The sequence below is a fragment of the Lactuca serriola genome, chromosome 9 (genome assembly GCF_051521515.1).
Source record: "Lactuca serriola cultivar US96UC23 chromosome 9, Lser_US96UC23_V15, whole genome shotgun sequence".
NCBI lineage: Eukaryota > Viridiplantae > Streptophyta > Magnoliopsida > Asterales > Asteraceae > Lactuca > Lactuca serriola.
Window position 1 is genome coordinate 146,326,849 of NC_136416.1, and position 72,089 is coordinate 146,398,937.

General features: G+C 38.2%; 1 protein-coding gene and 1 pseudogene across 2 annotated transcripts; one reads left to right on the forward strand and one right to left on the reverse strand.

Moving 5' to 3' along the window:
• Positions 1–24,325: 24,325 nt before the first annotated feature.
• LOC145074637 (uncharacterized) lies at positions 24,326–25,500 on the reverse strand. Its single transcript, XM_079020983.1, has 3 exons — positions 24,971–25,500; positions 24,769–24,879; positions 24,326–24,684 (listed from the first exon to the last, which is right to left on the reverse strand). Exons 1-3 carry the CDS (start codon positions 24,983–24,985, stop codon positions 24,439–24,441), a joined length of 372 nt encoding a protein of 123 aa, XP_078877109.1. The 5' UTR covers positions 24,986–25,500; the 3' UTR covers positions 24,326–24,438.
• Positions 25,501–45,869: 20,369 nt separating this feature from the next.
• LOC145076151 (putative thylakoidal processing peptidase 2, chloroplastic pseudogene) lies at positions 45,870–47,028 on the forward strand (annotated as a pseudogene). The gene is made up of 3 exons (XR_013692611.1): positions 45,870–46,664; positions 46,792–46,860; positions 46,948–47,028. The product of XR_013692611.1 is annotated as a putative thylakoidal processing peptidase 2, chloroplastic pseudogene (transcript).
• Positions 47,029–72,089: the final 25,061 nt, after the last annotated feature.

The window sequence follows — 72,089 nt, forward strand, 5'->3', positions numbered from 1 at the left end:
ACGAAGCCATTGGCTCAGAAATCTTCGACACAAACTCCATGAGTTTCTTCTTCACCTGAATTCACTTTTCAAGACAAAACAAAACTAAAAGAAAACTTAGCACACAATATTTTTGGGTTTTTCATAATTTCTGAACAGGAAATAAAACAGAAATAACACTATTTTGATTTTGAATTTTCTGATTTTTGTTTGTTTGTTTGTTTGTTTTTTCTCTCTTTTTTTATTTTTTTTTAATTCTTCCCCTTATATTTAAATTAGAAGAACACTATGAACAGACTTAACAAAAATAAAATGATATCTAACTTTAAGAGTGTTTTGGGATCAAAGTTGTTGGACAACCTTATTCCACTTGTCGGTACCCTTATCTTCACATCTTCGTCTGATCGATCGCCAATATTGTGGTCCACTTCAACACGAAAAATTTGTGACGATATTTTGGACAATTTACCAATGACATGATACATGCATATATATAATTGTAACTTTATTATCATGATTGGCCCTAATTCTTAAATAAACTTTTCTTAAGACCATTTAACTGACTACAACCAGGGATATTGTTGTCCACCTAAATCGAGCAGCGAGAGCTACAGACAATCTGTATGTGTTCAATTTTAAGTGTACTAGAACATGTTTACCGCTTCCTTATATGCCCCAGCCATCAAGAACTTCCAGAGTACTCCTTACACCGGGTGAGCAGACAACCATTCAGAGAGAGGATAGATTCAGAATTCTATTACTTATTGTTTCAGAGGGGTTGAGAAGTAGAAGGTTGCATATGTTGTGTACCAGGTCGGATTAGAAGTCACGCAAATGAGACAACATATGGCTAACAGATAAGAGGAATTTCATATATATAACATGCAGAGAAATAGAGTTGCATATTTTGTGTACCAGATCGGATTGGAAGTCACGCAAAGGAGACAACATATGACTAACAGACGGAAAGAAAGAAAATGATATTCTACAGACCTAATTTATCGAATTTACCAGTCGCCCCATCCAACCGGAATTAAGGACAAAATCCGCACATCGAGGAAAAGTGAATCCATAGTTCTAGCTACGGGTTATTTAATGTGACCGATAGATTCCCATGTATATCTCCCTGCTCAAGCTATATGAGTGTCGTGACATCAGGTTAAACGGATCTAACTAGGTCAAAATTTGGCAAGTCCTTAAATTCATTAGGTTCAACTCTCCCTAGTCAAGTCCACTTAAAATCTTTCGTGCCTACCAGCGCATCGAGCACAGATCATAGACGATTCAACTTAGGTACATTACGCCGATTCTGATTGCCCGTTATCACTTGCTAATTTCATTTCCCAAAACATCTCCTACAAGCACATTCCATTAACACCATATATATATATATATATATATATATATATATATATATATATATATATATATTTCTGATTTTCTAATGTTTTTGGATTTTTTTTAAATTTTATAATTTTTGATTTGTTTTTATTTCTCCCCCTAAATTTGTGTATATGAGAGAAACGAAAGTAAATGCGCAAATTTAAACTATGCAAAAACAAAAATTAGTCTTTAAAGCGAATTGGCTTAAGAAAAACTCCGTAGTATAGAGAAGAAACACAAACCGTAATTCACCGATTGAATCTGCATTCAGAAGGTCTGAGAACAGCAAGCATAATCTCAGAACAGATCCGAAAATTCTTCATATCATTAAGCACTAACCCCATTTGTGATCTCTTCCTTTCTTCCTTTCCTACAAAAGGACACATACTCTCAACAAAAGTCTGAATGTTGTACAGTTGATAGATGTCCCCTATCATGTGCCTGGAACAACCACTACCAACAAACCTAAGTCTGATGATATGCCTCCATAGCTGCTCCGACATAGAGCGGGATTAACTGGTCTTTGGAACCCAGTCCATTTTGAAACTGGGTCGACCTTTTTCATCCTTACAGGGTACTCTCTCCCATGACATATCATGTTTATCACAAACAGAAGACGATGAAATATTAGAGTCATTAGAAGATTTCTGAGTTTTCACCTTTGGTACCCATTTATATTCGGGTTTAACCCATTTCTTGTTCGATCTGATGGGTGCCTTGAAACTTGATTTGGAACTTGAAGCCGTCTGCCTAGATGACTTTGACCTAACCGGTCTTGGCTTCATAGGAGCATCTCTTGAACTAGACTTCTGGGCCAACATTCCCTTCTAGTTCTTGAGAGTTGGATGCTTGGCCTTGGGAGTTGAATTATTAGCCTTCATGGCATTCCATTCGGCATTGTCTGAACGTGGCCTTGATAAGTTTCTTTTGAAAAATCTCCCTCTTGGCACATTCTGCCAGCCGTGTGCATAGTAAGGAACGTATGCGCGATTTGGACAATTTCGGGCAATGTGACCAGGTGTTCCACAGTGAAAACAAGCCTTTTTCTTCATTGGGAAATTGTTTCTTCCTGCCCCTGGTGGCGTATCTTTGCCTTGTTTCTTATTGATCCCACAAGCACAATTGCAGGAGGCACTATGTTTCGCTGGAATTGGTGGCCTGTATTTCTCAACAGTAGGTTGATAAAAAACAACTGAGTTCGAAGCAACAAATTCAGAGTTCAAGGAGATGTTGGTTTGTTCAATGGTTTTCTCCTTGTTCTCATCTTCTGCTACTTTACCTGCACATGAAGCAGAAACATTAGTATTTTCAACATTAATAACTCCTCCTGACACAAATCCAGCTCGTTTTCCATATCGAAGATGTGGCTCCCTATCAGTTTCGTCCTGTGTCATAGGGATGGATGTGTATTTATGATTATAAGGAGGAGGTACACTATCATACCCTAGACCCTTGTTTTGATTTTCTTTGAATTTTAATTGGGTTTCATATAAGGACTCGACTGTCTGACTTGACGCAGTATAATTTTTGAAACTGACATCTGTTTTTCCACACTTAATTTTTAAAGCGTCAAGTTCTTCAGTTACAGCAGCGAGTTGTCTCTTAATTTAATCATAATTTTCACACTTGTTGCTATACTCTTCCTGAAGCTTCCTAAAGTCCTTGGTTTTTGCTTCTAATTCAGCCTTCAGGGGTTTCTGTCCTTTCCTGAGTTGATATCCTTCATATCTCAGGTCCTCAACTTCTCATTTAAATAAATCAATTTGTTCTCCATGAAATTTAATCGTAGCTTCACAAGCTGGAGTACATGTAACTTCAGTGACCGGAATGTTTCAGAACTCATTGTTTCTCTACACTTCAAAGCATCAAGTTCTTGAATTACATCGACAAGACTAAGATGATTGAGATCTTTTGTCTTCTTGATGATGGCCACGTTCATATCCCACGATTTTGGAAGTGAATTCAATAGCTTTTTGTTTATCTCAGATTTGGACAAGAAGATCCCAACTATATTCATCTCAGTAGTGAGTGTAGTAATCGCTGCAACTGAGTTTCGAGGGTTTCTCCAGAGATATAATCGAACATGTTGAAGTTTTGTCTTAACATCTCTTGACGACTCTCTTTCATGTTTTTAATTCCCTCGTAAACTTCAAAAACTATTAAAAGCACAACTAGAACTTAAAAGTCAAACTTAAATTTAAAAATGCCCTTTGATTATAAACCTCAAAAATCAACCTTAAAAGTCAAATTTAAAAAGTAAAACTCAAAAGTAAAACTTGAAAAGTCAAACTTAAAAATCAAACCGAAAAGCTAAATTTGAAAATTTAAAAGTTAAACGAAAAAGTCAAAGTTTAAAGTCAAAGGTCAAACTTGAAAGTCAAAGTCAAAATTTAAGGTCAAAAGTAAAAAAATAAAAGTCATAAATTAAAATATAATTTTATTTATTAATTTAATTTAATTAATTTATTTTAATTTTGGATGAAAAAGGAATTTAAAATTAAAAGAAATTGAGTTTTTGGGTTAAAAGTGTCAAAATTCGAAAGTTGGAAGCGAGAAGAAGTCTATTTGAATAAAAATCAGAAGAGTTGAATCATCAACTGGCCTAGCTGAGTTGGTAAGGCGCAAAGGTAATAAACCGGAGGTCCCGAGTTCGAACCCCAGCTCCTCCGAATCCGTCCGCCCCTTTCTTCTTTTTTAATAGACACTGCGAAGACTGCTTCCTGCGAGGCCGAGGTGCGAGCCCGTAAACCGAAGACCGCAAGCTCGGACCGGCCGTGAACTCCTCGGACCGCAAACACCGGCCGCAATCCTCCGGCGACTGTGAACAGTTTCCGGCCGTGAACTCCGAAACCCTAACCGCCGGCCGCAAACTCTGACCAAAAACACCGATTTTTCGACTTTCAAGCTCCAAAACTCGATCAAAAACCATTTTTTTATGAAAAACACGAAGAACAAACCCCCCTTATTTTTGCGAGATCTATCCAAAAACGCAAGAATATTTCGAAAATAAGATCAAATTATGCCCCAAATCTAACAAAATTGACTGATACAACTTGGCTCTGATACCAATTGTAAGTCCCTAAAATGCCTGTGTATCAATCAGATCCGTTTGATGGTGCGAAATCCCAATCAAACGGATGATGTCAGATCAAATATAAGAGAAGGAGAAGAAGAATAATATGAATCTCTGTATGAATTAATTAGAATTAAAGTTCCAGATACAAAAGATTCACACAAAATGCTCTCTGGCCGTAAACTCTCTTCGTGTTCATCAATCTCTACTCCTCACCCTAACACCTATATTTATACTTGGAGAACATGGGCCGGATAACATGGGCCGTAAATGGGTTTACGGTCGTAAGGTGTTTACGGCCGTAAGCTCAACCGTAAACATGACCGTAAACTAGACTGTAGGCTCATAAAATATTACACAAAAATATAATTGCCCAGAAAAGCAAAGTATGAACCATATTTTGACCAACAAGCTCACAGTATAAATAGACCCATAGGGTTGAGGAAATCGGCACCCTTGTGATTGGAGTAACCCTAGAGCCGATTTCCCTCTTTCTCATCTCTCTCAAATCATCTTCTTGCTAGTTGGTGTTTGTAAGCCATTAGAGGAGTGACATTGGTGACTGTAAGCTCCAAGAAGAAGAAGGTTTTCAAGCAAGTAACTCAAGGTATCATATTAGATCTGTTTTCATATGTTTTAATTGTTAGTTTACATTAGATCTAGCCTTGAAAGTCTTGGATATGTTGCATGTTCAATTAGTGAAACCTAGATCCAAGCTATAGGGTTGTATGTGCACATAGGTAAAGTTCTTATGTCCAAAACCCATCATTTTTACCATTAGAAACTGAATCAATAAATTTTTTTATAGTTGAACCTGAATTTGATATTTTTATCTCCTCACCGTATTAACATAAATTGGCATAATTGTTTGCAATTGTACCTTCAACTAGTGTGAAAGAATATTTCATGGATCTCCTAAACTGACTAATACTCACTTCAATGCCAAATGTGTTTTTCACCTCCTCTCTGAGAAGCCTAACCCTCATCTTCTGATTACTTACAAATTCTTGAGTGAAATGACTTCCTATCCATCTATGAAATTCCTAGCACAATTATGGTCACTTATAAGGGACTTGATCTGGAAAGACTGATCATCACTCATCCATGACCCCCAAAGCCTAAAAGTATAGTTTCCATCAAAACATTTAACTAACAACCTTCTACTATTATTTTTCATAAAACACAGTTGATAACCATTTGCAACTGCATAATTACATAACATATGTTTGATTTATTTAACATTCTCAAAACTTATACCTAACACATGTTACTGCTCCTTCAAGGGTTGTTCTTCTTTGAAAATATTTGGGAAATTAGTAGCAACATCATCCTTTTCAGCTTCACACTCTCCCATGTGAACATCAATAGGTTCATCTAAATCTACATTCTCACTCATCTTATAATCTAGGTCATTATCTTTTTTAAATAAATGAGGCTTGGCATTACCATCGCTATACCCTATCTCATTTGTTTCAAGATCAGCCTATATGGCATCAACTATTCTTCCTAGATATTATCAACTACTTATTCTCTTTCATTATCCAACCACTCAGGCATGTTAGTAGTACAAAAATCTTCTACATACATTAGGAGTTCAATACCATGTTTATATGTAATGGATATAAAGTTGGCCTAATCAAGTTCATTCCTAATTAACCTCAAACTATCACACCCCCAGCCGGTGGCGGAAACGCCGGGGTGAGTGACATCATCAATGGATCACAAAGAATATATTGAACATTGTACAAATAATATAATATTACAAATTTTAATACCATAAAATATGTCTTAGATCATTACACACATCGTAACATGTCTTCAAATATATAAAAAAAGTTGCCTAAACACATAGTCAATATCAAAAGTACAAAATAAAGATTCCATAAAATTTGTGAGTGAAACTTAATCTCTTTTAGGTTCCTGAGAATACATGTACTGAATGATACATCAACAAAAATTGTTGGTTATTTCCACAGGTTTTGACTCAAAGTACTTTCATAACCAAAAGTATAATTTGAGTATATAAGTATTTACTTATCTCATAAATAGGACACACACTTGTATTTCTACAAGTGAGTGAGTGTTTACTTATTAAGTATTGTAACATTTGAGACTTTGTGGTATGTTCCTTTAACCCCTTTATGTGAATTCTTTTCATTTTAGTCCCTAGCCAAGTACGTTGGGCATACTGGATCGATTGATGGTGGCGAAGGCGCCCACGTACGTTGGGTGTATGTGGGAGTACGTTGGGCGTACACTAAGCAAGGGTAAACCCTAATTTTTAGGGTTTGTGCCCTATTTAAACTAATTATGTTGCCTTGGTTGTATCCTTTGGTCAACCTCCACTCCTCTAAACCCTAAGAACGAAACCCTAATTGCCATTTTTGAGATTTGAGCTTGGAAGCGAGTTTTGGTGATTTGAATGAAGAAAAACACTTGGAGGTTGCTTTGGTGTGGCTTGATCTTGTAGATCTAGAATCATCATCAACTTTGAAATTTAGGGCTTCATTTGTGCAATTTTGGGTCATCTAAGCCATATCTGAGAGTATGGTCTACTCCAGACGCCATGAATGGTAGATCTTAGCACCTTTGAGGTCCCTTGTTCATAAAAATGCAATCTTTATGAGTTATATTGGACCATGCATGTGTTTGGGTCCTTAATATGGATCCCTTTGAGTTTTGGGTCCCATTAAGTCATGCTTGGGAGTAAAATTGCCAACTTTATGTGTTAAGACATCATTAGGGACCAAATCTGCGAGCTTGATGTGTTAGCTGAATCAATTAAGCACTTAACGGTGAAGTTTGGTCAACTGCATCGTACGTTGGGCGTACCCAGCTAGTACGCTGCACGTACTAGCCACCGAGGTAGAACGTGGGGCGTAAGCCTGAGTACGCTGAGCGTACTCAACAACCTTAAATTTCGGGTGACTTCCTCGGTTTGGGCCACTATTGGACTTTTAGCATTTTTTGGACTTGTTGGGCCATTAGACTTCTGACTTAGGGCCATTATTAAGCTTTGAACCTTCTTGGATTTAGTCCCATGATGGGTTCTGGGCCCATTTAAGAAGTTGGGCCGTATTAGGCCTTAGGCGTCTTTTAGGATTTTGGGCTTTTGGAGTAAATGGGTTGGGCCTTGGTTTTGGTCCAATTATGAAAAGGGTAAAATGGTCTTTTACCATGGATGTTGGCTAAGTAATCTAGATTCTTGATCTTGGGTTAAGATGCAATTATTAATTGGGTATTATTGATGTTGTTAGCGCGAGGATTTTTTCGGATCAGCAGTCTGAGCTTTATCTGAGATATTTAGCAGGTTGATGTGAGTTTCCTTACTGTGCTGGACGGGTCAAAGCTACCAATATCAACCCATGATTTGTTATGGATATGATGTTAGCTGTTTGTGTGACTCTTGCATGTGTTATATGTGATATGTATTACAGGCGGGACCCGATGCCAGGCGGGGCCTGATGACTATACTATATGTTATTTATCTTTGTGATTCTTGCATGTGTTTATATGTATAGCGGGTAGGGCCCGATGCCAGACGGGGCCTGATTAGTGTAACGAGGCGGGGCCCATCTCATGTTAGTGACAGATCTATTCCGAGTGGGGCTTGATGTCGGGCAAGGCCCATTATATGTTTGATGTGTATGGTATGTGGTGTTTTGGGGAACTCACTAAGCTTCGTGGTTACGGTTTTCAGTTTATGTTTCAGATATTTCCAGGTCTAAGGGGAAGAGCTCGAGGTGATCGCATCGCACACACCACATTGTTTTAGATTTTAGTTTACTCTGATGTATCTGGATGTTTTTGTTACACTTTGATTCTATTATGGTTTTATAAAACATGTTTGGGTTGATGGTTTTATTATAATTAAAATGAAATTTTTCGTCTTAATTTTTGGGACGTTACAAGTATATTACAAAAATATAATGATTAACATTTTTATTGTTCAATTCATTAATTCTTTTAACTTATATACATATACTTGTATCGTCGTACAAGTATTTATTAGTCCCAGTAAGATTAAATTTACTTAGCTTAGTACTTATAAATTGTACTTTGCGATTTTCTATGAGCCTATAATCAACACTAAAGGACCAAACAAGCCTTCGTCTAGAACTAAAAGGGGAGTGCTACGGGATTAACAACAACACTTCATGATCATCGAGAATAACAAAAATGACAGTTGTCGCCTGAGATGACCTTTCGGACAAATGGTTGTACTTAGCAACCACATGCGGGAGTGTAAACTCATATAGATCTATACACAATGTCTTCCCTCACATAAATATTAACAATTATAGTAACAAAACGATTCACTAAGAATTTACCCTTAGTCATTGAAGAAACAACTCATATATTCAATCGTGAGTTTACAAATCTAAAAGTTTGCATTTTACTCCTCAACTTTAGTTATAATGTTTATTGGACTACTATTCAGTTGTCGAGTCCAACTTAAAAAAAAAAAAAATTTGAAGTCTTAAACTTCATATTAATTAATTTACTAGATTTAATATTTATTTATTGACTAAAACTTTATTAAAATTTTTCTAACAAACATCGGACAACATAAATGTCTTAATTTTATTAAGACCAGGTTTTACCTATTTGTAAAAGAGCAATTCCAACAATATTAATAAATGTACAAATTTACAAAGCGTTAAAATGCCTTATTTACAATAAAACAACCTTATGATGACATATAAATATTTAGTAGGATCTACATTGTTTATATATATATATATATATATATATATATATATATATATATATATATATATATATATATATATATATATAAAGAGAGAGAAGTTCATATTAGAATATTCTAACAAATCCTAACAATTTATTTTGAAGATCAAAAAATAAAAAAATTTATAAAATACAAAATAATAGAAAAAATCCAATTTTTTTTATTAAATATTATTTTCGTTATTTAATTTATCCAAAAAAAATCATTGTTTTTTTTTTCGAAATATGAGTGAAATATTCTAATTGAATATTACAATGTAAATAATCAAATCGAATTTTTAGAATGTTAGAATATTCTAATATTCTACTAAAATTGGTGGATATATTAAAATATTCTAATATTCTACTTGAATTTGTAGATTTGTTACAATATTTTCATATTCTATTAAATTTTTTGAATATTTATTGTTTAATATTTATTAGAATATTCTAACATTCTAAAAATTTGATTTGAATATTTACACTATAATATTGTATTAGAATATTTCATGTATTCTTTGAAAAAAACAATAATATTTTTTTTGGATAAAAAATGTCGAAAATAATATTTATTTATTTTTTTAAAAATTTTAATTTATTTTGCATTTTAAAAGTATTTTTTTACCTCCAAAATGAATGGTTAGGATTGCGTCCCCATGTCTTACAAAATATGATGATCTTATAATACAAAACAGTTAAACATTAAATTAGATTGGTAAGATAACGCTCATGTCTTTAACGAATTATTTTTGATCCAACGCTCAACTTTTAGTTCTCGGGTTTTCGGGAAACTTTGAGTTTTCAAACGATCTCAACCCTATATATATATAGGAATGAGTTCTATGGAAAACAAATAACTAGGGCAACATCTACCGGAACCAATAATCAAATAACACGTGCCCATTTCTTTCTTCACAAGTAATGGATTGTGGAAGTTATTATGGAAGTGATGTGTTGTCATGTTTTCATTGGTTCAAATATGTGTTGCCCTAATCATTCATTTTCCATATAACTCTTCCCTATATATATATATATATATATATATATATATATATATATATATATATATATATATATATATATATATATATATATATATGTCTAAAAATTAACAAAATAACTCTAAATTTCGGATTTATTTAAAGAAGATAAGAATTTTCGATTTTTTAAAAAAATGGAGAATTTTAATTTTTCTCAAAAAACATAAATTTTTTAAAAAAATGAAAAAAAATTATTTTTTTTTAAAAACTGCATCTTTTTTTTTTCAAAAAAAACTGCATTTTTTCAAGAAAAACAATTCGTATTTTTTTTTTTCAAAAAAACTGCATTTTTGCATTTTTTTTAGAAAAACTGCATTTTTTTCAAAAAAAAAAAAAAAAAAACTGCGATTTTTATAAAAAAGTGCAATTTTTTTCAGAACTACATTTTTTTTTAACAAAAAAGTCAACGTTTTAGGTGCATATATGCATATTTTTTCAAATGCACATATACATATTTCTTATACTATAATATTCATAAGTAAATTATAAAAAATCTCATTTTTATTAACCAATCTATAAACATAATACAAGTATTTTATTGGATACAAAATAAAATATAAAAAACCACAAAGATTCACAGTGTTATCATTTCTTCATATCAATATTTCCATATTTTTTTTCAATTTATCACTTTTCACATCTTTAATATTTGCCAAAAATTCTTCAAAATCTACAGGAAAATTAAAAAAGTGATTAATGCAAGAACACGCACATGTATATATCATGTAAGATTCACATGTGATTATATAATGTGATATTCACATGTAATTGTATCTTTTAAGATTTAAATGTGAAATGCATAAGAAAATTTTAAAAAATAATTAACGAATAACACTTACACAAAATGCATGTGTGCATATAGACGTAATTCATATGTGATTCAGTTGTGATTTACATGTGAATCACATGTAATTGATATGCGATTCACTTGTGATTTACATGTGAATTACATGTGATTTACATGTGAATCACATATAATTCATATGTGATTAACTTGTGAATCACATGTAATTCATAGGTAATTCACTTGTAATTTACATGTGAATCACAAATTTGTGACAACCCGAAATTTATTCCGTTATTTTTTAACCTCCTTCTGTTAATAAGCCTCGCTTACTTATTCGTCCGTTAACCTTTTGGAAGAAGTTAATTAATTGGGACTATTATAATGACTTAGTAAGGGTTGAAACAAATTAGAAACACCCACAAAATGCCCTTAAAAATGTTTAGTTACAACCAAGTCAAAATTTGACTGTTTAATCGGGTGCGACCAAAAAGCCCCGTCTAACGATAGTATCGGGTAGAATTCCACTGACCTCCAACTCCAACCCATATATAAGGGGGAATGGACTTCATTCCACCCCTTTTCACTCTCTCTCTAAACTCTATCTCTACAAATTTTTCCCAAGCCAAAAAGCGTCCGTTTCGAGCCCCAAACGAGTAGGTAAACTATCCTAACTTGTTGTATAGCCTATATAGCATGCAAATTCGTGTTTAAATCATAAAATAGGGACAAAACGATGTGTTTACGGCCCAAGAACACTCTTGGACCGTGAACACCATTTAATGGGGTTTTTAAGCCCCCAAAACCCCTCCAAATTGCCCCTAAGGCTTAGATATGACTTTTAGGCTTACATATTCGGACTTAGAACACCTTGAAACGAGTTTTTGATGAGTAAACATGAGTTTACTATCTAAGAACATGCTTGGGCCGTAAACTCATCTTCATGGGGAGTAAACTCATATTTGAGTGTTTAAAAGCCACTTAAACACACCAATGGCCTTAAAATAAATTCAAGAATCAACCACCAACAAGTTAGGGACCTTAACTCAATTAAAACAACTCCATAAGGAGTTCACAGCTGTAAACCCCTCATGAAAGGGTACCTGGGCCGTAAACTCCTATAAAGGGGTTAAATGGTGCCCTAAACTCCCCATTTGACTTGGAAAAATACATATGATTTATTCTCAATCACTTAAGCCCTTGAAACACCCAAGAAAGATGTCCTTGGGAGCTTACATCCGTAAACTCCCATTTGGTCCCTTTAAAAGCCTTAAATCCACTCATACATTTTAGATTTGGACCTAGCAAAATTCCACAATTGATATAAGGCCTTTAAGCATCCTAGAACACCCTCACCATGAGTTTACGGCCGTAAACTCATGGGGAGTTGTCCCAGGGCTGTGAACTCTATATATAGAGTTTACTCTTGAAGAGTAAACTCCATTCCTAAGCCATTCACACCCTTAAATGTTACCCGGGACACCCCAAACACTTAATCAAAGTGTTTTCCGCACTTTAGGATGCGTATACTTGTTTAAGTGGTATTAAATATACTAATTGTATGTAAACATATGTTATCATATGTTAATAGGTCACTAAGTGTGTCCAAGTCTTTACTTGACACCAAACACCCAACCGGCACCTTCGTCGGATCCACTTACACCAGGTGAGTTCATACCCCTGAATGAACCTTTTAAATGTTTTTACATGTTTTATAGGGGGGAATACAAGTTAAACATGCCAATTATCATGTCAATCACATGTGATTGATAACCTGCATGTTCAAGGATTTACCACACTGTTAACTGTTTTACCGAGAATGACATTGTAAATGGTTTTCTAAAAACATAGTTATTTGTTCAGCTTTTACTTATGATGTTTAATCAAAGTTTCTTTTTAAACTTGTTTATGAAAGGTTTTCAAAGGATTTTTAAAGATTTTCAAACTTATTTTACAAAGGAATACCAAGTCGTGATTTTCTTAATATATAAAGGTTTTCCAAAGTTTACGTCTATGTTTTTATACTTCTACTTAGTTAAACGCTTATATTTGTTTGCACTCTTACTTAGTGATATGTTTCTACTTCACTTATACTTGATATCGCTTCTACTTCACTTATACTCGATACGCTCCTACTTCACTTGTTGTCGTTTCTACCTCATGATACTCTTATACATTTTAGACGCTCCTACTTCACTCGTTAGTTGCTTCTAATTCACTTATTGACGCCTCTACTTGAAGAACCACTCCTGCTTGTTAACCACTCACACATAGTTAGACGTATGCCTGTGCTTGTATAGATGCATATAAATAATGATTGAAAGACTTAGGAAGGCTCGTCCGCCCTATTTCCTTTTCTTCGTTGAGATGTGGTCTGGTGGGATCGGATGGCCGTCCGAAGGTCGTTTGATTCATTAGTTATATATTATGTATACGAGTATAGACATATAGGTTTACTCTAGTCAGTTCGGTTATGAGTCTCTACCTCTAGTTCAACACTTATATTGGAAACACACTACCCACTATTTGGGATGCATCTTCGGGACACGACCTTCTCCATTGTCTAGTTGGTAACCAGAGTCTCCTGTAGGGAGAGCGGACATTGTGTGTATAGATCTATACGAGATTGACACCCTCGCACCCTGACTGCTAGCTACAGTCCATGGCCTACCAAGCCAAGGGGTGACAAATGTAACATTTTATAGACGCTTGCAGGGCGTCAGGTACTCTAGTATCGGTTAGTATGGTTACGAGTATCCTAGGTTACCTTATAATTCATGGCCTTAAGGTAACGGTATTTCACCAGCAATTTACACTATATGCTGGAAACCCACTCTCAGAGTCACACTGTCTTTAGACCTTGCTAGCTGTATCTTTCATTTGATACTGTCTGGGGTCTGTATCCTCTGTTTTTAGACCTTGCTAGCCGTACCTTTCATTTGGTACCGTTTGGGGTCTGTGTCTCTCTTTGTTAGACTGAGCCAGGCGTGTCATTTGTTCGATACTCTCCTGGAGTCTATGTTTCCTTTTGCCTTAGTCAGCAGTCCTCACTGCTTAGGCATATGTTATTTTCCCTAATTGCTCTTGTTTTCTTTAATAATCAAATTCGGTATTTTGATAATGATAACGATTAAGGGAAAACTACTTTTTACCACATAACTCCGTCCAGTCTTGGTAAAAGACTGCTTTTATTATAGAAAATATAGGATTTTCTGGAAAAGACACTAATTTAATGGATACTCTAAAACTACCACTTTTATTAAAGTTATTTGAATAAAATGACACTAAATACTTATGAACTCACCATCATTTGTAAAAATGCTGATACTTGGTTTACAAATAACTTGTATTCTCAGGTCAGCATTAGACAGGTACATCCCCGGAGCTGTTGATGAAGATAGCTTAGTACCAAACTGTATTTATTCTATTACCTGTATTACTTTAATGTATTGTAATGAAAAAGCCGTGTAAAATTATTACTATTAATGCAATGGTTGTTGTACTTTGATTACTATAATGCATGTGTTGTGATACTTGACATGACGTCATCCACCCCAGAACGTTCCTGCCGTTCCGGTTTTGGGGTATGACAGATTGGTATCAGAGCATTGTTTATAGTGAGCTAAGTATATCAATTCATAAAAGATATACAACCTATAAATACAAAGGGATAAAAAACTCTGACCAAGAATTATACTTTAAAATATAACCATATTTTACCAAAGTATTAGAACATCCAAAACCTAATCACTAGAACAAAAGTATCACAAGAAGAACAATAATAAAAGTCTTCGGATGTTGAACATTACCGTGAAACCTGGGCAGTTATGTAATCGTAAGCTGGAATAAATGTAACCTGATCAACTACATTTATTCGAGATGCGATGAACGTGTGCTTGAGAGTGATAGTGGTGTTGCAACAGGTCTGAAACTTACCAACTAGGAATGCTAGAGCCAAACATAAAGTTTAAAATACTATAGGAGTATTTTGGAATACTAAAAGACTTACATTGATCCCATAATCATATTCAGAAGATAAGAATCAAACAAGAATTAAAATACCATCGGGGTATTTTAGGATCCATAAATAACCTTGTGTGAAGAACTAAAAAGATCCTTATTGATATACCTACAATTACAGAGGTATACTCCCAAGGTTATATATAATAAGGATCCCATAGGCTAAGAATGTGTGGTTTCGCCCTATTTCCTTTTCCTCGTTGGGATGTGTATCTAGAGTAGTATCACATATTCGAAGGCCTATCGGATCTAAGCTATATATGATTTGTATACCCCGTGTAATCGTAGCAGGACTCGATATGGATCATCCAGTGAAATGCTAATAATCTCTTAGGACTCTTTAAACATTTCCATTCTCGCACGAACCCTGTAGAAAACCCTATCCACTTCATTGCTTGACAGAAGAGTTGATACAGACCCAGAAGAGGTTCATTGAGAAGATTTCCTGTTCGGAAATAAATGAAATGGGTCGAGACTATTGAATTCACCAAGTGCCTATATCATTTTAGGGACATCGGTGAGAAATTCGCCTAAACTTCCGAGATTCCCAGTCATCCATCATGAAGTGATGACACCTAGAGTCGGAATCAGAAGGAAGGCAGAGTAGAAATTCAATATGTCCATACGAGGAGAGAATCCTAGGTAAGTACCCGAAGGAAACCAACGCCGACTTCAGTCAAAGATACGAGGCAGACAGAGAGGGAGCCAGTACATGGAACCCGAGAAGTGTCTTTTCCTCGTGTTCATCACGCTAATACACCCATAAAATAATACAAATTAGTGAGTTAGTGGCTACACTACTCATGCTATGTGTTAGGTAAATCGTCGTTTCCCGTTGCCAGTTACACGTTTAGAGCGGATCCCCACACCTCTGTTAAGGTTGTTTGGCCATAAGTCTTCATGAGCCTTTTTTCCGCGGTCTTCGTTCCGAACTGTTCTCAAATCTTTCCAGGTCGGAGAGTGAAACCTTTCCCAGTATAAATGTAACTTACTAGGAACGACTCGCATCTTATGGCCCTTCCAATACTCATACTCCTACCTTGCACACCAAGACTACATCATAGGGATGTAGGTCGACACTCAGACATCCAATATCCGAGGCACGGGAGAAATTTAGACCTAACATAGTAAGGATTGATACGTACAGGGTTAACCTTCGTCTCTCATCAGCTTGTGTTCCTCTTTCCGCATAGGAACAACCATGCCTCCGAAGAAGTGAAACCCATCCGCTGGCAAGAAATCGACTCTCCTATTCGATGAAGCTACTTTCCAAGCTGCGGTCTCAGCAGCCGTAGCAGCTGTCATGGCTCAACTGAATGCTAACAATGCCAATGTTAGCAAGAGCCTTATCGGAAATTCCGATCCTAGTAGTGGACAACAGCAACCAACCTCTGCATACCCATCCGCCCAAGAACCTCACTCAAATCCACTGAAGAGAAAGATCAAGATCGAGGAGGGAAGTACCTTGGCTCAAGGACCTTCCGAAAGGAAACGAGCTGAGACAGTCAATATCCCTGCCAACCCTTCCATCCCAACGTCTAGGAGACCATACCTAGGAAACCTCCTCCACTGCAGCAAGTGTAGCTACCATCATCATGGTGTATGCCGGGAGCTTTATGGTGCTAGGTGCCACATGTTGGGGCATACTGCTCGCGTCTGCAGAACCCCGATTGAGTTCGTTACATCAACCACCAATGCGGCGACCAATACAGTTTGCCACTTATGTGGTGAAGTGGGACACTTCAAGAAGGACTGCCTAACCGAAGGGAAAGACAAAGACACAGGAGGAGTCTAACTCTAATGCTTAGGGAGAAGCATCAAGGAACCTGGTAGATTTTGGTACGTCTCTTGATCCCAATTAACTAACCAAGAACATTAAAGGCTAATTCTAAGTGTAATTAATTTCCATTAAGGCGAAAGTCGCAGCACTGTTATAAAATTTAAAAATTTCATCAGGTAAAACTATAATGGCTAAACATATACGTTACAGCCATATATAATTGGGATGGATGGACCTAGAGTGAGTGAAGGCCGCCTCATTTCCTGTTCCTCGTTTGGTTGTGGATTTAAGATGGAGTCGATCAGTCAACAGTCGTCCCCATCTTAATTATGCATGACTAGTATATGTGAGGCGATTATAGAAATGCCTCGTGAGAATCCATTCATGAAAAGGTACTCTATTCAGAAACACTCAGGACCCTCTAAAAGTTCCGCGTCGACTCTATCGGTCCAAGTATCCACGGTAGTGATACACGGGACGAAACCCTAGACGCCTAGAACTTGTGTGCCTGATCGGCGCATGACTCTATCGATCTTCATTTTATATCATGTCGAAGTGTGCCAACTTCGACGGCTCTATCGATCATGGTTCGACCTTGTGCAACCATGTGTAAATCCTTAGTGCTGTGTAAAATGAACTTTCTCCGTAAGCCATTTCGGTAGATTAAGGTTCATCCGAACCTAAACATAATACAAATAATCAAACCTAATACGATCCGTCGGTCGTCCCTCTTATCTCAAACTTTCCGAAGTACCCGGAGAAGGGTACTGCGCGTTGTTGACCGAACCCTCATAGTCAGATGGAAGCCGAAGCGAAAGACACTGCAGAAACTCCGGAAGACAATAACTATCCGAAGCATACTCCGTAAATTCCCAAGAAAGACCCTTCGCACCTCGCACATTAGGTTCGTGAACCCAGAGGATAGAACTCATGGACTGACCACTATAACCAGGTATATGCATAAAGGTGGTATATAGTTGAGATCAAAAAGATTTAAGATGTGTGCTTCCTCCCTACTCCCTGTTGCTCGTTGGGTTGTAGGTCTGGGGTGGAGTGTCACAACTGAACATCCTACCGACCTCAATTATATACGGCCTGCATACACCAAGTATTAGTGGTTAAGCCAAGTATGAGCTCTACCACGAACCACATAGTAAAGCCCTTCATCCTATTCCATAAAATAGGAGCTGGAGTCAAGAGAACCACTGCGGGTTGAGCTACTATAATGACCACAAATCCGAAATTTGTTGTCATACCGGTTAAGCTCACATGATAGCCAACACCCTCAGTTAGTAAAGAGATTAAAGTTCCGAGTAATGGAACCCTATACTCACTAGATTTGACCTAGACCGAGAAAACTCAAAACCTTCGGAAGAGTTGTTGCAGTAGATGCTCGCATTACTCAGGCACTTCGTCCACCCCGTTACAGGCGAGTAGTGCCTAGGATCCTCCACCCTCTCGCATGGAGGAAATCGTCGTCGCCCTGTAGACGATAGACTTCATTCTCCGAAGTAAACACTAGAATACCGAGAACCACAGGATAACCTCCGCAGCCAAGAATACTTAATCAAAGTGCGAAAGTAGTTGCGTTAAGCCTCATGACCCAGATCCCGAAGAGATTATAGACTTGACACCAGCCTTGGTGTTAGTCGAGGGGTTATGCAGGAGCATGCACTTTCTGCACTAGAATAAACCAAAGATTTAGAGATTCATTGGACTATTAGGTGTTCCACGAATACTATCTCACGCTGAAATAGTAGAACCACCTCCCGATATAGTCTAACACTCGTCTGGTTAAACCCTATCTCCCTGACCCTGAGGGTTTCCATCAGGGATATCTCAAGATTCATTAGTGCAGGTTCATTTTGCACAAGATTGAGATAGCCACTCTACAGCAAAAATATACCGTAGATACACAACCCATCCGACGATCTAGAAAGCCTCTAAAAGACATTTGACAGGAAACGCGAAACCAAAGACAACCCGAGCTTCCTAAGAACTAACCTGAAGGACTACACTACCAGTATGAGAGAGAACGTTAGGAACTTCGGAATGGAGATCACGCCAGTGATGATCTTGCCATAGAAGTACACTATGTTCTAAGTATTGAAAAGCTCTACCCTTCCGAGAGCTTAGGACCATCTGAGAATCCTCACGGAGATTTGGTCCAACCCTCGTCAGACCACTACTACTTTCAGATATTTCACAAGTTTCACACCCGATCGATCCATTCCATAGACTTGATATGTGTTTACCCGATGTCACTGTTCGTATCCCACTCATATTGATAGAAACCATTGAGAACCGTAACCTCGTAGATACACCAGTCGGAACTCGCTAGCTACACGAGACGGAATCCGCATCCCGTAGGTGAAGGTTTGTTGGAATGACAAACACATACCAGAGTTCACTTGGGAATGCGAGGACAAACAAAATAGAAAGTACGCTCCTACCTCCACTCGGTTATTCATACCTACTTCCTAGCCTAAACCTGAATTTCGGGACGAAATTCCCTCTAACGGGGGGATGATGTGACAACCCGAAATTTATTCTGTCATTTTTTAACCTCCTTCCGTTAATAAGCCTCGCTTATTTATTTGTCCGTTAACCTTTTGGAAGAAGTTAATTAATTGGGACTATTATAATGACTTAAGGGTTGAAACAAATTAGAAACACCCACAAAATGCCCTTAAATATGTTTAGTTACAACCAAGTCAAAATTTAACCGTTTAATCGGGTGCGACCAAAAAGCCTCGTCTAACGACAGTATCGGGTAGAATTCCACTGAGCTCCAACTCCAACCCATATATAAGGGGGAATGGACTTCATTCCACCCCTTTTCACTCTCTCTCTAAACTCTCTCTCTACAAATTTTTCCCGAGCCAAAAATCGTCCGTTTCGAGCCCCAAACGAGTAGGTAAACTATCCTAACTTGTTGTATAGACTATATAGCATGCAAATTCCTGTTTAAATCATAAAATAGGGACAAAATGATGTGTTTACGGCCCAAGAACACTCTTGGACCGTGAAAACCATTTAATGGGGTTTTTAAGCCCCAAAACCCCTCCAAATTGCCCCTAAGGCTTAGATATGACTTTTAGGCTTACATATTCGGACTTAGAACACCTTGAAACGAGTTTTTGAAGAGTAAAAATGAGTTTACTGCCCAAGAACATGCTTGGGCCGTAAACTCATCTTCATGGGGAGTAAACTCATATTCGAGTGTTTAAAAGCCACTTAAACACACCAATGGCCTTAGAATAAATTTAAGAATCAACCACCAACAAGTTAGGGACCTTAACTCAATTAAAACAACTCCATAAGGCTTAGATATGGCTTTTAGGCTTACATATTCGGACTTAGAACACCTTGAAACGAGTTTTTGAAGAGTAAACATGAGTTTACTGCCCAAGAACATGCTTGGGCCGTAAACTCATCTTCATGGGGAGTAAACTCATATTCGAGTGTTTAAAAGCCACTTAAACACACCAATGGCCTTAGAATAAATTTAAGAATCAACCACCAACAAGTTGGGGACCTTAACTCAATTAAAACAACTCCATAAGGAGTTCACGGCCGTGCACCCCTCATGAAAGGGTACCTGGGTCGTAAACTCCTATAAAGGAGTTAAATGGTGCCCTAAACTCCCCATTTGACTTGGAAAAATACATAGAATTTATTCTCAATCACTTAAGCCCTTGAAACACCCAAGAAAGATGTCCTTGGGAGCTTACGGCCATAAACTCCCTTGGTTAGGGCCGTAAACTCCCATTTGGTCCCTTTAAAAGCCTTAAATCCACTCATACATTTTAGATTTGGACCTAGCAAAATTCCACAATTGATATAAGGCCTTTAAGCATCCTAGAACACCCTAACCATGAGTTTATGGCCGTAAACTCGTGGGGAGTTGTCCCAGGGCCGTGAACTCTATATATAGAGTTTACTCTTGAAGAGTAAACTCCATTCCTAAGCCATTCACACCCTTAAATGTTACCCGGGACACCCCAAACACTTAATCAAAGTGTTTTCTGCACTTTAGGATGCGTATACTTGTTTAATTGGTATTATATATACTAATTGTATGTAAACATATGTTATCATATGTTAATAGGTCACTAAGTGTGTCCATGTCTTTACTTGACACCAAACACCCAACCGACACCTTCGTCGGATCCACTTACACCAGGTGAGTTCATACCCCTGAGTGAACCTTTTAAATGTTTTTACATGTTTTATAGGGGGGAATACAAGTTAAACATGCCAATTATCATATCAATCACATGTGATTGATAACCCGCATGCACAAGGATTTACCACACTGTTAACTGTTTTACCGTGAATGACATTGTAAATGGTTTTCTAAAAACATAGTTATTTGTTCAGCTTTTACTTATGATGTTTTCAAAGTTTCTTTTAAACTTGTTTATGAAAGGTTTTCAAAGGATTTTTAAAGATTTTCAAACTTATTTTACAAAGGAATACCAAGTCGTGATTTTCTTAATATATAAAGGTTTTCCAAAGTTTACGTCTATGTTTTTATACTTCTACTTAGTTAAATGCTTATACTTGTTTGCACTCTTACTTAGTGATACGTTTCTACTTCACTTATACTTGATATCGCTTCTACTTCACTTATACTCGATACGCTCCTACTTCACTTGTTGTCGTTTCTACCTCGTGAGACGCTTATACTTGTTAGACGCTCCTACTTCACTCGTTAGTTTCTTCTACTTCACTTATTGACTCCTCTACTTGAAGAACCACTCCTGCTTGTTAAACACTCACACGTAGTTAGACGTATGCCTGTGCTTGTATAGATGCATATAAATAATGATTGAAAGACTTAGGAAGGCTCGTCCACCCTATTTCCTTTTCTTCGTCGAGATGTGGTCTGGTGGGATCGGATAACCGTCCGAAGGTCGTTTGATTCATTAGTTATATATTATGTATACGAGTATAGACATATAGGTTTACTCTAGTCAGTTCGGTTATGAGTCTCTACCTCTAGTTCAACACTTATATTGGAAACACACTACTCACTATTTTGGATGCATTTTCGGGAGACGGCCTTCTCCGTTGTCTAGTTGGTAACCAGAGTCTCCTGTAGGGAGAGCGGACATTGTGTGTATAGATCTATACGGGATTGACACCCCTGCACCCTGACTGCTAGCTACAGTCCACGGCCTACCAAGCCAAGGGGTGACAAATATCACATTTTATAGACGCTTGCAGGGCGTCAGGTACTCTAGTATCGGTTAGTATGGTTACAAGTATCCTAGGTTACCTTATAATTCATGGCCTTAATGTAATGGTATTTCACCAGCAATTTACACTGTATGCTGGAAACCCACTCTCAAAGTCACACTGTCTTTAGACCTTGCTAGCTGTATCTTTCATTTGATACTGTCTGGGGTCTGTATCCTCTGTTTTTAGACCTTGCTAGCCGTACCTTTCATTTGGTACCGTCTGGGGTCTGTGTCTCTCTTTGTTAGACTGAGCCAGGTGTGTCGTTTGTTCGATACTCTCCTGGAGTCTATGATTCCTTTTGCCTTAGTCAGCAGTCCTCACTGCTGAGGCATATGTTATTTTCCCTCATTGCTCTTGCTTTCTTTAATAATCAAATTCGGTATTTTGATAATGATAACGATTAAGGGAAAACTACTTTTTACCACATAACTCCGTCCAGTCTTGGTAGAAGACTGCTTTTATTAAAGAAAATATAGGATTTTCTAGAAAAGACACTAATTTAATGGATACTCTAAAACTACCACTTTTATTAAAATTATTTGAATAAAATGACACTAAATACTTATGAACTCACCAGCATTTGTAAAAATGTTGATACTCGCTTTTGAAATAACTTGTATTCTAAGGTCAGCATTAGACAGATACATCCCCGGAGCTGTTGATGAAGATATCTTAGTACCAAACTGTATTTATTCTATTACCTGTATTACTTTAATGTATTGTAATGATAGCCGTGTAAAATTATTACTATTAATGCAATGGTTGTTGTACTTTGATTACTATAATGCATGTGTTGTGATACTTGACATGACGTCATCCACCCCAGAACGTTTCCGCCGTTCCGGTTATGGGATGTCACAAAATTAATCATATGTGAATTACATGTTATTTACATGTGAATCACATGTAATTTATATGTGATTCACTTGTGATTTACACGTGAAACACATGTGATTCATTTTTACATGTGAATCATATGTGAATTACATGTGATTAAAATGTGAATCACATGTAATTCATATGTAAAGTTTGCAACCAAAATACTTCAATAAAATTATATTTTCATTTACATATTATACTAATGGATTAGTTTGTTGGTCACTGAATCAGAAATCAATGACGGAACAGAAAATATCCCAAAGATTAATTAAAATATACCTCTTTCCTCGATGTAAAATGACCAAAATCCAAACGAAAATGACTGTTATACTTTGATGAGGAATTTAATCTTTATAGGAATTCTAATTTTTGGAAGGAATTACATTCATTCAAGAATTGTCCATTCCAATGGAATGATACATTCTGCAAGAAGAAATACAGGAAATTAGTAAATATTTTTTTTTTTGTTTTTTTTGTAATTGTTTTATCAAAGAGCAGGATATTAATTTCTCATATATATAGTTGAATTTATTAAAATTCATCTAACTGTACCTGCAAAACAATTGATGTTTCATAAGCAACTTTAGGGCTAACAAAATTGTTCCTCTTCATAAATTCTAAAAAATGGAAGGAATTACATTCATTCAGGAATCGTCCATTCCAATGGAATGATACATTCCATTCCTTCTTCATCATACCAAGGCTGAGCTCTTTGAGGGTTGCATAGATCCCACATGGCATTTTCCTTACAATCTTCGTGATCATATAATTAGAAAACAATTAAAGTTATTGCTAAAAGTGGCATTACACAACAGAATAAAATATATTTGCTTTTCTTCAGTCTACTGGTCAGAGAGAGAGACGTACCTGATAGAGTAATATGAGAACTAGTTTTGACACCAACATTCCTATCACAAAGAAAGTAAAAGATATTAAGATATAAATAAACATAAAAAAAGAGGTAATGTTATATATTAACTTTTTATGATATGTGTAATATAATATGTAGTTTTAACTTTACTCTATTAAATGTAAATTGTAATTTATATAATTATATCTAATGCATTTTTTATTTACATTAGAACCCAAAAAAGGTCATAATAAAACATATAGTTCTAGTTATTTTTGGAAGATAAAAGTACACTTTAATTAACATCATGAAATTACAAAAGTAAAGATATATGTCATTGAAATGACATAAATAAAAATGGGCAGTACTGCAAATTTTTATTCCTTTCACATACTTTCAAGAACAATCTATTCCATTTCATTAGACAAAACAAAGAGTTTTTTTAAGGAAAATTACATAATGTTGCAATATAGTTTACAAATATTGAGGATGTAGAATCAAACCTAGATGGGTTTGAGGTCTCCTGTTTATTAATTGGTTTCAAATCTACAACATGAATTGGAATGAAATGGAATTCCATTCCATTCCGGGGTATGATTGCAAAAATGAATACATAACTGAATTCTGTTATGTATTCTACAAGTATGTGTTATGAATCCATATACTGAATTTCTACAAATATGTGTTAGAAACAGAAGAACATCCTCCCATACACGTGACAAACTCACCGATTTCATCAGTTTCTTCATCAGTCTGAGTCTGATGAAGAAAACATGGTGATTCCAATGCATTTGAGGGAGTAGTAGTAGCAACACATGACTTTCCAGAAATCACGATCTCGTTTATGTGGGACGCAATCGACTCAATGAATTCCAATGCTTGTTCTTCGTCTCCAGTAGATGAAACTTTATTTGTACCCTGATCGGAATCAAATAAACACATATGAAAATCTAGAAATAGAAAAAAAAAGAACACGTGAAATTGGGGATCTGATTATGATACCTGCAAGTGCTTCTCCTTCTTTTGTTCATTCGTCTTAGCCGATTTGGATTTAGGTTTGTTGAGGACATATTGTTCAACATCATAACCAGGAGGTACAGTTTCCTCCTTCAACTTCGAATCATTATCATAAATGCAAGTAGTTCAAGCATCAAAATCAGTTGGAATCAAAAGAATAAGAACATCAAAGAGTTCTAAAAAATACCAGGTTTGAAATCATCCAACACCATGAGGGAAGAAATTGATTGTAGAAACCGGTGGCTGGTAGAAATCGGCTTGAAAATGATTGCAAAAATTGATTGTGTATTAATCGAAAATTAGTAAATCAGCTTGAAAATCAGTTCTATTCACTACGTGTTCTCAAATGATGAAGCTTAAATATCAACAATTTCTTTCTTAATCGTCATCTGTGATTAAAGAGGTGGTTGTCTTCAATCAACAACATCAAGTGAAGGATTACTTAGATGATGAAGCTTGATGGCAGAGGAAAGTGATGCAGATTTGCTAGGTGTGATCGTATGAACCAGAGGAGGAATGAAGATCAAAGGGAGGCGGGATTAAGAGAGCGAGAGAGATAGGGTAGAGGCTGACCTGATTCAATCCGATTTATGAATTATGTTATTCTTTTTTCCATTCCTAAAATGCCCCGATTCGTTTTCAAAAAATATACACCGGTACCTTTTCTTTCCCATGTATTTACAAAAATGCCACAAAGCATCCTAACCATCGATTATTTTGATCTAACAATCATCGTTTGGTTCTCAAGTTCTCGGGAATATATTAGTTCTCAAATGATCATTCCTCTCTCTCTCTCTCTCTCTCTATATATATATATATATATATATATATATATATATATATATATATATATATATCCAGAACGGTGACTTTTAACGGTATATACACACATATGAATATATATATATATATATATATATATATATATATATATATATATATATATATAAACTCAATTTAATGACTTTTAGATAATATATATGTGTAAAAATACATCTAACTTAATCTAGTTTCTTTTTACATAACTTACATGTGTTTATAATATAAAATCATATCATATAAACTTTTAGTCAATTATAACTACTTTATGTAAACAAAAAGGTATTTTTTTCTATTAATTATCCCCGAAAAGTTAAAAGATTTAAAAGGGACCGTATATTTCTGACTTTTAAATGAGACACCTTAGGACAAAACAACTACACATGCTCATAGATATGCTGAACTATAAAACAAATTTTTACCCAAAAAGGGATGCAGGAGCTTGGCCGGAACAGTCGCAAGTGGACCGCCGGTTACAGAGGCGCGTGGTTGTCGGTGGTGCTTCACTCGGCTGTTTTGGCCTTTGTCGTTGCTTCTTGTCGGTTGGGATCGTAGGTAAAGGGTGCAGTTAGAAAGGGGAGGGGCTGGAAGTGGTGTAGGACAGAGAAAGGTGGCCGAAATGGTGTTGGTTACTTTTCTGGCAGCTAGTTCCTTCGTCGGGCACACAGTTATATTATAATTTGTTTTCTTAAAACAGACGAATCTTTTGCATACGATATTCGTGTTCAATGTTCTTTATGTCCACAAAGTTGTGAGAGTATGCTCTATCCAATTTTCAGTGTCAACTTCTCACAAGTTGAAACGTCCCAAAAATAAGACCCAAAAATTTCATTTTTATTTAATAAAACAATGTTTAAGACATCATCAAAAGATCCAAAATATATCAATTTTATCAAAACATCACAATATCAGAGTAAACATCAAATGCGGAACAAAACGTGTGTGCAATGCAATCACCCCGAACTCTTTCCTTTTGCACCAAAAGTATCGGATTCATAAAACTGAAAACCGTAACCACAAATCTTAGTGAGTTTCCCCATAATACCACATACCATACACATATAAATAAACACATAATGGGTCCCACCCGTCATCGGGCGCCGCCTGACATCGAGCCTCGCTCGGTATACAGATCTGTCAGTCATCAGGCCCCGCATGACATCGGGCCCATCCGGTATACAAACATATAATTATATAAACATACAAACACATGCGATAATCTCAAAGATAATAGCATATACTAGAGTCATCGGTCCCCGCCCAGGATCTAGCGCCGCCCGGTAAACATATACACATAACACATGCAAGAGTCACACAGACAACCAGCATAATAACATATCAAACCATGGGTTGGCATTGGTGCCTTCGACCCGCTAAGCACGATGAGGAAACTCACCTCACATTGCTGAATCTCATAGATAAATCTCTTGCTGCTGGCCCGCTAAAATAATCCCCGCGCTATAATCACAAATAACATCCAATTAATAATGGGATCCCGACTCACACAAGGCGTCCAATCTAAGGTAGAAGACCTTATACCCATTCCTAAATTAGCCCAAGGCGAAAGCCCAATTCAAATGTCCACAAGCCCAATTTCCAAAATAATCCTCCAAGGACCAAATATGGCCCAATTTTCCAAATTGGGCCCAAGTTCCATTATTGAAACACAACCAAAGGAACCCCGCTGTACTTAACAAAGGCCCAAAACAAAGGTTTAATGGTCCAACAAGGCCCAACTGAAGAAATCCACTCCATGGCCTAAAACGAGAATGCTAAGTCCATTTGGCTCATCTGATGAGTACGCGGGGCTTACTCAGCTGGTACACTTAGTATATCCAGTCTAGGGCCAGTACGTGCAGCATACTAGCTGGGTACACCCAACACACTCCCCAGGTTCCTTAAAAACCCTATTAAGCACTTAATCCTTTCATCAATTGCTTCATATTCTAAATTTGACTTGTTTAAGGTGACTTATCCTGTAAAGTTGGCAACTTTGCATGCATACATGGCTTAATGGGGCTCTAAAGCTCAAAATAACTTAACAAAGGTATCTTAACACATGAATGAGTCCATAAACACCACCTAGCTTGCATTTTTATGGACAAGGCGGCCATAAAAGGCCCAGATCTACACGGTTAGGCTTCTGAAATGAACCAAGCCCACATGGACCAACTAAAAGGGACTAAAATGATCATAAACAAGTCCAAAAAAAGATCCATAAAAGGAGTTTTCAAGATAAGATCTTCATACCTCAAATGACTTGCAAAAGGAATGATGATTCTGGATCTCTAAGCTTCACACCAAGCAATGGACCTTCAATATTCTTCTATCCCTTCAAAATGAGTAATAAAACACCAACGTTTCTTCTCAAGAGCTCAAAGACACAAAATGATGGCTAAGGATCGAAATTTCAGGTTTAGGAGATATGGAGGCTAGTAAGTGGCCAAGCACAAGGGACTTAATGAGCTTATATAGGGGTTAAACCCTAAAAGTTTGGGTTTCAAGTTGGCCAGATTACACCCAGTGTAGCCCCACGTATGCCTAGCGTACGTGGGCAATGCCCATGACCATCTCTAGCTAGCACGCTAATCGTACACTACGGTACACCCCGCGTACTAGCCTCAAGGACCAAAAACGTGATTGTTTAAATTACGAAGGTTTAAAATGAAATATAACCATTTTAAGTGTTACAATTCTCCCCCACTTGAATCAGACTTCGTCCTCGAATTCCACTACTCCAAATAGTTTCGGGTAGTGCTCCCACATCTCATCCTCCTACTCCTAAGTCCACACCGAACCCTTGCGGTGTTGCCATTGCACCTTCACCAACTCCACAACCTTGTTCCTCAAGGTTTTCGTCTTCCGGCCAAGAATTGCCACCGGTCTCTCGATATAATTCAGGCGGTCATCCAACTGAATATCCTCCAAGGGTACCACTGCGGAATCATCCACTAAGCACTTCTACAGCTGAGAGGCATGGAACGTGCTATGAATCAGACTGAGCTCATCCGGAAGTTCCAAGCGATATGCAATCCGGCCCACCTGACCCAAAACCCTGAAAGGATCAATATACCTGGGACCCATCTTGCCCCTTTTCTTGAATCGGATGACACCTTTCCAAGGTGACACCTTCTGGAGAACCATATCCCCCACCTCTTAATCTGATTGGCATCTGTCGGCATAACTCTTATACCTACTTCGAGCTATTTGGAGCCTACTCCGAACCTGCTGAATTAGGTCAGTGTACTTGAGTACCACCTCTGTATTCCCCACAGTCCGCTGACCGACCTTGCCCAAACAAACCGGGGTCCAACAATTCCTCTCGTAGAGCATCTCAAGAGGAAGTTGATTAATGTTGGTGTGATAATTGTTGGTATACGAAATTTTTTTCTAATGGAAGATAGCTATCCCAAATCCCAACGAAGTCCAAAACACATGCATGCAACATATCCTCTAGGGTTTGAATAGTCCACTCGGTCTAACCATCGATATGCGGATGGAATGTTGTGCTGAAATGGAGACGAATGCCCAACAAATCATGAAACCTCTTCCAAAACCTAGAAGTAAACCAGACATCTCTTTTAAAAACCACCGAAACCGGCACCCCATGACGTGCCACAACCTCCTTGATATAAACCTTAGTCAATTTCTCTACATAAATACTCTCCTTAATCAGAATAAAATGAACGGTCTTAGTTAACCGATCCACGATGACCCATATCGAATCCATATCACGCGCAGTCTGAGGTAACTTTATGATGAAATCCATAGTAATACCCTTCCATTTCCATACGGGAATCTCCAACGACTACATCTTGCCATGAGGTTGCTGATGCTCAGCCTTGACATTTCCTGCAAGTCAAGCACCGTTCCACATAACAAGCCCTATCCCGCTTTATGTAGGGACACTAATAACCAGGAAGAAGATCCCTATACATCTTCGTTGCCTTGGGATGAATGTGTTGGGTTATGAGCATTCTAACACTCCTATGTGTGCATGCAACCCTAAATACCTTCGATCTATGTTTTCTCTATTATACATGCAAATATGAACTTTCCAAGGTATTCATCCTAACTAGCATAATAACATTGATTCATATGAATATAACAAGTTAGAATTACATACCTCATTGATGTAGAATGTCTTCATGAAGCTTGAGTGCCTAGTGCCCCAAGTCTGACACCTCAAATGGTTCACACAACACCAAATACATTTGGAATAGATTAGAGAGAAATCCACACTTCATAAAATCGGCTAGCCCTTTCTATCATCTCATAGTGGCCGATTTTTCCCAAGAGTATAATCTTTATATAGTGTCATAATTAGGGTAAACCCTAATTGTCATGGCTTTCCATTTCCTTGGATCCATGGGTTCAAATACACCATGGAGCATCCATAGATCATCCTATGGGTTTTATCCCAACTTGATAATCCATGGAGTCTTAGCCCACTATACAAGTATGGACGATTTACACAATCAACCCATATATCTAATTAGTCTTCTTTTGATCATTTAATTAATCCTAGATTATTTCTTGATCATTACTAATTAAATAATCTTATTAATATATTAGAACTTATAATATATTAATAAACCTTAAGTATTATTTCTCTCATTTTAGTCTATCCAAATACATGATGCCATGCAACCCAAATGGACCATGCCATGTCGGGTCAAGTCTTACCAATTATAGTTATGGACTTAGACATTAATCCAACAGTCTCCCACTTCGATAAGTCTAAAAATATGTTTGCAAATATGACTACAAGAACCGGCTGGCAATCGTAGCTCTCAAAAGCTTCTATCGAACTTTGACCTTGCCGATGATCTCTGACCTTTGTCAATGACTTGTCCATTAGATGAGGGATCATATATTCCTCCACTTTAGATATCGTATGGACTGAGACATGGATTATAATCATTCTCTCTATCCATTTGTTGTTTCCCGATTTTCGATTTATGATGACTGACTAATTGAACAAATCAAATCAGTCCATGCCCGGCCGAGCACTTACATTTTTCATCACCAAATCATCGAGGGGTCCACATATATCGCTTTTATACCGAAGGTAAAAGGAATGGATAAACTTCGACTCATACGGTTTGTTCTACTACTTGTTGAATGATACACAAAGGCACGTTTTATAACATCGAGTTACCGATGCGCTTTCGTGCAATCAATGTATAACCAACTCATGGTAACAACTCATATCTCTAGGTTTGAAGAATATAAGATATTATCGTCTCATGATCACTCGTGATAAAATCCATGAAGTGATTCCAATGAGCGCGGGTTGAATCCAATACTCAAAACTTATAAGCACTTACGAGTGTTGTAGCACCGCCTTGTCCAACATCTAGGACCTTTACAAGCCCAACCCATGACAGTCTTGATTCATATATACTTCCAACATATGACCGACTGTGGATGGTTTGAATAACTTAGCCAATCAGGAAGAACGACCTAGTTATTCTGGAAGTCAAAACATGCAAAATGAAACACAATAATAATAGAATCTAATATGGTATCAAAACCTATGAATATAAATAAAACACCTTTTATTTATCATCATATGATTACACATTATTCATTGTATACTGTTTCAACTATCAACTTTATTCTTGAATGAAAACAATACTTGTCCCATGCTCCAAGCATGTACACTATGTTTGCTAAACACTAGTCATGCCATACACCAAGCATGCATACTATGTTTGTCTATGATCATTACTTTGCGAAATAGATCAATTGTACATAAATCCAATGATTCTCATTTCACAGTCCCAAATCCTTACTGCAAATGCAAGACTTCCAAATTCATGCCATTTACTGAAATCTTTTAGATTCTAAACTTATATGCATTGATCCTCTTGTAATGATTATGCACAAAGTAAGAAAGACTTGACAACAAACATTATAGAGCATTCCAAAGGATATCAACTCCTTGGAAACATCCTTCTTGCATTAAGTTTCCTAATCTTACATAGATTGAATAATTTCTAACTTTGAAACACTTCCCTATTCCATTTTGACTACTACTTCTGAACAAGAGTTGCCTCCTTCCAGATTATGTCAATATGGTCCTTCCAGAACTAACACTATACTTCCAACTGTCCCTGAGCAACCAATCTTTGGTAAACCTTAAATTGTCCTCGACAATTGCTTAATCACTTTAGTCATATCCAATTCTAGACCTTTTCCCTTCTTGATGCCCCACGCATTTGGAAAATTTTAGAAAGGATGAATATAGCACATGTAATCGATCCTATATCCGAAGCATATGGGACATGATTCATGATGTCTCACATAAAGACTAAAACAGTCTTTTGCTATAACATTTCCATTTCTATTTTCCAAGTTCTCATAACTCAGATTATGAAAATGGATGTCGTAATCATAATCGAATTGTAGAACGCAAATAATGGACCCATATACAGAATTTCCTTATGTTGAGCCATGCCAACATGAAATTCATATATATATATATATATATATATATATATATATATATATATATATATCCTTGACTAAATACGATTCAAACCTCAATCTAAGCTTTTAGATTTGAGATGAAGTATTATTTCCTCTCCCTTTATTATAGCAAAACAACTCTTTCCCAATTGAAACCTTTTGTTTTCTATAATTAACATTGCTAACTTGAAACCTTTATCATAATTATCATGCTCCCACTAACATGATGATTATTAGCATAACACTTATGCTCCCATTAGCTTTGACATGTACTCAGAAATCAGCTGGACTTCTAGAAATCAATACTTTATTGACTTTCTTACCAAAGTTTAGATTTCTGATACTAGATTGCTTTGATAAAACTTTATCAATAACATACACCTTATCTTAGATAGCTTACAGGTGTGTCTAAAAAATTTTAAGAACTATGAAAAGGGATGCTATAATCATAGTCTCGATTGTTTAGACCTTTGCCACTTCTCACAAGTCCATGTTAGTGTGTCGGTTAATCACACATGCTCCACTAACGACTTTGAGAATGCAAATATCACAATTGCTATTTAGCTAAAATCTACTTAGTGAAAGTGTTTCCTCACCATCATTTTCATGAATCAGAGAGAAACCTTATGACACTTAGATTTAATGGTGTATGTGTTCTTATCCATGTGAATTGTCAAAACCATAGTCACAAGACAAGGATAATGACAAATCCAAACTCATATGGACTGAACTCAATCTATAAATTCTTGCCACCTGGCAACTTAAGGGCCTCCCATTTCTTCCAAGTTGATATGCAACAAATTGAGAACTCTAAGAACTCATATTCAAAGCCAACTTTAACTGGAATGGGCACAGAATATGTCAACACGATAGGTTATAAACCTCAAGTCGTGTGTTACTGAAGAACTTCAGGTTTTATTCTTGATTAGTTCTTGAGACTTTCAAGACCTTTAAGACTCCCACTGTCCTCTTGACATATAGGACTTTCTTGTCAGATATTCAAGAGATAGTGTGGATTTTAATCAAGACAAACACTTTGTCACACCCCAAAAACAGAACGGCAGAAACGTTCGCGGGCGGAGGGCGTAACGTTAAGTATCACGAGATATGTATATGGTATTTGAAAGAGCTGATCCCCAGCACGAGCACCTGTCTAATAGTCCCCAGCACGAGCACCTGTCTAATAGTCTCCTGAGAATACAAGTTATTTGAAAGAGTTGATCAGCAATTAAGATGGTGAGTTCATAAGATTTTAGTGATGTGAGTATGCTGTAAAGTGTTGTTGAAATTGTGTAAGTAAAAGTATTGTACGTTGTAACTTCTGTTTTGAAAAGTTTGCCTGTTCCTCTAGAAAATCCTATATTTCCTACCTTAATGGAAGTTAAGTAAAATGACATTAAAAGCCTTTCTATGCGTACTAAGTGGGTACAAGTTATATATACTCAAAGTAAATAAACAATCGATTGTGCGCATCTGCCCTAAACTCACAACCCAACGGGGAACAGTAAGTAGGGCGGATAACACACATTCCATTGGTTATTAGATCGTTGTCATATATAACCTTGGTGTATTCACATGTTACTCATGGAGTTATTTGTAATGGTTCCTTTATATCTAATGAAGAGTTCTTTTAAGAAAACCGATATTTCTTATATTAAAATAATGACTACGGTGATTACTTTTATTATAGCTTTGTTTATACTGCTATATATAATCTGATACCGGGTAGATATTTAATTAGGGGAATCTGCCCTAAGCCCACAATCCAACGAGAACAGGACGTTGGGGGAAAACACACATTTAACTATCTATCGGATATTAGTTCTATATATAAACATGATGTATAAACTAAGGTATTATAGAGTTGACTCACTTAAAGTCTTTTAAAACTGTACTGCTTAATAAAATGGATTAAGCCCTTTCTAGGAAATCTCTAGTTTTGTCTATCAAAAACACTGACTTTGATAAGTAAGTTCTGTACTAGAAAAACCGTGCTTTGACTTTGTGTCTTATAACCTGATCCATACTTGGTACCCTTATGATGACTTAATGTATACTATGCATAAATATATATATATAGATTTGGGTAGATAATAGATTGTGGGAAGTCAGTTCAAGACCCCAATCCAACGGGAACAAGCAATGAGGCGGAAAACACACATCCTATTAGCTGTCGGAATCTATTAGCATATATGTATCCTATAGCGTATACATTAAGGAATCATAAGATTAGCATTATGGTCCTAACTTTTAAAAGTAGCCTTCTACCAAGACTCGATTGTTTGAAAGTAGTCTTGTACCAAGACTCTACTGTTATGAAAGCAGTCTTCTACCAAGACTCTACTGTTATCAAAGCAGTCTTCTACCAAGACTCTACTGTTCCCTTGTCAACTGAAAAGTACATTCTCCCTAGTTTATAACCTATCTCGATTAGAGAATAGATCAACCTTCAAGTGTTACCGAAACTTTATGAAAGTAATGGGAGAAATGAGTACCCTGATGTCGTTTATACTGACATACGGAGGCACTAACAACCTAAAAACATATGTGTTTTATTAAGGTCATAATGTGATAAGAAATTCCCATACTAAACGTTCTCCCTACGAGAGATTCTGGGAATCAAGGTTGACTTTCGCAACGAGTTGCTAGGCCACGTTATCCACATTAAAGTTATGTGATCACGTATACTCAATATAACTACCACAATGCGTTGTGATTCATTGGTATAGTTAGATCCTGAAATTGTTCCATGCTATAGCACCTTATTATGTTCTGTTTTGTTTTGTTTTGTTTTGTTTTGTTCTGTTCTGTTTTGTTTTGTTTTGTTCTGTTCTGTGTGTGCTTCATTGTACTAGAAGTAATGAATGGCATTCTCTTAAACTATACCTATAATAGCTTACTAATGCTCTACTGGACTATTACTGAAAAGACTCATTTATCTAACAGGTTATGCTTATACTTTAAAAATGGAGTTTTGTATAACTATAAAGTAACATAACCTTTAAAAGAGTTTTGAAATGTTTTAACAACTTATAAATAACATAAGTAACATTTTAAAAGATGTTTATAACAAACATTTACACAATTATCATTGTGTTCAACTTGTATTCCCCCCTTAAAACAATTACAATAGTTAAAAGATTCATTACGGGGTATGAACTCACCTGATGTGGGTGATTCAAACGGGTATGCGTGTAAGGATGAGAAGTTCCACGAATGAAGTTCCGAGACACAATAAGTCCTAAATGACATATAAGGACACATATTGACATGAATATAGTGTTTACAACAAGTATATGAAAGGAAACACCTTTCGGGACTAGGAAACACCTTAACCAAGTGTTGGAATCATATGTGATTCAACATAGGAAGGTATAAAGGCACTTATATAAGTTTACTACCATGAGTTCACGGCCCAAGGGAGTTTGCGGCGGTAAACTCATGGTTACTCATGGGTTAGTGCAAGTTTGAAATCTAGGGGGTGATTTAAGGACATTAGGTCTACCCTAGGAGGAGAAAGACCACTTCTTTTGGCACTTTTGAGGGTCCTAAAGGTCATAAATATGCATTCTAAATTCATGCATAAGCCCTTGGAAGTGTTTGTGGCATCAAAACACCCCTAACTTGAGTTTTCGGCCCATAGACCATTTGGTCATGTGTTTGTGGCCGTAAACACTTGTGGGTGTTGGTATTATGGTTGTTTTGTGTCTTAGACACATCAAGGTAAAAAGCTATGCTAGTCTCTTGGCTTAAGGGTGACACTTAGGGCATTTTGACACCCTAAAATGGAGTTTACGGCCCAAGAACTTCCTTGGCCGTGAACTCACTTCTTGCCTTGTTTCTTAATGTTTTGGGGGTCTAAAACAAGTAATGGTAGTCCCTAGGTTTAGTCCCAAGGCTTGGAGGGACATTGGGCACACTTTGGCCCTTATAAGGAGTTTACTCTCCAAGATGTTCTTGGGCGGTAAACTCCCAAATCTTGTTGTTTTGGCTTGATTTTCATGTTATAAAGGCATATAACACATTTATATACACTCTAGGTTGAAGTATTCACAGTTGGGGGTGATCGGGTGAAGATCCTTGAGAGAGAAAATCAACTTTTCTCTAACTAGAAATGTAACAAATGAATCCAAAATGGCTAAATTTTCTTTATATAGCCTTGAGGGTTTTTGGTTTGAATACCATTTTTGGACTGTCATATTCCAAACTCTTGAAAGTTTGGGCACTTATTGCAACATATTAAACCCTAGTGTATCCTCTCTCCTGATATCCTCTGGAGCACTAACCTTAAAACACTCAAACTTATCCCAAAAGTTTGATAGTTAGTTGATATAGATTTGACTTCAATTGTAGTGGATGGTTTTATCGAATGGAAAATTTTGGGTTGTCACACACTTCACACAATTGGCCTTAGTTGGTCTTTGGTTTTATCCAAAACATCACAACTTACCAATTTCAAAAGTACAAGAGTAAAAAACTTTTACTCTTACATTTGACAAGTTTTTTAAACCTTCTTTAAGACATGTCACTCAAGTTACAATCTTGGAGTATGACTCTAAGAAATGTTTTGGAATGAAATATGACTCATCTTCTTGATTTAACCACTTCGACAATTCATAACTCCTCTTCTTAGCTACCAGAATGTACTTAGAGGATGAATTGTGATAAGGTCTCTTAATCATTAAGATGATTATATAACATGATACTAAAGTACTCTCCCATCTTTTCATATTTGAGAAAATTTTATCCTTCTGTATAAGTTCATTCTTCTCTTTCGTTCTATCATACATCGAAAATTTTCCAATGTATCATAATTACACTTAATCATGTAAGTATAACCATATTTACTAAACTTTAGTAAATAATGACGAATAGTCTTGACGATCTTTTGTGGTGGACTTAATCAGTGCACAAGAATGTGTACTCGATCCCTTAGTCCGTTACTTGACTCACACATCCATGTGAACAAGTAGTTAGTCTTAATTATTCCAATGCTTGAAAGTTCTCATTCATCATGTTATACAACTTGCATAATTCCAAGTTTTGTTCCAATTGAAACTTGGGTGATGAGAATCTTTCCTTATTTGGTAAATTTAGACACTATCACAAATGAAAGAATCAAATTCATATTTCCACTCTTGCTCTTAATGGAATCTTATAAGCAACACAAATTTTCACAAATGCCATTGTAAGGATATTTTAAAATAAATAAAATTAAAATTTTTCCTTTTATTTTAAAAACTTTGCGGAAAAACTATCCTTACAGTGCAAAAGCACATGAAAACTTTGTTGTTATCTATTCCTAAGCAATATATCATAACTCCTAAGAAGTAGCTCAAGAATCCGATCTTCAAACTATGCGATAGAAATCCATTTACGCGATCAGCATATTCTTTCTTTAAGTTCCTTCACTTTTCTTTGATTCTTAAAACATCAACATGTGACCTAGTCACATCATGTATCAAGAATCTCAAAATAGAAACTTAGCAGAGTTAGATAGTGGACTTTACCTGAAGTAGAGTCAAACTTATTGACTTTAACATCCTTAGGTAAAATTTGGTAGCTTCGCAACCAATGCCCCTTTCTTTGGCAATGGACCCTTGATAATGGGACTATCTCAGAATTATCCTCTCTCTTTACCATTTGGTCAACCGATTTGACTATGGCCGATCTCTTTCCATTGGGTAGAGAGAGCTTTACTTGATATCCAATGTCATCATTGTCAATTTCCATAAAGTTTTAGGAAGTTGATCATAGCAAATAGATAAGATCGTTAAGGTTCTTGTCATAGTTTGTTTCATAGGAGTCCCAAAGGAACTTACTATGTGACTTAGAAAGTAGTTGAGCCACCAACTTTCTCAAGACTTTGACACCCAACTCTCCCGGCTTGTCAATATGTGACTACATCTCCAAGATGTGATCACAAGTAGACCTTTACTTGCTAGTAGGGCTTGAGTGACCTTAGACATTTCAAGAACTTGTGGGTTAGGGAGAATAATTGGAGAAGGTGAATGAAGTATGATTTCCATGGGACATCATCTTCATTTTAGGAAAACTTGTTTCAAGAGATTTGGAAGATCATAAATGTCTAAACCAGACATCTTTTTGGGAGATATTCAAGATAGTTGATTTAAAGTCCTTAATATGACACCCAATATGAAATATTAAGGCTAGGACCCAATAAACTATTTTATAACTTAGAAGAGGAATGCCGTAATCCAAGCTATAAAATATTTGAAGGTAGGTGAATGACGATTCACCAATTTCCACCAAGATAAACGAAATGTATTATTAGGTTTTAATTGGATTTGAAACTCCTAGATCTTTTGAGATTTATTGAACTGTTCAATGGCATGTTTCAATCTCGAGTGTGCCATTTAGATTTTGTGACTGAGATGCCGAGGATCACATAACAAGGTGTGAATAACCATGCAAATATACTTGGTACCCTTAAGTGATTACCCTTTAATCGATGTGTCGGTTAACCACACACGCTCCATCGATACTATGATAAACATTAAGTTACCCTTTGCCTACCTTGTTAAATACAAGTTAGTGTGCCGGTTAACCACCCACGCTCCACCAACCGACATAAACAAAGTGCAAAGTGTAATTTCATGGATTAGCACCTTATTCACTTTTTTTCTAAGTAACTAAGATTTGGTTTTTATAAAAGGTTTAGTTACTTAGTATTTATCATCAATACTTTTAATGAAATGAGAATTATAGTCCTTGTCCCACCCGTTCGGCTAACGACCCTCCACCAGTCAAGGAAGCGGTGGGTGAGAGTGGACACCCATTAAACTGCCATTTTATAGGCAGTAACCTTATACCCCCCCTATAAACCGGCTTTGTGAATGAGGCCTACTAACGGTAAGACTGACTTTACTCTTATACATATATAAATATTATTAACTTATAATATTATAAAGTATAAGGGTTGGATTTTAACTTTTAAAATTCTAAGGGTTAACTTGGAATTAAAGTAATCATAAAAGAAAACTTTTCAAATTCCAAAACTTGAGGGCAAGTTTTGAAACTATTCAAAACTAATTAATTTCGTAACTTATGTGTTTAAAGTAGTTTTAATTAAAAGACTCTTCAAGTTCCATGACTTGAGGACATGTTATGGAAGACTTTAAACTAATAAAAGAATGTAACTTTTCTTTATTTTTTTTAACTTATGGAATTAATTAGGTTACACATTTTATTACTTAATGAAGTGACTCTTGAACCTCTATAACTTAAGGACAAGGCTCTTCATTTTTGTAACCATTGCCAACTTTTATGAGTTTTATGAAACTTAAATGTGACTTTTCATATAACTTGAGGACAAGTTACAAAAAATACATTTAAGAATCAACTCTTAGATTAATTTGGATTGAAAACAACAATTTCACACAACTTTCTATTAATCTAAGAAACTCATAAGAACATGATAATTCAAATCAAACTTTTTCATGTAATTAGCCTAATCACTAAACTAATATAAAACATGAATCTATTGACAATTATCTTTGAAACTAGATTAGCATGAACATTACCACATCAAAAACAAGTTTATAAGTCCAAAAACATCTTAGAGTAATGTTCCTAGTCCAATTCCAGCCAAAACAATCGAATATATGTCGTTTGGGGGTCCAACTCGTCGAGTGCACGAACCAACTCGGCGAGTTGGATGCTTTTTGCCTTTGACTCGGTGAGTCTGCTGAGCAGACAACATAAAAACTCGATTTTTCAACTAATTTGCAAGTATAACAAGAAAACCAGCCTAGGCTCTGATACCACTATTGGGTTATGAGCATTCTAACACTCCTAAGTGTACATGCAACCCTAAATACCTTGGACCTATGTTTCTATTATACATGCAAATACGAACTTTCCAAGGTATTCATCCTAACTAGCATAATAACATTGATTCATATGAATATAACAAGTTAGAATTACATACCTCTTTGATGTAGAATGTCTTCATGAAGCTTGAGTTCCTAGTGCCCCAAGTGTGACACCTCAAATGGTTCACACAACACCAAATACATTTGGAATAGATTACAGAAAAATCCACACTTCATAAAATCAGCTCGCCCTTTCTATCATCTCATAGTGGCCGATTTTTCCCAAGATTATGATCTTTATATAGTGTCATAATTAGGGTAAACCCTAATTGTCATGGCTTTCCATTTCCTTGGATCCATGGGTTCAAATACACCATGGCGCATCCATGGAGCATCCTATGGGTTTTAGCCCAACTTGATAATCCATGGAGTCTTAGCCCACTATACAAGTATGGACGATTTACACATTCAACCCATATATTTATTTAGTCTTCTTTTGATCACTTAATTAATCCTAGATTAACTATTGATCAATACTAATTATAGTTATGGACTTAGACATTAATCCAACAGAATGGAGAACCTAGACTTGTACTCCTCTTCCATCAGAACCTAACACTCATCACCCCAATATGGAACCAAAATATGCTCACTCTTCCGGTGCTCTTCCATCATAGCCACGACACGAGACTCATGAATCCGCTCCACAAGTGGAGTAATCACGATCATCCTCAAAAGCTGCTTGCTGCTCAGGCCCCCAACAAAAAGTAACCGTCTTCTTTGTCAACCGAGTCAAAGGAAGAGTTATCTTGGAGAAATCGTGGATAAACCTCCGATAATAACCCGCGAGACCAAGGAAACCCCGAATCTCAGATGGAGACCTCGGAACCTCCCATTGCATCATGGCCTCGACCTTGGCCGGATCAACCATAATACCATTTTGGTTGACAAGATGCCCCAGAAACTGCACCTCGCGCAATCAGAACTCACACATGGAGAACTTTGCCAAAAGTCTCTCCCTCCTCAACGTCTCCAGCACTTCTCTCAAGTGCTAATTATGCTGCTCCTAAGTCTTGGAATAGAACAAGATATCATCAATGAATACAATCACAGACCAATCCACCATCGACCTGCACATGCAGTTCATGAGATCCATGACGCGGCTGGAGCATTGGTGAGCCTATAAGGCATCACCATGAAATCATAATGGCCATAAAGAGTCTGGAAAGCTGTCTTCTGCACATCCTCTTCTCTAGCCCTCATCTGATGATAACCTTGTCGCAAATTAATCTTGGAAAACCAAGATGCATCCTGAAGTTGGTCAAAAAGACCATCAATCCTCGGGAGTGGATAATGGTTCTTCACTGTTACGTTATTCAGCTCCTAGTAGTCAATGCACATACGATGAGAACCATCTTTCTTCTTCACATACAAAATCGGTGCGCCCCATGGTGAACTGCTCGGTCGAATGAATCTCTTGTTTAACAGCTCCTGCAGTTGTGTTGACAACTCCTGCATCTCGGGAGGAGCCAACCAATATGGTGCCTTGGCTATCGGAGCCGCACCTGGAACCAAATCAATCCTGAGGTCGACCTGCTTCTCCAGAGGCACCCCAGGCAAATCCTCTGGAAACACATCGGGATAATCCCATACAGTCGACAAATCATCTACGATCGCCTTACCCTTATATCGGGTATCCATAACATAAGCAACAAATCTACACAACCCTGCTGAACGTAACGTCGTCCAACTCTGAGCTCTCTCTCCATGAACCACTAACTCTCCCCAATTAGGGTTCGAATCCAGACTAACTGCTGCTTACAATCGATCACCACCCCATTAGGGCTCAACTAATCCATACCTATAATAACCTTGTTCCCACGCAAAGGGATGGAAACCAAATCAATCGAGTACTCCTCGTTGAACAACTGAAGAGCACAACCCCGATGAACCCTTGCAACCCGAACATATCTATCATCCGCGATCTCAAAATACAATGGACAATCCGACTCCCCTAGAGCTCCAATAAACCTCTTGCTAAGCGCAAGCGATACAAATTAATGGGTAGCCCCCGATTCAAACAACATCATAGCAGAAATATTGTTCATGATCAATGATCCTAAAATAAAACACATAAATATGAATAGACAAATAAATATAAATACAGAGATAAGGAGAAGATACATACTCGTCACCACTTTGGGAGCTCCACGAGCCTACTCGACTATCAACCGAAAAGCTCTGCTCTTCACTACAGGTGTATCTACCCGGCCCTGGCGGGCGTCAGTAATCCGAAGAGTTGTAGGAGCGGGTGCTAAGACCGGTCCTGCTGCAACCAAACTCGGACAATGGGCCTTCTTGTGGCCCATCTGATTGCAATGAAAGCAAATCAGATTCGATATCGGGGTAGTGGTGGTGGTAGCAATGCAATCACTGATAATATGACTTGTCCGGCCGCACTTGAAGCAACCCTAACCACCAACCATGCATGCTCCCTTGTGGATCTTGCCGTATTTGCCACAGCGGATCCAACACTGCTGGCTTCTCATCCTAGATTCATATAACTTGGGCCTCTTTCTCAAACCTTCAACACTCGACACATAATTTGGCTTATTCTTCTTCTCCATCTCGTGATCAATCTCCTTATCCTAGCCCTTACAATCATATCCTCCAGCGTCTTGCAGCTGGACCAGCTCATAAACTGCCGAATATCGCTCCTCAACATCTCGTGATACCTCGACTTCTTCATCTCCTCGTCCACCACATACTGCGGAACCAAAAGTGCCCTCTACCAAAACATCGTAGTGATCACACCCACTGTCTCGGTAGTCTGGCAGAAATCCTGAAACTCTCGTGCGAACTGTTGCCCCTTGATCACCGGTGCAAAATCATCCCTAAACCTAGTCACGAAACCCTCCCATGTCATCATATCAACAACCTGGTCACCAAGTATGTGTCCCACCTCCTCCCACAAATCGCATGCCCTGTCTTTCACAAGATAGGAAGCAAGTATGACCATTTCCCCCTCGGGGCTATTGTTGGTGCGACATTAGCAACATCCACTAACCACCTCCTGCACCCTATTGGGTCCTTCTCCCCATGATAGTCCGAAGCTCCACATGCCCGGAACTCCCTGAAACTCAAGGAACGCATTCCCACCAAGGCCATCGTCTCAGAATGAAATGAACTCAATCGTTCATCCAAAATCTCTAGAATGCCCTCCTTGACTGTACCAAAGATCATAGGAGTCTGCTCAAGAATGCAACCCGTAATCTCAGACGAGATGAACTCCCTAGTCTGATTATCCACATGTGCAGCTCTAGAACCTGAGCTTGAGACCTCCCCAACACTAGAACTGCCAAAAGGTCTGCCCTGCAGAGTCACCATACTGAAAATAGACCATATAAATCATCAGAATATATCGAAGGATCACAAAATCTACAAGCTTCCCGGTTTCATCGCAATTTTCCTTGAATCGAGTACGGATCCTCTACTTACAGTAGTACGGGCCCATACTACCTTCCACATCTATCCGTACTTTCCTCAAGGATTGCCTTGAATCTGCCAAGTCACCCTATATCCATACAATTAACCCTCATCAAGATAAGGCTCCCAACACTAGATCTCATCCTAGGTTTTCCTAGGGCAAACTCCGCACCACTCTCCGCCATCAGTTGCAGAAGGAAATCCTGCTAACTTCCTCTAACTAGCTTTCGAATACAATTACATATAACCAAAAGTAGATAATTCTTCAAATGAGAGGTCTCACACAACAACTGTTGGACTCAAACAAGAGCTGTACAATAGGGTTAAAATCTAAACTTATAAAATTATTTAATCCTAATAATATGTAACTTAGCATATTCGCTTACTAGTTAGCTGAAGCTAGTGAGAACTCCTGAAAGCACAAAGCAAGAAACATTCAAGCATCAAGTAATAAAACCAAGCATCAACTAATCAGGCCATCCTATCACTGACTTATCAATACTAGCATGCAAGTCTACAAGCTCATACATTAAGCATACAAAGGCATCTCTCCTAGCATTCTATCATGCAAATATTGAGCATATCCTTAGCCCTAACTAGCATACAATTCACAGATTCACAAATCAAATCATATCGGATAACATGTATGGGTATTTTTAGAAAATTAATTGAGCTTGGTCAATTGCATGCATTACACCCTTTCTTGTCTTACAAAACGTTGTTTCTTAAAAAAATACATTTCTTTTTTAAAAACTTTACCAAATCCTCAGTTTGAGTATAGACACACCCGAGAGTATTGATGGGTTTTAGCCATAAGAACTTTCCTATGTGCGCATGCAAAACCCTAATGCTTGGATCTAGGTTTTCTAATTAAACATGCTTTAAATCCAAGACTTCTAATGACTAATTAGGTATAAGAACAATACAAAATCAGATCTAGAAGTTTACCTTTGAATGTCTTGTTTGATCTTGTTGTCTTGGAGCTCTAGAGTCACAATTGTCACTCCTCTAATGGCTTACAAACACCAACTAACAAAGAAGATGATTTGAGAGAGTGGTTGGGAAAAAATCAGCCAGAGGTACTTTACATTAGAAGAGATGTCGAGGTCACATGCCATAAGGGTCTATTTATACTTGTAGACTCCTAGGGTTTCACCCTTAAACCCTAGTTGGATAATCCTTACCCAAAGCAATCCAAATCCTTACCAAAGATAAGCCTTGGATGAATTTGAGGCTATCCCAAGCCCTAGAATTCGTCCATCCTCTATCCATGGAGGATTTACAGTCTAAAGTGTAACTATCAACCAATTGACAGTTTATACCCTCTTATTTAATTAATCTCTTTAAGTCACCAAATTAATACTAATTAATCTATGATTTATATTAATCAAATAACAATATTATTATTCCTTATATTATTCTCATAATATATTAATAATATCTATTCTCTCATAATAAATCATCCTATCAAGTTGCTATGGTGAAGGCAACCCAAAAGGACCATGCACAATCGGGTCAAATACTTGCCTAATATAGTTGCAGCCTTAGACACTATTCCAATAGTCTCCCACTTGGATAAGTCTAGTAACTATATTCACAAGTACAATCCGATTCGCAATCGTAGCTCTCAAAGACGCTGTCAAACTCTGATCTAATCAATCTTGTCCTTTAGATAAGGGATCGTACAGTCCTCTGTTAGATATCATGCTGACAATTCTGTGGAATGATTAGTCAAGCATTTAGGTTTCTCGATCTCTGATTTATTTGACATAGAACTTAATCAAACACATCAATTCAGTTCTGACCGGGCCCGGCACATAAGTCACTACTAGAAAAAAGACCTTTAATGACGCGCTTTTTACGACACGCGATAATTAACGATACGCAAAAGGACGTGCCTTTAAAATAGTGTCACCTCTCTAAAAAAGTTAAGGATTTAAGTCACGCTTTATTGCGTGCCCTTAATTTAGTGTCTCAAGAAAAAAAAATTAAAAACACGGAGGGCGCTTTATCTTAAACGCGCGTCGTCTGTACCTGTCGCTTTATAATTTAAATGAAACGCGCTTTTAGTATACAAGGGGGGAAATGAAATCCCCAAAATTTTGAAAACCCGCCTTTTTTTTTGCCATCTTCTATCTATCTTTCATCTTCAACCTAACAAGGACGAGCATTGCACTCTTGATTTCCCTAACTCTTTCTCATTTTCTGATTCAAACTTGAAAGAATCGAAAAAAATCTATCAATTTTGAAGCCTAAAGAATCACAACCCCCTATCAATTTTGAAAAAAAATCTATCAATTTTGAACACAGACCTACCCACAATGTTTTTCACCGAAAGTCACTTTTGTCTCCACACCCTTGAGATCTCTCCATCGCTTCCCGGAGGAAATCTCAGGTTGTTTTCAGCTTTGGGATTTTTCGATTTCATCATTTTCCCCAATTTTCAGCTCCCGATTCTTCCCTTCTTGTTCTAATCTTACCCTTCGATTCCACCCCACCCTCCTAATCTCACTGATTCCTTCATTTTCAATGGGATCTCTTTCTTTGTGAGTTTTCTTTTCACGTCACAACAGTTGATCACCGAAGAAGCAATTTTCCAAATCTTTTTGTTGTTAATCAAAATTGCGTGTATGGCGATCAGATTCACTGTTTCTTACTCCGGCTACGTGGCCCAAAACCTAGCCACCGCCTCCGGAAAATCCAATACATGCCGAATTTTTCACGAGGTTTTTTCTCGTCCTCGTATATTCCAGAATCCCAACCGAGATCCCGTCGCCGGGTACGGTCCGGCAGCAACGACGGGTTCAACGTGTTCGGTTTCGGCGTATGCCACTCTCGCATGTAATTTTCTTGGGGTTGAGACCTCCTCCAAACCTTCTCCCCTCGTTGGATTGATCTCGTTGGTAAAGTCAACGCCTACCGGTGGTGGCATTGGTGGTGGTTCTGGGGTTTTTGGGATTTCGCCGTTGAAGCCGTCTTCCATGATTCCGTTCTTCCAAGGGTCGAAGTGGCTCCCATGTAACGAAGTCCAATCAGACTACTACTGATTGCGGGAAAACCTGCAATGTTGCAAGTACCAAAATCATCGTTGAGAGGAACAATTGGTTTTCAAAACTATTAAGTGTTTGCTCCGATGATGCTAAGGCCGCCTTCACCGCTTTGAGTGTCAGTATCTTATTCCGATCACAGTTGGCTGAACCAAGATCCATCCCCTCTGCATCCATGAGCCCTACCCTTGATGTGGGTGATCGCATAATGGCCGAAAAGGTATAATCCCAATTCTAACCTTATTACACACTATATGAATGATGGTTGCCAATTTTGCCATTTTGGCTTTTCAATTCACATAGTGATTATATGCAAGATTTTGAGTTTTTTCCTGTTATTGATTTAGGTTTCATACATCTTTCGGAAGCCAGAAGTTTCAGATATTGTGATCTTCAAGGCTCCTCCCATTCTTCAGGTGCGATTTCACTTCTTGATTATAAGTATCTTTGATTAGTTCTGTGTTTTGTTGTTTGCTCATTGTCTTGTATCAATAATCTTGTAGGAATTTGGCTACAGTTCTGGTGATGTATTTATAAAAAGAATTGTAGCAAAGGCTGGAGATTGGGTTGAGGTAAGATTATGATTTATGATTAACCTCCTTTTTTCAAGAGAATTATCTACAACATTTATCTTTCCAAGATGTTAAATTCGTTCCATATTTTAGGAAGTTGATCCTAAAGGCTGGAGATTCTGGTGATGTTTGCTCCTTTTTTCTGAGGAAGTTGATCCTAAATTACATTTTTACCCCTGGCATCTTCTCAAGTCATTGGAAAATTACCACATTTTACATGTCATATTTTAATTAACATGATATACTGTTAATCTGCTATATAATGTTTTAATGCAGTTTTGAAACTTTATGGATCATGGATCTGTCATCTGGTATCATTCAAGAAGTGGTCAAAGGTTTGACTTCTATTGTCTACATATTCTTTTGATGTTTCTAGGTTAATTATGATATTATTTAATAATATTTTTTATGGTGTGAAGGATCTTCAAAGATTATAGATATCTGTGGACAGTTGATAAAGGAGAAATCATCCCTCGTAAAAGAAATACTGCCTAGTCAGTAGCTGCCACAAAATAATTTCTCGGTGGAGGGTATTTCACGTGCGGGTCTGCTTTATTCTGTGGTAACTTTTCAGGACAATATCGTAATTTGTGACACAGGTAAAATTAAATATTTTCCTTTTTTTTAATTGATGAACTACAATATCCTCTAAGAAACAAGAGTGTTTAGATGGAATGCTAGGATTGCCATACTGGTTGTTGCCCCTTATAAAATCAGCTTATGATATGAGCTCTGTTTTTCACATGGTCTAGGACCACTAATTGCTTAGGATGGTAACTAGGTTGTCTTTTCACGCCCTCCTTTGATACACCATAAAGGCATGAAGATTCTCTCTCTCTCTATCTATCCCTCTCTCTCTCCAAATTCTAAAACAAACAACAACAGGTAAATAGATGCCAACATTTTGTTTAAAATTCTGTGAACATTGAAAAAAAACGAGGTCGATAGTGCCTTTTTCATGAGATTGTCAAAAGTTGAATAAAATAAAAAAATAAACAAGGGTAATATTGTAATAGGGAGGGTCTTAATACATAAAGTGACCAACCTCTCACTTAGCATGACAAGTCATTTTGATTTTATTAAGTAAAAAAGAAACAACCTTATCAATCTACATGCATTTAGTCATGTACTGCTGTCCTACAATTTGTCATCATAGAAGAAGACCCTGCTGTCCCACAAGGGTAATATTGTAATAGGGCTGCTTTATATGTCATCATAGAAGACCCTGCTGTCCCATAATTTGTAACAATTTGTATTATCATTATTTGATTTTAATAATAATTTGTTTTGTTTTATTGTTGAGGTTATAGACTGATAGTCTTACTTTTCATGTCATTATTATTTATTTCTTTTTTTGTTTGCAGTTTCTTGCAGAAACTTTGGATGTTGTTCAAGACATTGATTGGGTCATTTCTCTTGGAAATGCTTTTGCAAAGCAGTATGAGCTTTATACATATGATGATGAGCATTCTGCACTACTTCACAGGTATGAACTCATTATCATTATCATTACATTTTTTTAATTAAATTATCTTATTGAGAGTATTCTTCTCCTACAAATGTCTTGGTATACTTCTTCAGAAAGTTGATAACATGACTTATGTTTGTGATTAAATCGTCTGGATGTACAAACAAGCAAATAATCTAGATTTCAAGTATTCCAACACCTTGATAATTATTACATTGCTATGTTTCACATATAACCCTATTTTCTAATATTGTTTTGGTTGAACATGTTATTCCTCAAATTTTAACAGATTCTTGAATTGTGACTCACCCCTGCAGCTTTCTGAATGCAGGCTTATTTTGGTGCTGGATTAAGTGGAGTTCTGGCTTGGTGTGTGCGAGTGGGAAGGAACCAACCCAATGCCCCCGGAGTTCCGGCACCTTCCATCTTTACTTCATATGTATCCAGGTTAATCTACTCGTATTTATTCATGTATCAAAGTGTGTATTCCAATATCAGGTATCATGATTTGTGTATTTATAAAATTTTAAAATAGGGTCTTGTTCAATGCTTTAGCTGTGTTTGCTCTAAGGGAGATCAACTTATCAAAAGTAAGTTACTGTTTCACTCTTTTATTTAATATTTTTGTGATTGAATGAAAGTCTTAATGAAAGTAATTGACAACCCTTTCTCTGTAAATGATGTTGTGATTGTCGGAGAGGTGTTGTGTTTTTCTCTGTTGCTAGGTAACCTTCTCAACAACAACATTTTACTTAAGCAGGTGAGTAATCAAGATTAAGGGAGACTTGTAATCATGTTTGACATTCCTTTCCAGTAATAAACAGAGTTGTATGATTATTGGTTAGTTTTATAGGAATGTATAACCCATGTTAGCAATGTATTATTTTTGTTTAACATTTGAATGATTCTTTGTATGACATTACAATCGTGTTCGCGGCAGTGAAGTAGGAGCTCATCCGGTTTGGGATGTCTGCTGAGGTTGCGGAAGGAATTCCGCAGGTGTAGAGCCCAGAGGCTTGGAAAGGATGCGGGGGGAGAGTCCTGGACTCTCAGTATGATTCTGTTCAGGGTATTGGTTATGTATTAGTAGTTCATCCTGGGGGAGGTTTGAGGGTGTCATCAGTGTGTCGGGTTTTCCAAACCTGAGGATGCTGGAGCTAGTTCAACATGTGTATGTGTTTGTAAGAGGAGGACTCGTGGAGTGCCCTGAGATAGAGAATGGGTTTCCGTCGTCATGGAATGGATGGAGTGGGATTCGGATCGGGGATCCGATGGTTCATGATTTTCTAGTCTTTATGAGTCGAGTGATGGTTGTGATTTGAAGCAGTGTTGCATTATGGGTAATTCTCAGGGGTTAAGCGAAGATATCAGAGGGTGAATCCGGTGCCCTATTTGAGACGGTGGTCAGGACACCGTGAGGGAAGGAAAGTGTATTCAAGTTCGTTTGGGTATGCCTTGTGGGACCTGGTCTGGTTGAGGCCAGGTGGAGCATTGTGGGAGTATCCTTGGAGTTGAGCTGCTATAGGCTTCGAGGGCGAAGCCAAATATAAGTGGGGGAGAATTGTAACATCCCGAAATAGCGAGAGTAGAGTTGAAGGGCCAAAAGTGTTAATTGGGAAAGAGTGACTCGGCGAGTCCATGGATGGACTCAGCGAGTAGAGTCGCGGCTTGACCGCGTGTTAAGTAGCCGACTCGGCGAGTCGATGAGATGGACTCGGCGAGTAGGCGCTGGGTGGAGAAAACCCTAATTCTCGGGGTTGAGCCCTATATAAGGAACACTATGTTCCTTCCCCAGCCTCTTTACTCCCCTCTTGAGTTCTAGAAACCCTAAATCGCAGAGGAGCTCCATTGTTGAGTGGATTGAAGCTTGGAGAAGTAATCTTTGAAGGAATTTGTGGAATTGAAGGCTTGGGGCAAGGGGCTTTGCTTGGAATCAACTTCATTGCAGTTGGGGGCGTCCATTGGAGGTAATATCTCGTTCTTGGTCTGATTGTATGTTGTTTCTTCATTTGGGGTTGTGGGATCTTGCCTATGGATGTAATTGGAAGTCTAGAGGGTAGATCTGAGGTTGCTACCTCAGATCTGGAGAAGAGGAGAATCAGAGAGCATGAAAGTCCCTGTGTTGGAATGTTTAGTGAAGCTTGCAAGTCCCAAACCCTAGTTATAAGTGATTAAGGCCTAGATCTCTTGGGATTCACGTAAAGTTTGCCACTTTATGTGATGGATGAGTTGTATAAGCTTAGATCTATGTTTTGGATCATTTGCATGGCCTGGAATGCTTCTGAATGGATTCAGATCGGTGGTACTTGGCGAGTCACATGGGTGAACTCGACGAGTTGCTTGAAGATGAGCTGGGACTCGACGAGTTGGAAGAACAACTCGGCGAGTCGGATGAAGATAGCCTTGAACTCGGCGAGTTGTATGAACAACTCGGCGAGTAGGTTGATGATAGCCTTGGACTCGACGAGTCTGTTCTTGGACTCGGCGAGTCTTGTCGAAGAGTTCCGATATTCTCTGGTCGAGTCGAGAATCGGTGAGTCAAGGGATGACTCGGTGAGTCGTGTGCGAGTGGACTCTGAGTTGGTGGACTCGGCGAGTCTCGGGGTGACTCGGCGAGTTAGGTCGCGGATGGAGTGAAGTCTGAGTGTGGAAACTCGGCGAGTCATAGGGTTGACTCGGCGAGTAGGGTCAGTCAGGAGTTGACTTTGACCTTGTCTTTGTCCAAGGGTTGACCAATGTGTCCAGGGGCATTTTGGCAATTATTGTTTGTTGTTTTGAGTTCAACGCATTGGTGGTTGACCAGTGGTGGAGATCGTATCAGTGATAGGAGTAGCTTGGATTATCTGTTAAGTCGACAGTTTCGAGGTGAGTTATCCTCACTATATCAACGGGGTCTAAGGCACCAATGCCGGCCCTTATCGGATTGAGATCCGGGTAGTTGTTTTTATGTTACTGCTTTATCATGTTTGCATCCTGTGAGTTAGGATGGTATATGCTAGAGACCTGATTGAGATTGGTATCCAGAGAGATAGGGAGATGCTATGTTAGTGACCTGTTAGGTCGGTATCCTGGTTAGGATAGTGGCATGTTATGTGATCTGTTGATCTGCTTGTTATCTGTGAATTGTTAGATGATTGTATCTATATGTGCACATGGATGTTGGACTGGAGTTGGGTTGAGGCGGGTCCTGCTGTGTGCAGTAGGCCAAGATACCCAGGGCGGACCGGTTGTCCCGTAGGCCCAGCGAGCGGTCCGGATAGGCTGTAGGTCCTGGTAGGGGCGGACCAGACGTGCCGAAGGCTCGGAGAGTGGACCAGACAGACTGAAGGCCCGATGCGGGCGGACCAGTCATAATGTAGACTCAGAGAGTGGACCAGGTGGATTGAAGGCCCGGAAACGGGCGGAACAATCACACTGCAGACTCGATGTATGCGGATTGACTCAGAGGGTGGACCAGGTGGACTGTTGGCCGGTGCGGCGGACCAGTCACACAGTAGACCCGGAGAGCATGGCTGTTCTGTGATCAGATATGTTATGGCATGTTATGCGTGTATGGTTTTGTGGTTGGTATTTTGGGGGTATCTCACTAAGCTTTCGGGCTTACAGTTGTGGTTTCATGTTTTTCAGGTTCTTCAGGAGATCGTGGCAAGGCGAAGGCGTGATCGTACTGCTCCTCATACTTTTGTGGTGTTATGATTCTGGGAATACGATAAATATTTTGTATTGAAAACCTTTTTGTAAAGAATTATTGGAATTGAGATGTTTTGAAAAATTTAAAATTGGTTGTGTTTTTCGGCCGTTACACACAAATAGTATCCAAGGTCTGTCACACATGTTAATGGGTCAATGAGGCCCAAGAAACATATAAATAGTATACAGGACCTATCAAACATATAAATGGGCCAATAAGACCTAATAACCTAGAAAATGATCAAATTAATATGTTTGTTAGTTTATCGTTACTTTTGGTTCGAGTATTCACTAAAATAGCATAAAAGCCCACTTTTTTGTAAAAATGACGTTCTTGGCCCAATAAGCCAAAAATTTACAATTAAGGCCCAATTTTTGTAAGAATAACACTTTAGTCTCCATTTTGTTCAAAACTTGTGTTGATGAATAGTTTATGGTAAAAATAACATTTTAAACCCATTTTTGTCAAAAATATCATCTTTGGCTTGATTTTTGTGAAAACACACATTTTTTTTGTTTTGTGCTTTTCTGACCTAGTTGTTGGTAAATTCGTAGAAAAATCATCGTAAGTCGAAATTTGGATTTGTAAATTCTGGAAGTTTGGAAATTTTGTCTACTTTGTTAAAATTTGTTCTAATAATTTTTGATGCCCTCAAACTAGTGTGAAATTACTCACCTTCATAGGTTGGTCCAAAATTATTTCAAATATGATAGGTAGTTTTGTAAAATTCGCCAAAAATTGTAGAAAAATCGTATCAAAATGTGAGAGTATTAATTTTAAAGGCATGAACCAGAAATTTGAGCATGTAAAACAGTTTTGAAAAATATTATCATTAAGGTGGTCAAAACAGGTCAAGATTGGACCAAAACGTTTCTGTCAAGGGCTGAATTTTGAGTTTAGTTTATTGATCTTTGAGCACAACACTCACTTTTGATATTTTAAGTGTATAAATCCCAGATCTACTAGTTTACATGTATTGTATGTGATAACACATACTTTTCTCAAGGTTTTCATGAAGATCCAAGTGATAAACTTCATGTTCTTAACATATTCTTAGATTTATGAAGTAAACAACACATAATCACCAAATGGTTCAAGAAAACACAGATAATCATGCATACACACATAGATCTACACAACACAACTTGTATTCTCCCCCAAAACAAAGTAAAAATGGAAAATAGGGGTATGAACTCACCTTGCTTGTTGATTTCGGTTTTAGTGAAGAAAAGAGGAACTTTTCGACTCTTGCAAGCTTCCCTTGAGTAGATCTCGAGTTCTATGAAGTTCTAGGGTATGGATCATGAAATGATGTGGGTTAAGAGGAGATTTAAGTTCTAACTTGGATTTAAAACTATGGAGTATAACTAAAACTTACCAAATGTGATGAACTTTATTGAAGAAACTCTTAGAACACAAACAACCCACATGATTTTTTTTAGGATAACAGAGCGTCTTCAAGATGATTTTTGAGAGTGTTAGTAAAAATATGAAGGTGGTGGTGTGGGTTTGTAATTCTCGGCCCTAGTTAAAAGAGAAGGATGAGATAAGATCAAAAGGGTTAATGCATGATGGTTAAGGAGGATTTTGCTTTTTTACATGTGAGTTCCTTTGCTTAGATTACCACTATGCAATGATGAGGTGTCAAGATCTCACATTATCTTTTTTTTAAATATGGCTGAGAATTGGGTTTGTAAAGAGGAAATGAACTGATTTGGGCCTATTCTTGGTTTTGTTCGAAAATATGAAGCCCATTAAGAAGGTTTTCGGCCCAAATTGTAAGAGAAATGGATTTATGGTCCTTTAGGGTTAGTTTAAATCAATTATAGCCCAATAAGGCCCATCAGGGTAACATGTACCATTTTTAATTCCACATGGCCCAATATGTTATGTTTTATGAGTGTGGGTCCACTTAGAGTCCTATTAAGAGTTCTAAGCCCAAAAGAATCAAGTTGAAAGATTATTGGCCCGTTAGGTCCAATAAGGAAATCCTGGTCCAAAATGGACTTAGGTTGGAATTTCTAGGGTTTCCAAACCCTAATTTGATCTTTGTAGTGTTTTGCATGAAGTTTGGGATCTATAATTGGATTTTGATGAAAGTTTGTTGTCATTGGATAACATCATGTCCATTATCAGGTTAAGGTTACAATTTGTTGTCATTGATATTGTTTACAAAAGGATAGAATTTCCTAGACAAATTTGCTAGTTGTGACATCATCCCCCCGTTAGAGGGAATTTTGTCCCGAAATTCTTTCGAAAGATAAGTTCATGAATGAGAGAATAGGTGAGGGTACTTCTGCTTCATCTGGTCTTTGCATTCCCATGTGAATTCCGGTTCATGCTTGGCGTTCCATAGAACCTTCATAATCGGATTGCGACCCTGCTTTGTACTCTTTTCTTCCCTACCCAAAATCTCGATTGGTTCTTCGACGAACAGGACATTCTCGTTTATCTCGATCTATTCCAAAGGAATGAAAAGAGTTTTGTCTGATAGGCACTTTTTCAAAGTTGAGACATGGAACACAGGGTGTACTGTAACGTCCCAAAAATACGAGCCAAAAATTTCGTTTTTGAAAACACATTATTAGCAAACATTCGAATAAAAATGTTTTCTGATCATAACATTTTAATAAGATATCGCATGTCTGGAAAAATATTTCTATAACATAAAAATATCAGAGTACAAATCCCCAGGAAGGTCTCATGATGCGGAATACGAAGCATGGGTGTGTGTGATGTACGGCTACCGCGCCAGCTCTTTCCCCTTCGACGAAGAGGTTCCTGAAACCAAAAATGAAAACTGTAAGCACGAAGCTTAGTGAGTTCCCCCATAATACCTCATACCATACAAACATACAACATACAGCTAGGAGATACGGTCCTTGCCCACACTCATGAAGATACGGGCCTTGCCCACACTCCGCTAGCCGAGGGATACAGGCCTCGTCCAAGCTACACTATCTGGGAGGTACGAGCCACACCCACACTCCACTCTCGGAGAGATACGGGCCTTGCCTACACTCAACCGCTGACCCATAATATACAAGTATTACACAGACAACAAGTATAGACAACTCTATCATACTAGCATATATCATACTCAACTCAATCAAGAGATACGGGCTCGACCCACACTCTAGTACCAACATCTTGTCTACACGGGCCGACCTTGGTGCCTTAGACCCATTCCTACCGAAAGGAAACTCACCTAAAAGTAACTGTCGATCTGCATGGGAACTGACTGTCTGCTGCTACTGCCGCTCCGGAGACCTTCTGGCTATAATTCCCACAAAAGTCTTAGTCAAATACTGCTAACCAATTTCAGGGTAAATTGACCATTTACCCTTACAAATCAAGAGTCAAGTCACAGTCAACTGCCAGTTGACCAGACTTGCCGAGTTGGCTAGCCAACTCGCCGAGTCCCTTTCCCTTAGCCTGACCATAAGTCCATCTCTACTTGTCGAGTTAAGCGTAGACTCGACGAGTTTTCCTTCTATACCCAAGGCCAATAGTCCTTCATCCTACTCGCCAAGTTCATCTTCATCCGAAGAACACTCTAAGCTGTGACTCGCCGAGTTGTATGAACAACTTGCCGAGTTGTTCTTGAGACAAAAAGATTGTCGTGAACTCGCCGAGTCATGGCATTGACTCGCCGAGTGACTTCATGAGTGAGTCTGGCTTCCAACCCACTGAGTCATACCCTATGACTCACCACTCTAACTCGCAACACGAAAAGGTAACAACCCGGGGACTCGCGACCCGACTCGCAGAGTCAGATGAACGACTCGCCGGGTCTGCCTCATCCAAAAACTATACACGTGATTTTGCTTGAATCCAGTCCATTCCATTCATAGATCTGGGTTCCTAGGGCCTGGTTTACACGTAAAGTTTCCAACTTTACGTGTAGATAATCACCAATGAAGGTTTTAGGGCTCAATGTGCACCAAAAGGGGTAGATCTAGGACTTTCATGGAATAAGACTCCATAAAGGCAGTAGATCCAAGCTCCAGGGACTAAATCATGCCTAGATCTAAAGGCTAACAACTTATTACAACCCACCAAGCACAAACAAGCTTCAAGAATGGCTCAAAAAGGACTTCAGGAAGCTATTTGGGACTACAAGCTTGAAAACAGAGGGGAAACGAGCCATACCTCAAGGAAAACGTTGAGATGCCACATAATTGCTTGGCCTCCTTCTCTTCTTCTTGATCTACTCTTCTTTCTCCTAAAAAACTTCAAGAACACACCCAAAACACTTCAATCTCACAAGGAAAAGGCCAAGGACGATGTTGCGAGCTCTGAGGGTGAATGGGGGCGAGGTTGGGGCGGAAATGAGTGTATAAATATGGTGCAAACCCTTGAAATTTTGGGTTTCAACAGACAACGGTGACTCACCGAGTCTAGAATATGGACTCGCCGAGTCGCCAACTTAAACGTGCCCCCGGACCGCGTCCTTACTCGGCGAGTCGGACCTACAACTCGTCGTGTCCAAGGCTAAAATGACAATTACTAAGATAAATTTTACGTACCAGGAACCAGGTGCTACAAATCTCCCCCACTTATTTTAGACTTCGTCCTCGAAGTCTGCCGCTCGATCCTGAAATAGCTCGGGGTAATGCTCCATCATTTCTTCCGCCGGCTCCCAAGTCCATTCTGAACCCTTGCGGTGCTGCCATTGCACTTTCACTAGCTCCACCCTCTTGTTCCTTAAATCCTTCAACTTCTGGTCGAGGATTGCGACTGGGTGCTCTATGTAATTCAGGCTGTCATCAACCTGAATATCCTCTAATGGCACTACCGCTGAATCATCCACGAGGCACTTCCGCAGCTAGGAGACATGGAAGGTGTTGTGGATTTGGCTGAGCTCGGCTGGCAGATGCAACCTATATGCTACCTTGCCCACCCGGGCTACAACCCTGAACGGACCAATGAATCTCGGGCCCAATTTTCCCCGCTTCCTGAATCGAATCAGGAGAACCATATCCCCGACCTGGAACTCTAGGTCTGATCGACCCTTGTCGGCATAACTTTTCTGCCGACTTTGCGCAGTCTGAAGCCTACTCCAAACCTGTTGGATCCTCTCGGTCGTCTTGAGCACCACCTCGGTGCTCCCTATGACCCTCTGGCCAACTTCACCCCAGCATATCGGGGTCCTACACCTCCGACCGTACAACATCTCGAATGGGGGACGGTCAATACTCGCGTGGTAGCTGTTGTTGTACGAGAACTCAACTAAAGGAAGATAGGTATCCCAGCTACCACCAAAATCTAACATGCATGCCCGCAACATATCCTCCAAGGTCTGGATGGTCCGCTCACTCTGACCACCCGTCTGTGAGTGAAAGGCGGTGCTAAAATGCAGACGAGTGCCCAACTCATCATGAAACCTCTTCCAAAACCTAGAAGTGAACCGCACATCTCGATCCGATATCACTGACACTGGCACCCCGTGCTGCGCCACTATCTCCCTGATATAGATATCGGCCAACTTTTCGGCCGAGATACTCTCCGGAATCGGAATAAAATGGGCGCTCTTGGTCAATCGATCCACGATGTACCAAATTGAATCTACTCCTCGTGCCTTTCATGGGAGCTTCGTGATAAAATCCATCATAATATCCTCCCATTTCCATAACAGGATGTCCAATGGCTGCATCTTGCCGTGCGGTCTCTGATGCACGGCCTTGACCTTCTGGCAGGTCAAACACCGCTCGACGTACCATGCCACATCCCGCATCATGCAGGGCCACCAATAGTCCAGGGGAAGATCCCGATACATCTTCGTCGCCCCTGGATGAATAGAAAATCAGGATTTGTGCCCCTCCTCCATCAAGATCTGGCGCACGCCTCCATGATACGGCACCCACACCCTACGGTGTAATGTCAATAACCCCCAGCTATCATAATCGAAGGAGGTGACCTGTCCCACTATACGCTCACTCTTCTGATGCTCCTCCTTCATAGCCTCTTGTTGAGCCTCCCGAATCTACTCCAATAGGGGAGTCACCACAGTCATCCTCATGCAAACATCCCTGATCGGCGCCGCCTTATGGCTAGGCGCATTGGCCACCACATTGGCCTTCCCCGGGTGGAAAAGGATCTCGCAATCATAATCCTTCACCATGTCCAACCACCAACGCTGTCTCATGTTCAGATTCGGCTGATCCATCAGGTACCTCTGTTGGATTAATGTCTAAGTCCATAACTATAATTTGTAAGACTTGACCCGACCCGGCATGGTCCATTTGGGTTGCATGTCATCATGCACTTGGATAGACTATAATGAGAGAAATAAGACACTTATGGTTATTAATATATTATAAGTTCTAGTATATTAATAATATTAATAATAAGATTATTTAATTAGTATTGATCAAGAACTAATCTAGGATTAATTAAGTGATCAAAAGAAGACTAATTAAATATATGGGTTGATTGCGTAAATCATCCATAATTGTATAGTGGGCTAATGCTCCATGGATAAACAAGTTGGGCTAAAACCCATAGGATGGTCCATGGATGCTCCATGGTGTATTTGAACCCATGGATCCAAGGAAATGGAAAGTCATGACAATTAGGGTTTACCCTAATTGTAACACTATATAAAGATCTTATTCTTGACAAAATCGGACACTAGAATCATTCTAGAGAAGGGCTAGCCGATTTCATGAAGTGTAGATTTCTCTCAAGTTATTCCAAGTGTATTTGGTGTTGTGTGAACCATTTGAGGTGTCACACTTGGGGCACCAGGCACTCAAGCTTCATGAAGACATTCTACATCAAAGAGGTATGTATTCTATCTCTTACATTCATTGTTTTGTATGCTAGATTAGGATAATACCTTGGAAGTTCTTATTTGCATGTATAATAGAGAAAACATAGATCCAAGGTATTTAGGGTTGCATGTACACTTGCAAAAGGAGTTGAAAAATCGAGTTTTGATGATGTCTACCCAGCAGACTCGCCGAGTCCAAGACAAAATGCATCCAACTCGCTGAGTTGGTTCGTGCACTCGACGAGTTGGACCCCAGACCGCATAAATTCGACTTTTTTTGGTTGGAATTGGACTAGGAACATTACCCTAAGATGTTTTTGAACTTATAAACTTGTTTTTGGTGTGGTAATGTTCATGCTAATCCAATTTCAAAGATAATTGTCAATAGATTCATGTTTTGTATTAGTTTAAGGTTTAGACTAATTACATGAGAAAGTTTGATTTGAATTATCTTGTTCTTATGAGTTGCTTAGATTAATAGAAAAGTTGAGTGAAATAGTTGTTTTCAATCCAAATTAATCTAAGAGTTGATTCTAAAATGTGTTTTTGTAACTTGTCCTCAAGTTATATGAAAAGTCACATTTAAGTTTCATAAAACTCATAACAGTTGGCAAAGGTTACAAAAATGAAGAGTCTAGTTCTAATTAAATGGTTTTATGACTCCATAACTTGTCCTCAAGTTATGGAGGACTAAGAGTCTCTTCATTAAATAATAAAAAAAGTGTAACCTTAATTAATTCCATAAGTTATAAAATAAAGAAAAGCTAATTCTTTTATTAGTTTAAAGTCTTCCATAACTTGTCCTCAAGTTATGGAACTTGAAGAGTTTCTGGATTAAAACTACTTTAAACACATAAGTTATGGAATTAATTAGTTTTGAATAATTTTAAAACATGCCCTCAAGTTTTGGAATTTGAAAAGTTTTCACTTATGAATACTTTAATTCCAAGTTAGCCCTTAGAATTTTAAAGAGTTAAAATTCAACCCTTATACTTTATAATATTATAAGTTAATAATATATATATGGATAAGAGTAAAGTCAGTCTTACCGCTAGTACGCCTCATTCACGAAGCCGGTCTATAAGGTGGGTATAAGGTTGTTGCCTATAAAATGGCAACTTAATGGGTGTCCACTCTCACCCACCACTTGCTTGACTGGTGGAGGGTCGTTAGCCGAACGGGTTTGACAGGACTAGAATTCTCCCTTCATTAAAAGTATTAATGATAAATACTAAGTAACTAAACTCTCAATAATACCCAATCTTAGTTACTTAGGAAAATGTGAATAAGGTGCTAATCCATGAAATTACACTTTGCACTTTGTTTAAGTCGGTTAGTGGAGCGTGTGTGGTTAACCGGCACACTAACTCGTATTTAACAAGGTAGGCAAAGGGTAATTTAATGTTTATCATAGTATCGGTGGAGCGTGTGTGGTTAACCGGCACATCGATTGAGGGGTAAACACTTAAGGGTACCAAGTAATTTGCATGGTTACTTCACACCTTGTTTTGTGATCCTCAGCATCCCAGTCACAAAACCTGAATGACACACTCGAGATTGAAACATGCCATTGAACAGTTCAATGAATCTCAAAGATCTAGGAGTTTCAAAACCAATTAAAACCTAATAATACATTTCGTTTATCTTGGTGGAAATTGGTGAATCATCATTCACCTACCTTCAAATATTTTATAGCTTGGATTACGGCATCCCTCTTCTAAGTTATAAAATAGTTTGTTGGGTCCTAGCCTTAATATTTCATATTGGGTGTCATATTAAGGACTTTAAAATCAACTATCTTGAATATCTCCCAAAAGATGGCTGGTTTAGACATTTATGATCTTCCCAAATCTCTTGAAACAAGCTTTCCTAAATGAAGATGATGTCCCATGGAAATCATACTTCGTACACCTCCTCCAATTATTCTCCCTAACCCACAAGTTCAAGGTCACTCAAGCCTTATTAGCAAGGCAAGGTCTAGGTGTGATCACATCTTGGAGATGTAGTCACATATTGACAAGCCAGGAGAGTTGGGTGTTAAAGTCTTGAGAAAGTTGGTGGTTCAATCACTTTCTAAGTCACATAGTGAGTTCCTTTGGGACAACTATGAAACAGACTATGACAAGACCCTTAATGATCTTATCTATTTGTTAAGATCAACTTCCTTAAGACTTGATGGACATTGACAATAGTGACACAGGAAATCCAGAAAAACATTCTCTTCCCAATGGAAAGGGATCGGCCATAGTCAACTCGGTTGACCAAATGGTAAAGAGAAAAGCTAAGTCTGTGATAGTCCTGTGTACCATTATCAAACGGTCCATAGGTTTATATTGCCAAAGGAAGGGGCGTTGGTTGCGAAGCTGCCAAATTTACCTAAGGATGTTAAAGTCAATAAGTTTGACTCTACTTCAGGTAAAGTCCACTATCTAACTCTGCTAAGTTTCTATTCTGAGATTCTTATTACATGATGTGACTAGGTCACATGTTGATGTTTGACTCTACTTCAGGTAAAGTCCACTATCTAACTCTGCTAAGTTTCTATTCTGAGATTCTTATTACATTGGAAAATTTTCGATGTATGATAGAACGAAAGAGAAGAATGAACTTATGCAGAAGGATAAAAGTTTCTCAAATATGAAAAGATGGGAGAGTACTTTAGTATCAGTTTTGTGATCATCTTAATGATTAAGAAACCATAGCACAATTAGTTCTCTAAGGAAATCTTAGTTCATTCTTATGACTAAGAAGGGGAACTTGAATTGTTGAAATGGTTAAATCAAGAAGATGAGTCATACTTCGTTCCAAAACAATTTTTAGAGTCATACTCCAAGATTGTAACTTGAGTGACATGTCTTAAAGAAGGTTTAAAACACTTGTCAAATGTAAGAGTAAAAGTTTTTTACTCTTGTACATTTGAAATTGGTAAGTTGTGATGTTTTGGATAAAACAAAGACCAGCTTAGGCCAATTGTGTGAAGTGTTTCTCTTGGTTAGAATCCACACTATCTCTTGGATGTTTGACAAAGGAGTCTTATAGGTCAAGAGGACAGTGGGAGTCTTAAAGGTCTTGAAAGTCTCAAGAACTAATCAAGAAAAGAACCTAAAGTTCTTCACTAGCACACGACTTGAGGTTTATAACCTATCGTGTTGACATATTCTATGCCTATTCCATTTAAAGTTGGCTTTGCATATGAGTTCTTAGAGTTCTCAATTGGTTGCACAACAACTTGGAAGCAATGGCAGGCCCTTGAGATGCCAGGTGGCAAGAAATTAAGATTGAGTTCAATCCATATGAGTTTGGATTTGTCATTATCCTTGTCTTGTGATTATGGTTTTGACAAATTCATATGGGTAGGAACTCATACACCATAAAAATCTAAGTTTCATAAGGTTTCTCTCCGATTCATGAAAATGATGGTGAGGAAACACTTTCACTAAGTAGATTTTAGCTAGATAGCAATTGTGATATTTGCATTCTCAAAGTCGTTAGTGGAGCGTGTGTGGTTTAACGGCACACTAACCTGGACTTGTGAGAAGTGGCAAAAAGGTCTAACCGTTATGATTACGGCATCCCTCTTCATGATTGTTTAGACACACAAGTGTGCTATCTAAGGGAAGGTGTATGCTTTTGATAAAGTTTTATCAAAACAATCTAGTATCAGAAATCTGAACTTTGGTAAGAAAGTTAGCTGATTTTTGAGTACATGTCAAAGCTAGTGGAGCATAATTATGATAAGTATTGCAAGCTAGCAATGTTAATTATAGAAAAACAAAAGGTTTCAATTGGGAAAATGTTGTTTTGCTATAATTAAGGGAGAGGAAATTATACTTCATCTCAAATCTATAAGCTTAGATCGTGAGGTTTTAATCATTTAGTCAAGGATATATATATGAATTTCATGTTGGAATGGCTCAACATAAGGAAATTATGTATATGGGTCCATTATTTGTGTTCTAAAATTCGATTATGATTACGGCATCCTTTTTCATAATCTGAATTATGAGAACTTGGCAAGTAGAAATGGAAATGTTATAGCAAAAGACTGGTTTAGTCTTTATGTGAGACATCATGAATCGTGTCCCATATGCTTCGGATATAGGATCGATTACATGTGCTATATTCATCCTTTCTAAAATTTTCCAAATGCCTGGGGCATTACGAAGGGAAAAGGCTTAGAACTGGATATGACTATAAGGATTAAACAATTGTCGAGGACAATCTAAGGTTTACCAAAGGTTGGTTGCTCAAGGACAGTTGGAAGTATAGTGATAATTCTGGAAGGACCATATTGACATAATCTATAAGGAGGCAACTCTTGTTCAGAAGTGATAGTCAAAATGGAATCTGGAAATGTTTCAAAGTTAGAATTTTCAATCTGTGTAAGATTAAGGAAACTTAATGCAAGAAGGATGTTTCCAAGGAGTTGATCTCCTTTGGAATGCTCTGTAATGTTTGTTGTCAAGTCTTTATGACTTTGTGCATAATCATTACAGGAGGATCAATGCATATGAGTTTAGAATCTAACAGATTTCAGTAAATGGCATGAATTTGGAATTCTTGCATTTGCAGTAAGGATTTGGGAGTGTGAAAAGAGAATCATTGAAGTTATGTTCAATTGATCTAGTTCACAAAGTAAAGATCATAGAAAAACATAGTATGCATACTTGGTGTATGGCATGACTAGTGTTTAGAAAACATAGTGTACACGCTTGGAGCATGGGACAAATATTGTTTTAAATTCAAGAATAAAGTTGATAGCTAAAACAGTATACAATGAATAATCTGTAATCATATGGTGATAAATAAAAGGTGTTTTATTTATGTTCAAAGGGTTGATACCATATTGGATTCAATTATTATTGTGTTTCACTTTGCATGTTTTGACTTCCCGAATAAACTAGGTTATTCTTCCGGAATGACTAAGTTATTCAAACCATCCACAATCGGTCATATGTTGGAAGTAGATATGAATTAAGACTGTCATGGGTTGGCTTGTAGAGGTCTAAGGTGTTGGACAAAGGGCTACAACACTCATGAGTGCTCATAAGTTCTGAGTATTGGATTCAACCCGGGCTCATTGGAATCACTTCATGGATTTTATCACGAGTGATCATGAGACGATAATATCTTATATTCTTCAAACCTAGAGATATGAGTTGTTACCATGAGTTGGTTATACATTGATTGCACGAAAGCGCATCGGTAACTCGATGTTATAAAACGTGCCTTTGTGTATCATTCAACAAGTAGTAGAACAAACCGTATGAGTCGAAGTTTATCCATTCCTTTTACCTTCGGGATAAAAGCGATATCTGTGGGCCACTCAATGATTTGATGATGACAAATGGAAGTGCTCGGCCGGGCCAAGACTGATTTGATTTGTTCAATTAGCCAGTCGTCATAAATCGGAAATCGGGAAACAACAAATGGACAGAGTGAATGATTTTAATCCATGTCTCAGTCCATATGATATCTAGAATGGAGGAATACATGATCCCTTATCTAATGGACAAGTCATTGACAAAGGTCAGAGTTCATCGACAAGGTCAGAGTTCGACAGAAGCTTTTGAGAGCTACGATTGCCAGTTGGTTCCTGAAGTCATACGCAATAATAGTTTTAGACTTATCCAAGTGGGAGACTGTTGGATTAATGTCTAAGTCCATAACTATAATTGGTAAGACTTGACCCGACCCGGCATGGTCCATTTGGGTTGCATGGCATCATGCACTTGGATAGACTATAATGAGAGAAATAAGACACTTATGGTTATTAATATATTATAAGTTCTAGTATATTAATAATAAGAATAATAGGATTATTTAATTAGTATTGATCAGGAATTAATCTAGGATTAATTAAGTGATCAAAAGAAGACTAATTAAATATATGGGTTGATTATGTAAATCATCTATACTTGTATAGTGGGCTAATGCTCCATGGATAATCAAGTTGGGCTAAAACCCATAGGATGGTCCATGGATGCTCCATGGTGTATTTGTACCCATGGATCATGGAAATGAAAGGCCATGTCAATTAGGGTTTACATGGTGTAACCCTAACTATATAAGCATCTTATTCTTGACCAAAATCAGCCACTAGTGTGTGAAGAAAAAGGGCTAGTCGATTTTCATGAGTGTAATTTTCTCTCAAGTCATTCCATGTGTATTTGGTGTTGTGTGAACCATTTGAGGTGTCACACTTGGGGCACTTGGCACTCAAGCTTCATGAAGACTTTCTATACCAAAGAGGTATGTATTCTATCTTGCTATAGTCATTGTTTTTGTATGCTAGATTAGGATAATACCTTGGAAGTACTTATTTGCATGTATAATAGAGAAAACATAGATCCAAGGTATTTAGGGTTGCATGTACACTTAGGAGTGTTAGAATGCTCAAAACCCAACGATAATGTGGTCTTTGTAGCAAGAAGAGGAGTCTTTCGTGAGAGAGAATTCATAAGCCAAGGGGATAGTGGGAGGCAAATTGACCTTGAAGGAATTCAAGAGTCAAGTGGTGAAGGAACCTCTAATACTGTCAGCCAACCTGACGAGGAAACTCTTGTTAAGCCGATAGATGAGTTTGTACCTCCAAGACGTTCCACTAGGGTGAGGAACACACCTGATTTTTATTATGGTAATCACATCACCACTGAAGGTGATACATTTATCAGTGATAGCACGCTGATAGATTTGGATGAACCTAATAATTATAAGGAAGCCATGGCAGGCCCTAAGTCTGCGAAATGGAAGGAGGCTATGGACAGCGAGATTCAGTCCATGTATGGCAATCAAGTTTGGAACTTGGTTGACAATGTACCAAGTCGTAAGAGAGTTGGGTGCAAATGGATCTTCAAGAAGAAGACCGACATGGATGGGAAAGTACACACTTATAAATCACGAATGGTTGCGAAGGGCTTTTCTCAAACTCCGGGAGTTGACTATGATGAGACCTTCTCACCAGTAGCTAAGATAAAGTCTATTAGAGTATTGTTAGCCATAGCTGCATTTCATGACTATGAAATATGGCAAATGGATGTCAAAACCGCTTTCCATAATGGGAAGTTGGCTGAGGATGTTTACATGGCTCAGCCAGAGGGTTTTGTCGATCCAAAATACCCTAATAGAGTGTGTAAGCTTGAAAAATCCATTTATGGATTGAAACAAGCATCTCGCAGGTGGAATCTTTGCTTTGATGAGAAAGTCAAAGAGTGTGGCTTTTCTAGGAGTGAGGATGAGTCTTGTGTATATGTCACGGCTAGTGGGAGCATAGTTAGCTTCTTGGTGTTGTATGTGGATGAGATACTTCTCATAGGAAACGACATCCCAACTTTGCAGGAGGTTAAGGCCTGGCTTGGGAAGTGTTTTGCTATGAAGGACCTTGGGGAAGCTGCCTATATCCTAGGGATAAGGATATTGAGAGATAGGAGTAAGAGACTAATTGGACTTAGTCAAAGTACTTATGTGGATAAGGTACTGAAGAGGTTCAGTATGCAAGATTCCAAGAAAGGAGAGTTACCAATCCAGAGTAATGCCAAGATAAGTAAGACTCAGAGTCCGAGCACAGAGGCTGAGATAGCTGAAATGAGTCAGATACCATATGCTTCCGCTGTGGGCTCGATCATGTATGCTCTGACTTGTACTCGCCCAGATGTGGCCTTTGCTTTGAGCATGGTCAGTAGATATCAAGGGAACCCTGGCAAGGCACACTGGACAGCGGTAAAGAACATTCTCAAGTATTTGCGGAGGACTAAGGACTGGGTCCTTACCCTCGGAGGCAGTGATGACTTGAGAGTGGAAGGATATAGTGATCCTAGCTTTCAAACTGATAGGGATAATTTCCGCTCTAAGTCAGGCTGGGTCTTTATCCTAAATGGAGGAGCGATTACTTGGAAAAGTTCCAAGCAGGAGACAGTAGCTGATTCAACTTGTGAATCAGAGTACATAGCAGCAAGCAAGGCAGCAAAACAGGCGATATGGCTAAAGAACTTCATCGGAGACCTTGGAGTTATACCAGCTATAAAGGAGCCAATGGAAATTTTCTGTGACAGTGAAAGTGCGGTTGCTTTGGCAAAAGAACCAAGAGATCACAGGAGATCTAGGCACATTGACAGAAAATACCATTTCATCAGACATAGCATAGAAGAAGTACTCCTCGTGGCAAAGAGGGTATCATCAGATGAGAACCCGGCAGATCCCCTCACGAAGGGACTGAGCAGGGTTAAGCATTTACAACATGCAAGGCGCATTGGGCTGAAGGATGATATTAGTTTCAATAATTAGATTCCTGAAACTTGTAAAATGTAATTGACATTTGATGATAAATAAAAGTTGTTATTTATTTATGAGTAAGGTGTTACTATCTTGTGTTGATTGTTTACTATGTTTCAATTTTGCATGTTTTTACTTCCAGAATAATTATGTTATGGTATATATCATATTATTCAAACCATCCATAGTCAGCCAAATTTTGGAAGTAAGTATTGATTTAAGATTGTCATGAATTTGGCTTGTACGATTTGTCTAAAGTGCTTTGGACAATGCAATGGTTGCTACAACATTCATGAGTACTCATAAGGGCTGAGTATTGGATTCAACCCATGCTCACTTGCATCACTTCATGGAATTTATCTCGAGTGATCGTGAGATGGTAATATCATATAAATCTTCAAACCTAGAGATATGAGTTGTTGACTATGAGTTGGTTATTCATTGATTGTACGAAAACGCATTGGTAACTCAATGTTATAAAACGTGCCTTTGTGAGTAATTCAACAAGTAGTTAGTACAAGCATATCAGTCAAAGTTTATTTGTTCCTTCTAAAAATAGAAGCGATATCTGGGCCCCTCGATGATTTTGTTTTGACCCATGTACCGGGCCCGGTCAGAACCTAATTGATGTGTTCAATTTAGTTCTATGTCGAAACAAATCGGGGATCGAGAAACAAATGTTGGACAATAAGTAAGACCATGTTCCATTTGTTTTTCCGGCTGATATCATGAGAGCAGAGGATTATATGATCACTTATCTTAAATGGTGTATCATCATCATCTCAGTTCCGAGAGACTTTGAAAGAGCTACGATTGCTAGTCGGGTTTTGAAGTCATATTTGCAAATATTGTTATTAGACTTATCCAAGTGGGAGACTATTGGATATAGTGTCTAAGTCCATAACTTTATTTTGTATGAACTTGACCCGACCCGGCATGGTCCATTTGGGTTGCATGGCATTGCAATACTTGGATAGACTAAATGAGAGAATATGGCACTTATGATTATTAATATATTATAAGTTCTAATATATTAATAATAGTGTTATTTAATTAGTATTGATCAACTATTAATCTAGTATTAATTTGGTGATCAAAGTGAGACTAATTAAATATATAGGGTTGATTATGACATACATCAATTCTTTTATGGTGGATTAATGATCCATGGTTTATGGGTTATGGATGTAACCATTTGGAGCTCCATGGATAGTCCATGGGAGTTACAAACTCATGGGTCATGAGAAATGAAGAGTCATGATAATTATGGGTCTTCTTAATGAAACCCTAATTGTGACACCACTATAAAAGGAACCCTTTGGCTTGTAAAATTGGACCTAGGAGTGTTACTAGAGAGGGCATAACCGATTTTGAGTGCTAGAAGTATTCTCTCAAGTTATTCCATGTTTTGTGGTGTTGTGTGAAGCATTTGAGGCACAACATTTGGGGTGCCAGGCTCACAAAGTCTCAAAGGAATCCAAGCAACAACAAGGTATGTATTTCTACTAGTTTTTATGTTTCATATATTCCCCATGCCATGCTAGTTAGGAAATATCCTTGAAAAAGAAATTTGCATGTATATAGAGAAAACATAGATTCAAGGTTATTAGGGTTGCATGTACACTTAGGAAGTGTTAGAATGCTCAAAACCCATCACATGAAACTATTGTTGGGAAGTTTCCAAACTCCCAACTCTTGAATCTACACAACCCTACATTCTGTCTCTACTACTGGCTACTAACACGAAAGCACCTCTTGCTAACCGTTCTCAAGATCCTCATTCCGACTCACTAAAGTCCTTTAGGCGGTCCTCCAATCTTGGATTCCCAACCAGCTACTAACCATCACGATTGCATGAACTAACTATTGGGAAGTTCCTCAAACTCCCAATCCTGAACTCCTCAATCCATCAATCACTGTGCTACTATCTTTTCTTCTTAGAGGCCGCGTACTCATTCTGGATCTACGTGCTCTTATCCTTGTATACTCGGAGGGTTCTCCCCCACTTGGGTTCGGCTAACTCCTTACGGCTCACTGGTCGAATGTATTCCCCAACCTTCCTTCCATTAAAAGGGTGATCTGCTGACCGCCAATGCTTACCTCTGTCGGCGCTCCAACTAACTCTTACCAGATCCGAACCATTCTTGCTATCTAACTGAGCACCCTTCAATCCTTAACTGTATTTGCTTTAGGGACTACATCCCAAGAACCTACGTTTAGGGTGCACATCCCCAACCCACTTCCCTACTGTCCGCTGGCTACCCCATTAGAAGCTTTAAATTGTCACCACTAAGGATTTAACCGATCAATCCGGAATGACACCTTTCGAAAGTCGTGAGGCACTACTGAATCTTACACATACATGCTACAGTCACCGCATCTGAAGTAACCTAATCTAGAGGGGATGACCTCCGATTCACCATTCTAATTCCAAGGTATGCAAATGGCATAAAACTCCGTCACAAGCACATAATATAATACCTTAACACATATGCTTATTAACATCAATGCAGCAACATAACAATAATATCATGAATAATAATTGATAGGGAGATAAAAGATACAAACCTCCATCACTCAGCACTGCTCGAATCCTTGCTGAAATCAACCGGAAAACTCGGCTCTAAGCCGTGGGTGCCCTTACCCAGCCCCGACAACTGCTGGTGGTACTTGAAGTCACAGGGGCACGAGATATCACCTGCTCTGCTATATACAAACTCAGATAGTGGGCCTTCTTGTGGGCCCTTCGACTGTAATGGAAACATATCGGGTCAAGTTCTTGGGGTATGGTAACAGTACAATCTCTGCTAAAATGGCCCGTCCGGCCACACTTGACACATCCAGCATCGCCACCACTTCTACACCTGCACACACCCATGTGTGTCCTATAGCACTTTCCGCATCTACTGCGGCTCTGATAGTCCCTCAATCTCAAAAACGGACCCCTTGGGCCTGTTGCCCGAACCTGTGGCTACCTGAGTCTTATCCGTTTTCCTCTTTCTTTTCGATTCCCTTCCCGTCTCTCGCTCCTGTGTTACCTCGTCGACACCACCCCTCGACGGAACAACAGCTGTCTAATCCTGGAGCTTCGCGATCAACCTATCAGTGATCCTCACGACCATGTCAGACAGATCATCACGAATGGCTCGTGAAACCTCCTCAACTATCCAATCATGCAGAGGTCTCTCTTGGAGACAGGATGTCCCACTCACTCCTATCCCCTGATGGCAAAAACTAGCAATGGGATCTCCCTCCCTGATGGATCCCTGAACTCCATAAAAATCGGGATCTAGACAAGCCCCAATCTATCCTGAAACTATCCCAGCCTTAAAGGCCTCGAGATGACTGTCCATAAGCTCCACAATGGCCTCTCTAACCGAGCCAAAAATCATACGAGTCTGAGCAATGATGTTGCGCATGATCTCTACGGAAATGAAATCCCTCATCTGATCATCAAGCTGCCTGGCTCCAAAGCCCAAGCCAGATCCCTCCCCGATACCTGAACTGCTAACTTGTAACTCGGACAATGTCACCATGCTAAAACTATAACAATTCTTGATCAATTTACACACCGTTGCTGAGGGATCTCTCACACACTCTAAAAGTTCCCTGGTCTTGTCTCGACCCCTCTTGATTTGAGTATGGATCCTCTGCTTTCAGTAGTACGGGCCCATACTACCTTCCACATCTATCCGTACTTTCCTCAAGAGTTACCTCAACTCCACCACGTCACTTTCCTGCTACTGATCTCTGCTACTACCTTCCTAGGCTTGCCCTAGGGAACCTCTGACTCCACCCAAACCAGTCCTCAGCTACTGAAGGCCTCCTTGTAATGCCAATTATCCACCACCTGAATACCATCACATGCAATGAGGCTCGGATAATCCTTCGAGTAAAAGACTCATCCCTACAACGGTCAGAATCATACCAGAGTTGCGCAATAGGGCCAAATCTAGCACTCTGAGATTATTCAACCATGTTCACATGTGACGTGACGTATTCACCTAATGGCTTAACTCCCATCACTCAGAGTCCCACAAAGCACAAAGCAAGCAGTATTCAGACGCAGAAAAACTACTCAAGCAACTCTATCCTCATAACAAGGACCTATACTAGCATACAATGCTAAGCTCATACTATCAGGCATAACCTACACAGGCTATCCTACTACTGTGTACTCAACACTAGCATGCAATTTTTTTATTAAGCTGGAACACATAAGGCAGGCACATAAGGCATCCTCCTAGATCCTTAGTCCTATACTAGCATGCTGTTCTACTGAAACTGGAGCTGAAACTAAAACTGAAACTGAAACTGATAATCATAAACTTGTATAGGTAATTTGGGAGTACTTACTTGAGCTCGGCTGATTGCATGCACAACACCCTTTTTCTCTTTTCAAGTTATTTTCTTTCTAAATATTCCTTTCGCTTCTTCTAAGACTCTTTTCTTTTCACAACTCCTTTTTACCAAAAATTCCTTTCGAAAATGTTTTTCTTTTGAAAACCTTTTTCCCTCTTCCTAAGTTTCAGTCCAGACACACTCTCAAGTATGTCCGAATCTGATACCAACTTGTAACGACCCAAAAATCACGACTAAAAATTTCTTTAAAAACATTACTAAAATCATATTTATAAAAACTGTATCATAAGTCATAACATAATTTTTTGAGTATTAATTCAAAACATAATCTTCTTATTAGAGTCAAACATTCCCAGGCTAACTGACTATGGTGTGTGCACTGCAATCTTCCCAAGCTCCTCTTTTGAAAACTGAGTACCTGAAACCAAAACTGAAGAAGGTAAGCACGAAGCATAGTGAGCTCCCTCAATCTGCCACATACCATACAATAACATATAAAGCACATA

Bases quoted from the DNA above. Each gene is read 5' to 3' on its own strand.
- LOC145074637 (XM_079020983.1), bottom strand. The intron at 24,685-24,768 runs GTATCATAATCA...GATTCCGATCAG, and splicing joins AGAAGGAGAAGCACTTGCAG to GGTACAAATAAAGTTTCATC.